Here is a 72,089-nt window from a genome sequence, read left to right as displayed (position 1 = left end):
ACATTATATATATATATATACATAATGGAATATGACTCAGCCATGAAAAAAGAATAAAATCTTGCCATCAGCAATAACATAGACAGACCTAGAGGGTATTATGCTAAGTAAAATAAGTCAGGCAGAGAAAGGCAAATGCCATATTATTTTACTTAAATGTGAAATAAAAAAACACAGAATATACAAACAAGCAGATCAGAAACAGACTTACAGACACAGAGAACATTTTGATGGTTGCCAGATGGGAGGGAAGTTGGTGGAGATAGGTGAAGAAGATGAATGGATTTAGAACTACAAATTGGTAGATACAGCATACTCACTGGGATGTAAAGTACAGCATTGAAAATATAGTCAATAATATGTAATTACTATATATGGTGTCTGATGGTTACTAGATTTATCAGGGTGGTTACTTAGTAAGTTATATAAGTGTTTAATCATGGGATTGTACACCCAAATTTAATATAATATTGTATGTCAACTATAATAAGAAGAGTTTGGAGTGACGGTATAAATGTATGAGTGACTTTTTATTTCTTTGTTCTACTTTTATATATCATATTCTTCTACTATGAGCATGTATAACTCTTATAAAGGAGAATATGATCTTTGACAGTTAAATTCACTCAAGAGTAAACAACAAAAAACCTGGGAAGGGACAAAGTTATAAACAAAATGCTTTATGCAGTCAACCTTCACATAATTTGTGTCTGCCTTGAGCTGATCTCTGCTGGAGTTGGGATGGGCTCTAAGTAATTCTCCTAGATAAAAGTTCCGACCTAAATTTTTTCAGTTCTCCATATATAATGCTTCCTCCCCCCCCCCTCTTTAATGTATCTCAGTAGTAGCAATTTAACAATAGTCAGTACTCAGTGAGGGATACAGCTGTTCCTAAATTAAAAAATACAAAGGCACAAAGGCTTCTGAAGGCTGCAATGTGGTCTCTTTGACTAGAAAGAATAGGAAGGAACAATGCCTGTGTTGCCAGAGAGGTATTATGCAACAGCTGCTGGAAAGCTGAGTGAGACAACCTCCCCTTGCTCCTTGTCACTGGCAGGAAAATCTTCAAGAGCCACTCTAGAAAAGGAGGCAGGGCCATTTAGGATGACAGCCAAACACCTGCAGATCTTTGAGATTATACTGCATTCTGTGGCTATGATAAAAGTTTGACCACTTTGTTTTTTATTTTTTATGAAACTAATGCAGTGATTTTTAACCAGTGTGCCACAAGAATGTTTCAAACACTCAATACCTGACTATTTAGTCATCAGCACTGACCTCTTTTCCCTTAGATTTTCAAATTAAAAATAAAAAAACAGTAACAGCCAACACAATAGCTGCCCTGTGTTAATGGGTCAAAACTATACCTATATTTTTACTTTGGTCAGGTCAGTAAATATATTTTTAGGTGTGCCACAGAATTTTAGTAATTAGTATGTGTGCCATGAGATGAAAAAGTTTAAAAATTGCTAAACTAATAAATTACATTTTCAGAGTGTTTTGAATTTCTACTGACATACAAACAAGTATTTTTCTTCAGATGAACAGTGCAGCCTGACCTGTGGTGGCACAGTGGATAAAAGCATCGACCTGGAATGCTGAGGTCGTTGGTTTGAAACCCTGCACTTGTCTGGTCAAGGCACATATGGGAGTTGATGCTTCCTGCTCCTCTCTCTCTCTCTCTCTCTTACTCTCTCTCCTCTCTAAAAAAAAATGAATAAATAATGAAAAAAAGTAGATGAACAGTGTCTCTTTCTAAAGTTGTAGACTTGATTTTTCGAGGACTTTTGTATTCTTTAGAAATTGATGGTTTATACCAAGGAAAGCATCCAGGGAATACAGAAGAAGGAGAATGTTAGCATATAGAAGTGACCACATTTATCATAAGCCTTATAAAGATGCTCTAGTACAATGCCCAAGTTCATTACTCACCAATCCCAGCTCACAGCAGATGCTGCTATGCATCCTACCTCCCTTTGTTTCTAAGCATGAACTAGCCTCATGGTGCAGTGGCCCTAGGATGTTGCTACCAAGAGATCAGTTCTCCAAGAGGTGGAACCTATCTGCCATCCCTCTCTTCTCCACAGTTTGTTAAAATTACCAGCAAAGGGGAGGTTCCGCATGACGGAAACTGCTTGTTGTTTGTCCATATACATCTGCTCCATCTTTAGTCAGAGGTGTAGCTATGACTTCAGACTCCCTTGCAGGTTCTTTTGGCCCCATAACTAAAATCTGTCCAGTGGGATCTGAGCAGAAAGGATGTGACTGTTTCTGGGGGAACAGGAAGGAAGTCCTGTTCTTCCTCCTTGCTGGCTGAGAGGTAAAGAGAACTAAAGCCTCACTATGCACCCAAAGACAGTGACCAGGGTTTTGCGAATAAAAAATTGCCCATCATCTTGCATGTCTTCCTCTGGATCATTAAGGGTAAAGCAAGCCTTCATCCTATACATCTCCTTGTTACAATAACTTAGCCTGCACCTCCACCAAGGCACCTGGCCTTCTCTGCTTTTCCTGGATCTGGTTCTGTTCCAAAATCTCCTGACAGCTCTTCGTGATCTTAAAATATGAGAAAATAAAAATCATTTCTTATAAAAATATTAGAGACTTCTGCTTTACCTTAAAATGAAATCTAGAAAGAAGTGAGTTGAGGCACTGTCTAGGTAGATCCGGCAGGGGTCCCCAAAATTTTTACACAGGGGGCCGGTCCACTATCCCTCAGACCGTTGGAGGGCCGCCACATACAGTGCTCCTCTCACTAACCAACAATGAAAAAGGTGCCCCTTCCAGAAGTGTGGTGGGGGCCAGATAAATGGCCTCAGGGGGCTGCATGCAGCCCACGGGCCATAGTTTGGGGACCCCTGGTAGAGCATTATCCCCCATAAGCCAAGGTTGCAGGTTTGATCCCTAGTTAGGGCACATACAAGAATCAAAAAATGAAATCATATTTATGGAATGGAATAACAAATAAATGCTTCTTTCTTTCTCTCTCTCTCCCTCTCTCTCTCTTCCTCTCCCTTCCTTTCTCTCTCTTTTTCTGAAATCAATCAACCAACTTAAAAAAAGAGTGTAAGCCAGTAATAATTCAGGGGAAAAATGCTGACTCCACTCCTGCCTTTGACCATGTGTGGTCCAGGAGTTTGCAGTCAATACTGACAAAAGACAAAGGAGCCCAGTTTCCTCTGGTACCTGCAAGCTTCTACTTTGCACACGTTTTTTGTTAGAAAATTTATTTTTCTGATATAATGGCTTCTAAGCAGAAGTGACTTTTTAAACGCAGACCTGTGCTATGTGACTCTACTTTCATTCCCACCCCAGTAGTTCTATTTGCTGACCTTTCTTTTACATTAGAGAATATCAGTATCTTTAATAGTCTTTATTCTGATAATAAAAGATAAAAATAGGTTCTAATTTATTACTCATTAATATATGACCATCTTTTAAAAATTCACTTATATCACACATTTGTTTGCCTTATATTATTTTTTCTAAGGGAAGGAGGTACAGTATGCCTAGACTGGGGTGCAGACCTACTGTTCACAGAAGACGGAGAAGGAAACTGGTCTTTTTTTTTTCTAAATGTTAAAGGTCTTTCCTTTGTCACTAGCAATTTCTTGACAACAAAGACAACAATCTATATAAATGTGTCATGTTTTCTAACATCTGCTCTTTAACTGCCCATACTTCTTCCTGAGCCGAGGTGGAAAAGAAATAATGGGGAGGGAATCTGAGACATACTATTGCTTCTCCTAATGGTGTGAGCTTTCCTCTCCAGCTGTGGTGACTCCATGTGGCCGGAGACCACTATTTTTTTTTTATTTTTTATTTTTTTTTTTTGCTGCTTCTTATAGATGATTCAATGGTGACACAGAAGGTATCACTGGTAATCTGATGGAATATGAGTCTTGTTGAATGAATAAAAGAGAAATACAGTTGATTGGACTACCTCCCCAAACATCATTTTTTGCTAAACATATAAAAAGCTAGAAAGTCTTCCCCAGGGTTTAACATCTGAATAGAGAGCTCAAAAGTCAACAGTGTGACCTAATCCTGAACCTTTGCAAATAGTTTCCAAAGCCCAGCTGAGAAGAAAGGGCAGGTGTAGTATTTGATTGCATTTTTCTTCCACACAAAGGATCCTACTTGTTTCAAGTTACTGTATTTGTAGTGCTCTTTTCCTGTTGTTTTAATTTGCGTGTGAGTGCAAACCTTCTAGAACAAGGACACTGTCCAATTCTCTTTTGATGTGTTCCTCTCGGCAGGTGTGATGCTGCAGCCTGCATTCTCTCCTTCTGTCCTCACGGTCCCACTGCTCCCTGGGATCAGCTCCCAGATGGACTACCTGAACTGAGATCGTCATCACAGGCCCACTTCTGGGGCAGTCCACACGAAGATCTTACACACTCGTGGACACACATACACACTCTCATTCACTTTCAACAAACTCAGGGCACAGAGCAAGTTTGCAAAAAAACAAAAATGCTATTTTCTTTATTTTTAAAAATAACGCGTCGGCCTGGCGTGCAGAAGTCCCGGGTTCAATTCCCGGCCAGGGCACACAGGAGAGGCGCCCATCTGCTTCTCCACCCCTACCCCTCCTTCCTCTCTGTCTCTCTCTTCCCCTCCTGCAGCCAAGGCTCCATTGGAGCAAAGATGGCCCGGGCGCTGGGGATGGCTCCTTGGCCTCTGCCCCAGGCACTAGAGTAGTTCTGGTCGTGGCAGAGCGACACCCCAGAGAGGCAGAGCATCGCCCCCTGGTGGGCGTGCCTGGTGGATCCTGGTCCGGCGCATGCGGGAGTCTGTCTGACTGTCTCTCCCCGTTTCTAGCTTCAGAAAAATATAAATAAATAAATAAATAAATAAATAAATAAATAAATAACAATTATAATTTCATCCCTCATTCCATTTGATGTCTAGAGGAAATTGGGGCTTGTGCAATATCCTGGCTCACATCCTCCAAGGCTATGTGTTTAGGAGCCTCCAGCACTGTGTCAGCAGAGGGTGTTGTTCAATGCTGTCATTTAAGCCACTTGCTGAAGCTTTCTGCTTCCACTTGGTCTCCAGGGCCCTGTCTGTTCAGTACTCGGCTTATGGAGTACACTCTACTGCTCCCACACCAGGTTGTGTGGCAGTTGACAGCAATAGTTATCTGGAGTTTTGTGAAGATGAGTGCATGGGAACTGAAAGTGGATGGCTATTGACACGTATTACTAAATGTGACTGTCGCAGTGACTCATTCTATATTTTTATCTCAGTGCATGTAATTCATCCTTCTTGAGAACGAAAACCAAGATAATTTCTTTTCATATGCCAAACAATACTGACCTGGTAAGCTTTCCTGTGCCTCTGTTGAGCAATTCAAAGAGCAGGCAAAATTAACTGCTTGCTCCAGGAATTGTCTGTTCCTGGATGATCAGACACTGAACCAACTAAACAATTTATTGAGACTAACACTTGCTCATCAAGACTCATTTCAAAACCCTTGCTTTGCTGTGCCATGAATCACACTGGTTAAATCATGAACCACACAGGTTCTAAATCCTACAGATATCCTTCCATGATATTCCCATTCTGAGACACTGTCAAGACTTATCAAAGCCCTATTCTACCTGACACTAGAGTTAATGAACTTAGCTTTGCTTGGTAGACAGATTTTTCAGATGCTTTCCTAGGGAGGAGACAGCAGGCTTCCCTCTGCCCTCATGGTAGTAGGTCAGCAGGCAACCCTATCCATTGTGAACAATCATCTGAGTAAAAAAGGCAGTGATTAATAAAAGCAAAAGAGAGAAGAAAAAAGGAATAAAAAAACATAGGTGTTTTAAAGAACCATACTTCAATGGGCACAAAGACATTATTAGCAAGAACACCAAAGGTACTCTTCAACCTCAAGCTCCCTGGAGCCCACCTGTCTTGTTACATCCTTGTAGCCCACTGCCATTACTCAGGTTGGAGGAGCTTTGGTGAGCAGGAGGAGGTGATGTCTGTAGGTGTGTCCAGGACTGTAGTAAGTCCACCAAATTCAGTCTGTATAGAGCAAGCAAGTCCTGTGGACTGAATTTAGTCTGTACAAAATATGCTTAACTGGTACTAGGTAGCAGGCACTCTTAGAAATCATGACAAGGTAAGTGAGTGATCATTGCGCAGCAGCTTCCAACTATAGCTTCCTCTGAAGGTGGGTTCTTTTCCCCAAGATTCAACAATATATCAATGTGCCTGCATTCCATCAGGCATTTGGTACAACGGATACTGAAATGCCAACCATCAGCCACGGTAATACAGGCAACAAAATGTGATTTTATATTTAAAATTCACTTAGTATTTTTCTTAACAAAGCAACAGTTAGGATGTCATATTCCCTCATTTTCCCCTTGATTTGTTTTTAAAATGCAATTTTTGAGGGTAACACTGGTTGACATAATTATACAGGTTTCAGATGCCCAACTCTGCAACCCATCTCTGTACACTATATTGTATGTTCACACATCCCCCAAGTGAAGTCTTTGTCCATCACCCCTAAACCCTTCTCCATGTGCCCCTCCCTGGCAATCAGCACACTATTGTCCATGTACATTACAGTTTTTCTTTTTTTGGTCCTTTTTTTGCTCTATCCTTCCACTTCCCTCACCCAACTCTTCTACCCAACAGCTGACAGCTGCTGTCTATGTATGAGTCTGTCTCTGCTCATGAGTTCACTTTGTTCATTAGCTTCCACATATGGGTGACACTATATGGTACTTGTCTTACTCTGACTGGCTTATTTCAGTTAACATAATGATCTCCAGATCCATCCATGGGGTCACAAAAAGTAAAATTTTCTTTTTTATTGCCACATAGTATTCTATTGTATAAATGTACTGCAGCTTTTTTATCCATTTATCTACTGTTGGACACTTGGGCTGTTTTCAGATCTTGGTTATTTTAAATAACACTGCTATGAACATAAGGGTGAATATATTCTTTTAAATTATAGTTGGGCACTCTTAAGATATATTCCCAGAAGTGGAATTGCTAGATCAAAAGGCAATTTTATATTTCATTTTTTGAAATAACTCTATACTGCTTTCCACAGTGGCTGTATTAACTATGTTCTCACCAGCAGTGCACAAAGGTTCCCTTTTTTTCTCCACACCCTCACCAGTACTTGGTTTACTGATTCATTGATAGTAGCCATTCTGACAAGTGTGAGGTTATATCTCATTGTGGTTCCAATTTGCATTCCTCTGATGATTAATGAAGCTAAGCATCTTTTATATGTCTAGAGGCCTCTTTAGAAAAGTATCCATTCAGGTCCCTTCACCCATTTTTTAATTGATTTGTTTGATTTGGGTGCTGAGTTTTAAAAGTTCTTTATAAATGTTAGATAGTAAACCTTTATCAGATCTATTGGTGAATATATCCTCCCATTCAGTGTTTTATCTTTTGATTTTGTAGATGGTTTCCTTATTTGTGCAGACTTTTTAGTTTGAAGCAGTCCCATTGATCTTTTCTTTTGTTTCCCGTTCCTGAGAAGATACAGCTGAAAAAAATATTGCTACTCAATCAGACAAGAGAAAGAAATAAAAGGCATTCATATTGAGAAAGAAGAAGTAAAGGTTTCACTTTTTGCAGATGATATGATCCTATACATCGAAAACCCCAAAGACTGCAAAAAGACTACTAGAAATAATAAATCAATACAGTAAGGTCGCAGGATACAAAATTAATATACAAAAGTCCATAGCCTTTCTATATGCCAACAATGAAACATCAGAAAACAAGCTCAAAAAAACAATCCCCTTCATGGTTGCAACAAAAAAAATAAAATACCTAGGAATAAACATAATAAAGAATGTAAAGGACCTATATAATGAAATCTACAAAGCATTGTTAAGGGAAATCAAAAAAGATATAATGAAATGGAAAAATATTCTTTGTTCTTTGATAGGAAGAATAAATATAGTCAAAATGACTATAATACCCAAAGCGATATACAAATTTAATGTCATTCCCATCAAAATTCCAATGTCATTTTTTAAAGAAATGGAACAAAAAATCACTAGTTTATATGAAACTATAAAAAAAAAAACCCGAATAGCCAAAGCAATCCTAAGGAAAAAGAATGAAGCTGGGGGCATTACAAAACCTGACTTCAAACTATATTATAGAGACACGACAATCAAAACAGCATGGTATTGGCAGAAAAATAGGCACTCAGACCAATGAAACAGAACAGAAAGCTCAGAAATAAAACCACATGTATATGGTCAAATAATTTTAGATAAAGGGACCAACAACACACAATGGAGAAAAAAAAAGCCTCTTCAACAAATGGTACTGGGAAAGCTGGAGAGCCACATGCAAAAGAATAAAACTCGACTACAGTTTGTCCCCTTGTACTCAAATTAATTCAAAATGGATCAAAGACCTAAATATAAGACCTGAAACAATAAATTACATAGAAGAAAGCATAGGTACTAAACTCATGGACTTTGGTTACAAAGAGCACTTTATGAATTTGACTCTAAAGTCAAGGGAAGTGAAGGCAAAGATAAATGAATGGGACCACATCAGACTAAGAAGCTTTTGCACAGCAAGAGAAACTGACATCAAAACAAACAGCCAACTAAATGGGAGATAATATTTTCAAACAACAGCTCAGATAAGGGCCTAATATTCAAAATGTACAAAGAACTCATAAAATTCAACAGCCAACAAACAATCCAATAAAAAAAATGGGAAGAGGACACAAACACTCTCCCAGGAAGAAATACAAATGGCCAACAGATATATGAAAAGGTGCTCATCTTTATTAGCTATTAGAGAAATGCAAATCAAAACTACATTTGCGAGATACTACAATGCGAGATACTACCTCGCACCTGTTAGATTAGCTATTATCAACAAGACAGGTAACAACGTGTTGAAGAGGCTGTGGAGAAAAAGGAACCCTCATCCACTGTTGGTGGGAATGTAAAGTAGTACAACCATTATGGAAGAAAGTATGGTGGTTTCTCAAAAAATTAAGACTAGAACTACCATATGACCCAGCAATCCCTCTACTGGGTACATACCCCCAAAACTCAAAAACACTGGTACGTAAAGACACATGCAGCCCCATGCTCATTGCAGCATTGTTCACAGTGGCCAAGACATGGAAATAACCAAAAGGTCCTTCAATAGATGATTGTATAAAGAAGATGTGGTACATATATACTATGGAATACTACTCAGCCATAAGAAATGATGACACCAGATCATTTACAACAACATGATGGACTTGATAAAATTATACTGAGTGAAATAAGTAAATCAGAAAAAACTAAGAACTATATGATTCCATACATAGGTGGGACATAAAAATGAGACTCAGGGACATGGACAAGAGTGTGGTGGTTACTGAGGGGGAGGAAGGAGGAGGGGAGAGGAGGGGCACAAAAAAAACTAGATAGAAGGTGACAGAAGATTATATGACTTTGGGTGATGGGTATGCAACATAATCAAATGTCAAAATAACCTGGAGATGTTTTCTCTGAACCTATGTATCCTGATTGATCAATGTCACCCCATTAAAATTAATAAAAAAAATATTGCTATAAGAAATGTCTGAAATTTTACTGCCTATGTTTTCTTCTAGGCTTTTTATAGTTTCACATCTAATATTTAAGTCTTTAATCCATTTTGAGTTTATTCTTGTGTAAGATGTTAGAAGGTTTTCTGGTTTCATTTTTATTTGCATGCTTCTGTTCAGTTTTCCCCAACATTATTTATTGACTAGACTGTCTTTATCCCATTGGTTTTTCTAAAAAGTTTTCATTTTTAATGTGGTTTTTTGTTTTGTTTTGTTTTTGTTTTTTGTTTTTTTTTTAGGGAAAGAGTGAGAGAAAGAGCAACCAACTTATAGTTGCTTTCACTTTAGTTTTTAATTGATTGCTTCTCATATGTGCCTTGATTGGGGCCAAACCAGTGTGTCTCCTTGTTTAAGCCAATGACCTTGGGCTTTTCATGCCAGCAACCTTTGAGCTCAATCTGGTGAGCTTTGGGATCATAACAATCTTCCACTCAAACCAGCAACCCTGTGCTAATGAGCTGAGAGTCACAAACATTGAGGCTTTGTCCCAGCGACCTTAGCATTCCAGATCGATGCTTTATTTACTAAACCATCACCATTCAGTCTGTTTTTACCTTATTGTATGTTCCGTTGTCAAATGTTAATTAACTGTACAAATGTGGGTCAATTTCTAGGATCTCTATTCTGTTCCCTTGATCTAATGTTTGTTTTTATGATGGTACCATGCTGTTTTTGTTACTATGACCTTGTAGTATAGTTTGATATCAGATAGCACGATTCCTCTAACCCTGTTCTTTCTCAAGATTGCTGTGGATATTTGGGGTCTTTTGGGCCTCCGTATACATTTTTGTAATATTTTTTTATAGTTCTGTGAAATATACCATTGATATCTTGGTAGAAATTGCAATCTATAGATTGCTTTAGGTATATAGACATTTTAACAATGTTAATTCATTCTATCCATGAATATTGTATATGCTTCCACTTGTTTGTATCTTCTTCAATTTTTTTCTTAGTGTCATAATTTTCTGAGTATAAGTCTTTTATAATCTTGATTAAATTTATTCCTACATATTTTATTCTTTTTGAAGCAATTGTGAATGATATTGTTTTCTTGGTTTCTTTTTCTGATAGATCATGATTGGTGTATAAAAATGCCACCAATTTCTGGATATTTATTTTGTATTTTACTGAATTTATTAATCAGTTCTAGTAGTTTTTGGTGGACTCTAGGGTTCTCTATATACAGTATAATGTTTTCTGCAAATAGAGACAATTTCTTCCTTTCCAACTTGGGTGGATTTCATCTCTTATCCTTGTCTGATTTCTGTGGCTAAGACTTACAGAACTGTATTACATAAGAGTGGTGAAAGGGGTCACCCCTGTCTTGTTCCTGATCTTAAGAAAAATGTTTATAGTTTTTGCCCTTTGGGTATGATGTTGGCTGTGGGTTTGTCATACATGGGCTTTGTTACATTGAGGTATGTTCACTCGATTTCCACATTACTAAGAGTTACCATAAATGGGTGCTGGATTTTATCAAACACTTTTTCTGCATCTATTGATATGATCACATGATTTACAAAGCCTTCATTTTGTTTATCTGGCATATCAAGTTTATCGAATTGTGGATATTGTACCAATCTTGTATCCTGGGACAAATCTTACTTGATCATGGTGTATGATCTTTTTAATGAACTGCTGGATCCAGTTTGCAAATATTTTATTGAGGATTTTAGCATCTGTTCATCAGGGTTATTGGTCTAAAATTTTCTTTCTTTGTAGTGTCTTTATCTGGCATTGGAATTAGGATAATACTGGCCTTGTAAAATAAGATTGGAAATTTTTCTTCTTGAATTTTTTGGAATAGGTTGAGAATGGTAAGTGCTAGGTTTTGTTTTGTTTTGTTTTTTTAATGTTTGATAAAATTCGCCTGTGAAGCCATTCAGTCCAGAACTTTTGTTTGTTTTGATTACTGCTTCAGTTTCAGTAGCTATAATCTGTCTATTCAGATTCTCTAATTTTTCCAGATTCTTCCAGTTTTAGAAGATTTTATGTTTCTAGGAATTTATCCATTTCATCAAGATAATAGTTGTTCATAATTTGTTTTTACAAAGCTATATATATATTGGTGTCAGGTGTTATTTCTTTTTCATCTCTTATTTATTTAGTTCCTCTCCTTTTTTTTTTCTTGATGAGTCTGGTTAAAGGTTTGTTTATTTTATTTATCTTTTCTAAGAACCAGCTCTTTGTTTCATTGATCTTTTGTATTTTTTTAGTCTATATTTTATTTTTTTCTGCTTTAGCCTTTATTATTTTCTTTTCTTTTCTTTTTTTCTTTTTATTCACTTTGGGCTTTACTTTTCTTTTTCAAGTTTCTTTAAATGTAAGTTTTAATTGTTCATTTGAGATTTTTCTCATTTCCTGAGTTAGGCCTGTAATGCTACAAATTTCTCTCTTACGACTGCTTTTGCTGTGTTCCATAGATTTTGGGTTGTGGTATTCTCATTTTCATTTGTCTCAAGGTATCTTTTGATTTGTTTCCTGATATTGTTAACCCATCATTTTTTAATAACATTATTTAGCGTCCATGTATATATTTGTGTGCTTATTGGCTTTTTTCTTGTGATTGATTCCTAGTTCCACACCATTGTAGTGAGAGGAGATGCTTAATATAATTTCAATCTTTTTAAATTTATTGAGACTTGTTTTGTGTCCTAACAGGTAGTCTATCCTGGAAAATGTTCCATGTGCACTTGAAAAGAATGTATGTTCTGTTACTTTCAGGTAAATGCTCTAAAGACATCAATTAAACCCCTACTATGGCTATATTCCTGTTGATCTCTCCCTTTATATCCATCAAGATTTGCTTTATATACTTAGGTACTCCTACACTGGATATGTAAAATTTTGAAAGGGTTATGTCTTGTTGTTAGATTGCTCCCTTTATCATTAGGTAGTGTCTTTTTTTATTTCTTAGAATGGCCTTTGTTTTAAAGTCTATTTTGTCAGATATAAGTATTGCCACCCCAGCTATTTTATGTTTTTCATTTGCGTAAAATATCTTTTTCCATCCCTTCACTTTCAGTCTTTGTGGATCTTTCATTCTGATTTGAGTCTCTTATTGACAGCATGTATATAGATAGGTCTTGATTTCTTATTTATTCAGCTACCCTATATCTTTTTTATTATTATTATTCAGTGAGAAGAGGGGAAGCAGACAGACAGAATTTCTCATATACCTCAACTGTGGTCCACTCAGCAAGCTGACTAAGGGGCGATACTCTGCTCATCTGGGGCATTGTTTTGTTGCTTAGCACCTGAGCTCTTCTTAGCACCTGAGGCAGAGGCCATGGAGCCATCCTCAGTGTCCAGGGTCAACTCACTCCAATTGAGCCATGGCTGCAGGAGGCTGGGGGGGGATAGAAGTGAAAGAAGGAGGGGTATAGAAGCACATGGGCACTTCTCCTGTGTGCCCTAACCAGGAATCAAACCCAGGACATTCACACACTAGGCCAATGCTCTACCACTGAGCCAACCAGCCAGGGCCTACCTTACGTCTTTTGATTGGAGTACTTAAGACATTTACATGTAAAGTGATTATTGATAAATACGTATTTATTGACATTTTATTCTTTTAACTTTGTTGCTATTTTGTTTTCTCCCTCTCCTTCTTCTCTTTCTCTTCCTTCTTCTTTTTTCTCTTAAAGAAGGCCCTTTAACGTTTCCTGTAATGCTGGTTTCATGGTAACAAACTCCTTTAGCTTTTTCTTGTCTGGGAAACTATTTCTCCTTCAATTTTAAATGATGTTCTTGCTGGGTTAAGTAGTGTTGATTGTAGGTCCTCACTTTTCATCACTTTAAATATCTGAATCTAATCTTTTCTTTTCTTTCTTTTTTCTTTTTTTGTATTTTTCTGAAGCTGGAAACGGGGAGAGACAGTCAGACAGACTCCCGCATGCACCCGACCGGGATCCACCCGGCACACCCACCAGGGGCGACGCTCTGCCCACCAGGGGGCGATGCTCTGCCCCTCCAGGGCATTGCTCTGCCGTGACCAGAGCCACTCTAGCGTCTGGGGGAGAGGCCAAGGAGCCATCCCCAGCGCCTGGGCCATCTTTGCTCCAATGGAGCCTTTGCTGCGGGAAGGGAAGGGAGAGACAGAGAGGAAGGAGGGGTGGGGGTGGAGAAGCAAATGGGTGCTTCTCCTGTGTGCCCTGGCCAGGAATCGAACCCGGGTCCCCCACAAGCCAGGCCAACGCTCTACCGCTGAGCCAACCGGCCAGGGCCTGAATCCAATCTTTTCTGACGTGAAATGTTTCTGTTGAAAAATCAGCTGAAAATTTAATGGGAGCTCTCTCATAAGTAGCTAACTGCTTTTCTCCTGTTGCTTTTAAGATTTTCTCTTTGTCTTTAACATTTGCTACTTTAATTATGGCATGTCTTGTGTGGACCTCTTCGAGTTCATCTTGTTGGGACTCTCAGAACTTTCTGAACTTGTGTGTCTTTTCCATAACCAGGTTAGGAAAATTTTCAGGCATTATTTCTTCGTATAGATTCTCAACCCCTTGCTCTCTCTCTCTCTCTCCTTTTGATACCCCTGTAATGAGAATATTGTTATGCTTCATATTGTCCCAAAGCTTCCTATAATTATTCTCATTCTTTTTAATTCTGTTTTCTTTATGCTGTTATGATCAGATGTTTTCTTTTCTTTTTTTTACCTTGTCTTCCAAATCGCTCATTCAGTCCTCTGCTGAATCCAACTTACTGTTTATTTCTTTCAGTGTATTATTGATGTCAGATACTGTATTCTTCATTTCTGACTTGTTCCTTTTTATGGTTTCTATGACATTATTTATGCTTGTTATTTCTTTGCTGGAGTTCTTACTTTGTTCCTTGAGCACCTGTATAATCATTACTTTGAACTCTATATCCATTTATTGCTTATCTCCATTTCAGTTAGCTCTTTTTCTGGAGATTTCTCCTTTTCTGTCATTTGGGGCCTGCTTCTTTTTCTCTCCATTTTTTTTTCTGTTTATTTGTGTTTGTTTCTATGTGTTAGATAGATCTGCTATGATTCCTAGTCTTCGTATGGTGGCCTTATGTGGTAGGTGTTTTGTTGAGTCCAGTGGTGCAGACCCCTCATTCCTCTGAGCTAAGTGCTCCAGGAATGTCCCTTTTGTGGGCATATGAGCACACTTATTATAATTGAGTGATTGCTATTGGCCTGGTGTGCATGGGAATAATCCCCAGGCTGGGTGATTACGAGGCTCAACCATGACCAAAGTGGGCAAGGTCCAGCGCAAGTACTGACCACAGGAAGCAGAATTTGCCTCAGCTGAGTTTGGTGCCTGATGAGCTCTCCCTTTGGATATGGTGCTTGTTAAGCTAATTAGATCCTATTCCAGTGTTGTCTAAATCTGGCCACTGGGTGTGTTGGTTCTAGGCCTCTTAGAAAAGAACCTGGTGCAGGTCAATGTAAGACACTGCCTGAGATTGTCCCTCAGCAACCTGTTTGGAAGTATAAGTGGTCCACAGTTTGTGGCAGCTTCTGCTGGGCTTAGGTGCACACAGAAGGACCAAACTGTACACCAGGCCAGCTTTTACTGGCACTGAGCCCAGGGGGAAGGTCAGTAAAGGACCCAAGGCATGCTGAGATCTGCCTCTGTCTGCCTCTGCCTGTGGGCTGCTTGATAGGCACAGTCAGTGAAAAGCTTCTGGTAATACCTGGAGGTTGGGGTTAGTGGATCTCCCTGTGGGAGTGGTACCTGTCAGGCTTTAGGGAAGGTGGTGTGTGTGACCCCAGAGTCACAGGTCTTAGTTTGTCCTGGATATTTTTCTCTGACCTCAGCAGGAGAGAGCCACCAGGAATTGTGTGGGTGGGGCCTCCAAGCCCAAAGATCTGGCCTCAAAATAGCTAGGATAGTGGTTCCACTGAATCTCCTGTGAAGGAGAAGCACCAGTTAGATTCTCAGGAAAGTGTGGGGAACAGCTGCCACCTCAAAACCAGACGACCAAGTCACTATCACTCCCCTGAGTCTGTCCAGACCTCTACTCCCCAACCAAAGCTGCTGACTGCTCAGCAAGGCCTAGTCTCTGAAGGGCAGGGCAAGAGAGTTTCCTGAGGGTGGAGAAGTTGCTTTCCCCCAGGCTGATGTCACAAGGAGGGGAGTACTCCACTCCAGAAAGATAGTGACTGTGGTATTGGAGAATGATTCAGCACAGGGGTCTTGATGGCTATCCCCCACCATGTCTCTCCTTAGTCACTATGATTAAATTCTCCTCACATGTGTCTCTAGTCTGTTCAGCCTTCCCTCCATCAGAGCCCATGGTAAGTGGCTGGGAGATTTTTGTGTTGGCCCTTTAAGAGGATGCCCACATCTCATCTCTTTTTGGCAGACAAAAACCTCCTCACTTTTTATATCCAAATGCTATGTGGGTGCTTCTTCTTGGATCTGGTATTCTAGGCTGGGAGCTGGGTTTAGAAGTTAAGCACTACACTTCTCCGGGGGAGTCCCCCTTGCAGCTGAGCTATTTCTCTGTAACCTCAGCTAACAACCATAGGGCGAGCTCTTTTTGTATCTCTACCCTTCTTACCAGTCTGGATGTGGCCTCTTCAGTGAATGTTTGGTTATATTATTCCTTTCCATTTAGTCTTGAGTTAGTTTTTCAGGATGATTGTTCTTAAGTCCAGTTTGGTCCCAGGAGGCAGGTGAGTGTCACATCCACCTACTTGTCCACCATCTTGGATCCTCCCCCTTGATTCTCTAATGTTGGCAAGCAGAAAGATGATTTGCTATTTTCAGACTTCATTATCAGAGATCTGATTACTGTGTCTAGAATGGGGCCCAAGAATCTGTGTTTTACAGTCTCCTGGCCAGGAAACTAGAGGAGAGACACAATTGAGGCTAAAGTAATGTGCTTCTAATCAGACCGACCTGAGGTCCCAGCCTTATCCTGGCTGGCAGTGTAACTTTGGGAAAGTAACTTCATCTCTCCAGTCTGAATTTTGTCATTAAAAAAAAATGGAGATTATAATGCCCACTTCTCAAGCTTATTTTGAAGATAAAATGAGCTAACAACAGCAAAGCACTTGCACCATCTGTGCACTCGTTCCGTGCATCTTCATTGTCCAGGAGCTCTGGGACAGGCTCTGTCTGAGCAGGGCTGTGGCTGCAGTGTGTAAGTAAGACATTTGAAGTTCCTCCGGAACCTGTGGCTTAGCATAAAGCCAGTACTCGTAGCTTTGGGAGGAGAGCTAAGAGTAGGCTGGCCCTGAGAGTCCTGGCCTTTTGGTACAGTCCACTTCTCAGAAAAGCATCTGGGATTGGAAGTTACTGGTGAACATCCAAGCACCGTGAATGACTTTGGGATCTTTTACACAGCCAGCACCACCCAGCTGCAGTCTTAGTTCAGGTGCTCTCAGCAGCAGATCCTAAGGCAAGGGTCCAGTAGGCATATTTATCAAGGGCATGCTCCCAGGAGAGACTGGCAAGGTTTGGAAGTGAAGGAGCAGGAGAGGAAAAGGAAGGGAGCCAAGCTAGGCTGTGCTTTCAGGAGAAATTCCAGGTCGACCTGATCCCCCTGGGAGCTCTGGATTATAAATTGCACTTCAGAGATTTTTTTTTGTCCAGAGGGTCAGGTCATCTCTCTTTGTATTGTTCCTGAGCCAGTGGTCTGTCTTGGCGGGTAAATCTGTATCTGCAGTCCTTCAGCAGCTGGGGAATGAATGCACTGAGCCAGTAAAAGGGGCCCAAGGGGCTCTGGCCTGGTGCCAGGGATGACTGTCCCCCACAAATGTCAGCTCAGTAGTTCTGTGTCCACACCCAGCTTTTCTGCCTCATATGTATCTTGGGTTCTGACTCTATGAGTGGCTGCCCCAGCTTAGTGTTTGAAAAGATACTGTACTGAGGACCCATGCTTCCTAGGCCTGTGTAAACAGTAAAAAACACTCACAGGATAAAAACCATTATGAATCATTATATAGCCATGCCCATTTTTAAGTTATATAAATAAACTCAGCAAGTTTCTTCAACCTAGTTTGCACAGTGGTTAAACAATAGTAGCCGTCGTCACTCATTGAAGGATTCCCATCTGCCAGGCAGTCTTCTAGGTATTTTGCAGTAAAACATTTAATCCTCAAACAACCTATGACTAAACATTATCTTTCACTGCGCTGAAGGGATATTATTAGTAATAATAAATAACTCACCCAAGGTCACAAAGCCCCTGAGCACAGAGTGGAGACTTGAACCTGCGTGTGTGGCACGGACCTGGTCGAGTCTCCCATGCTGCCTCTCCGTGTCTGCTCCTTTGTGTGACTCTGGGAGCCTCAAGAGAAGCAGCCCTTTCTCATTCAGCCCCGTGTCCCCAGTGTCCGGCAGAGAACGTACACATTCATGTTCATGCACCTCTGGAAGAGGAAAAGAATAATTTTCAAAACAGCTTGAAACACTTTGGTCTACAATTTAACTTGGACTGGAATGAGCCCAACAGCAGCAACAACGGAAATTGTAAAAAAAAATAAATAAAAAATAAAAAGAACCTTATTACCTTATTAACTCATTCAATAAAAATGCAGTGAATGACTGCCTGTTACCTGCCTTGGCATCATGCTGGGCACTGGAGGGACAATGGTGAAACCAGATACTTCCCTTCCAGATCTAATTTGGCTTGGTGAGGTGAGCAGGGATGTGGACTCAGAAGGCTCCCGCTTTCCCTGCGGTGTCTGAGAGCGGCTGTTCCCACGGGGGCTGGGCCTGGTCATGATGGCCAGGAGTTCTGATACCCCAAGAGAAGAGACCCCAGTCCCTTCTTACTTGCAGCCTATTAATCATGTACTGTACTCCATGTTTCTTCCCCCATCCCTCCCCAGGTAATTATATCAGGTAAATATCTCAGAAATTTATGACAAGAAGAAAGTGAGCTGGGGGGATAATGTTTCAGAATGAATTCTAAGTCACTGGATCAGATTTCTGAAAGTTGAGCACACCAGAAAATATTCTTCTACCACCAAGGATTAGAATCACTTCCTGCAACTCTTCTGTGACTTTACAGATTCGTAAACTGTTACTATCTCTAGGGAAAGGAATTTCACTTGTATTGCTTTCCTTTTTCTCTGTCTGCGTTTCCCAATGCATTGGCAAAAACATGTGTTCCTTTTTTTTTTTTTTTTTTTTTTGTATTTTTCTGAAGCTGGAAATAGGGAGAGACAGTCAGACAGACTCCCGCATTCGCCGGACCAGGATCCACCCGGCACGCCCACCAAGGGGCGACGCTCTGCCCACCAGGAGGTGATGCTCTGCCCCTCCAGGGCATAGCTGTGCTGCGACCAGAGCCACTCTAGTGCCTGGGGCAGAGGCCAAGGAGCCATCCCCAGTGCCCGGGGCCTTCTTTGCTCCATTGGAGCCTTGGCTGCGGGAGGGGAAGAGAGAGACAGAGAGGAAGGAGGGGGGGGGGGCGTGGAGAAGCAAATGGGCGCTTCTCCTATGTGCCCTGGCCGGGAATCGAACCCGGGTTCCCCGCATGCCAGGCCGACGCTCTACCGCTGAGCCAACCGGCCAGGGCCACAACATGTGTTCCTTTCTAACCGAAGAAGGAACATAGTGAAAACGCTCCTGCCTGTTCCCCTGTAGGTTTGTGAGCAGTAGGGGTGATAGTGTCTGCTAGGAGGCCAGATGGAAGGGGTTTCCCCTTTACTTCTCCACCTCTTGCCACACAGGGGCAGGCGGCAGCCTCTGCAAGCAGCTGGGAGTGGCTGAGGTTCCTAAACACCCAGGAGCACACAGTAGGTCTCACTGCAGGAGTCTGAGACAGAGCTGAGCCTAACACCTCCCCTTTCCCCTCCCCCCCACTCCACCCAGCCTCTGTTTCTTCGTCTTTACCATCCGTTTACAAATGTCGGTGTAGCTAAGAGTGAAAGGGGCACTGTTAGAATTGCCCTGGACAGTTAGAAGTGGATTGTTTGGGTGACCCTTCCTGCGATGTCACCATGGTTCCAGGGGACTCTCAGGTCCCTATTGGCTAAAACATCCTAAATTATGAAAATTTGAGACTCTCTTCTGTACCCTACAAGTGGCTGATTAAGCTCTAGGAGCCATCATAAGTCCCCAACCTTTAACTGCAAAAGAGAAATGAACTCTGCATGGGACCTATCCAATTCTGATTTAAATTTAATCTGTGTGGTCAATTATTTGTATAATAATGGAGGAAAATAAAGACTATTTCACCAAAGTCAATTCTGTAATTTTAGAGCCTTTAAGACATTTGAAAATGGCTTGTGCAATTATGTGGCGCTTAATACTCAGATAATGGAACAATGAAAGATGTATGTTTGCATTTTGTAAAATTAAACTGTATGCAGTTATTTATCTTTTACCTTAATTGTTTGAGCTTGTTTCTAATGTAAACTGTTGTAATTTTAAATAAATATAATAGAAAAAACTTTCATAGGTATCAAGAATCCTGAGTAAATTTACTTTGCAAATAGGCTTTGTGGGTATGTTTTATGCTGAGGATCTTAAACTGACACTTTCATTCAAAAATATTTTGAATTACTCACTGTTTGCCTCTCTGAGGTCAGATGGATTTTGAGGAGACCAGATTTCACAATGGAGTTTGGGTGACTTCATCTTATGCCAGGTTCTGAAATAAAATAAAGGAAGTGTATAAAATTAATATGCTAGGAGGTTGGAAGTGCATTTCGACTGACTTCTGTTAAGAATATTAAACTTCATGCTTTCATTTTTGTGTCCTTCCTTCATTCCTAGTTCCTTTATACACGTCAAATTTGTTCTTGCTTCTAGTTGCACTTCTCCTCTACTTACAATTTGTTTGCTTTGTTTCTTATAAAAGGTTTTAGATATCTGGGAGGATAAGGCAAGTTTTGGTATATGAATACATTTGGTAACATTTAAAATCAAGACAAGCCACATTTTCTGTTGTTTAAACACCAGTGCTGTGAGCTGGTTTGATATGCTGCTCACTCCATGACTCCAAACACGTGCGCAGTAAATAGCAAGCAGAGGGTAAAGCAAAAATGACTCCCCGTGGGCTGCAGGGCTCTGCGGCAGTAGGCTCAGTCACATTCACCTTGTCACCTGGCGATTCAATCTGTTTGTATTCCTTCAGTGTCACTGAGTCACTGTGACACAGTGCTTAGGAGTATGCGCACTGAAGCTGGACATGGATTCCAGCTTCACCATTTACTGGTGGGGTGGTGACTTCAGTCATGTTACCCTAACTCCTGTTCCTCAATTTCCTTATCAGGAGAACAAGACCAGTATAATATCTAAGTCATGAAGAAAGAGGGTATTTGCTCTTTAATGAAAATTGAATGTATTAATTGATTTTAAAATACTTTAAATGGTACCTGGCACATAATAAGCACTATATGTGTTATATTAGGATAACATTTTACTTTGAGATAATTGAAATAATTTTAGATTCATAGAGAAGTTGCTATATATATATATATATATATATATGGAACTTTTATAATTTGTTCTCCAAGATTCAGTACTTGTTACTATTTTGACTATGGGCCTGACCTGCGGTGGCATAGAGGAAAAAGCATCAGCCTGGAACACTGAGGTCGCCAGTTCGAAACTCTGGGCTTTTCTGGTCAAGGCACATATGGGAGTCGATACTTCCTGCTCCTTCTCTCTTTCTACCCTCTCTCTCTAAAAATAAATAAATAAATAAATTTAAAAATATTTTGACTTACTTGCACCAGATACCATATTAGTTTTCTATTGCTATGTAACACACCACTACTAACTTAGCAACTTAAAACAATACACATATATTACCTCATAGTTTCCAGGGGTCAAGAGTTCAGGGACGGGTCTAATGAGTCTTCTGCTCAGGGATCTGCTAGGCTGAAATCAAGCTATCAGCCTGCATTGGAATCTCATCTTAGGTTCAAAGTCCTCTCCCAACCCTGCTGGTTGTGGTAAGAATGTAGTTCCTTGGTTGTAAGACTGATGCCCCTGTTTTCTGCTAGATATCAGCCAGGAATTATGCTTAGATCCTAGAGGCCTCCCATAATTTCTTACCATGTGACCCTTCCACAGCTTGTCAGTTTACTCTCAAGTAGAAGACCATCTCTCTGATATTTCACTTTTAGTTAAAGGATTCACTTGACTAGACCAGACCCACCAGGATAATCCCCTATTTAACTCAGTCAGCAGATGATAATCAAATCATGGGAGAAATATCCTATCATAGTCCCAGGTTCTCCCAATACTTAATAAGAGGTAATTATACAGGCTATGTAAACAAAGGTATATAAATCTTGGGAACTATCTTAGATTTCTGCCATATGTATTTTTTTCCTAAACCACTGAAGAATAAAATATAGACATAATGCCTCATCACTCCCTTAATACTTGATGTAAAGCCAGTAGGCACGGCCATCATCTCAGCTGCCTGGCCCATGCAGGTTTGCATTCAATTCGGACAGACAATAATGAAACAATGGAGGCAAGATCTGGTGGATCATTACCTTTAATCCTAGCTTGCACCCGGCAGGCAAGCAAAAACATACACTGGGCTCCAAAACGACTGACTTATCCAAGTTTCCTAGAATCAAAGTATCTAGCTCACCAGCTCCATTCACCTGTTTCCCATCTCCTTCTCTCTACACAAACTCTGCACAAACTGGTTTCTCCCTCAGCACTCCAGCATCTTGGCTGCTTCTCCTGGCCTCCTCCACGTGGCCTTTCTCTGCTCTCCTCTCAATGCTAATCTCAGGAACTGAGAGAGAGCAAGCTCCCGGCCTGCCCCACTTTATAGTGTAGAAATCAAAACCTTTAATCCAATATACAAACAAGGAAGTCTCTGATACAAAGGCACTTATCTGAGGCATAATGGGATTCCTCATGAGAGTTCACCACCCTACATCAAAAAGGATGGGAAAGGCTTAGTCTTAAAACTAAGCCTTAGGTTATAAGAATCCTGCCTGCTTACAGCCTATCCCCCCACATTCAATGCAAACTATAAGTAAGCAAACATATATATCATATTTAAAAACTTATTTGACCAAAACTTGAGAATGCTTTTTTTGTTATGAAGGATATTCTTACAAAATTATAAAATAATTATTAAAATTATAAAATTAAAGTGGTGTAATTATTCATTTTAGAGACCTTATTCATATATTGCAAATTGCCACAAAATTGTTCTTTATGTTTAAAAAAAAGAAAAAAAACTGATTTGAGACAACCCAGTCTCACATGTTTTATTTAATTGTCATAATTCTTTAGTCTCCTTTAATCTTTAATAGTTCTTCAATCTATATTTAGATTTTTTTATCACCTTGACATTTTTGAAGAGGGCAGTCCAATTATTTTGTAAAATTACCTTCATTTGGGGTAATGAAGGTAATATTTTTGGGGCTATATTGTCTGATATTTCTTCATAACTAGATTCAATTGATACGTTTTTACCAAGAAAAATTGCAGAAATAATGTTCTGTTCTCAGTGCATCAAATTAAGAGGCATGTATGTTGATTGGTTCAATTACTTAGATATTAATTTTGATCATATGGTTAAGGTGGTAATTGCCAGGTTAGTTACCATAAAGTTAGTTTCCACATACTTAGTTCTACTAATTATTTCTAAAGATATGCATTGTTCAGGAATAAAGATTGAGGAGAAACAAAAAATTATAATAAACTATGACACACATCTCTGTACAGACCACAAAATACTTGACATGTCATCCTTTATGGTGAGTCAGTGAACAAGTATGAATTTTGTTATCTGTCTGCTGGGCTTCTACTCTCTTGTCTTTCAAGGGTTATGTCCAGAGCTGAGATTCAGTCAGTTCACACTGGTTCGACAGAACCAATACCTAGTTTTTTGTTGAGTTAAGTGAACTGGTTGTTAAAATGGCACTTCTAATCAGGTTTTCTCTATGGTGGGCACCTGGGCAGCCACCCAATGTGGAAATCACAAATTTACATTTCTTACTCTTTTAACATTCATCTGCGCAACAGCGTATTCTAAGCACCCATGGTAATGTTTATTCCGTCCATAGGTGAAAAACATTTGACAGAACTATACTTGTAATATTTATCTATTAATTTCACAAAACTCATGTATACCTTTGATGAAATACTAACTTTAATTCCCTCGCATTTATTACTTCAGGAAACCAATACATAACATAAAAAAAAAAAAAAGGGCTGCCTGACCTGACCAGGCAGTGGCGCAGGGGATAGAGCTTCAGACTGGAGCGTGGAGGACCCAGGTTTGAGACCCTGAGGTCGCCAGCTTGAGCGTGGGCTCATGTGGTTTGAGCAAGGCTCACCAACTTGAACCCAGAGTTGCTAGCTTGAGCAAGGTTGAAACCTTGCTCAGTCTGCTGTAGCCTCCAGTGAAGGCACATATGAGAAAGCAATCAATGAACAAATAAGATGCCACAATGAAGAATTGATGCTTCTCATCTCTCTCCCTTCCTGTTTGTCTGTCTCTATCAGTTCCTCTCTCTGACTCTCTGTCTCTGCCAAACAAAATAAATACATACATACATACATACATACATACATACATATTATAAAAATTTAAAAAACAGAAAAGTGCCAAACAATCAGGGAGTGACAAGGTATCATTGGAAATATCTTAAATAACAGTTTTATTGTTTTTTTTTCAGGTATTATTTAGTATTTTTTCATTAATATTTTAAAACTCATAACATAGTCTAGTTTTGTGTACCTCTTTTATTGTTTTTATTTAAGTATTAAATGTATAAAATAAGAAACTACCTTTCGGTATATATATTTTTTATACTTTAAATGGTCATTAGGGCAGAGAATCGGTTGTTACATTAGTTTCATCCCACCGCTGGTTCTGTCCCTTGGTCACGCAGGTCTCCCCACATCAACATTGTTTCCCTCTCTACTGATGATTCTCAACACTGTGACATTATACTTTACTTTGCTCCACCAAGAGAGCATACAGCAGCCTCCTCAAATTATCATACTCATGGTCTTAGCCTCCTCACTCCACTCTTGAAATAGCTCCAGTGTGCTTCTGTCCTCAGCACACCACTAAGAAGGAAAGGCCTTCTGAAGGTCACCAACAATCTCCAGGACACTACATCCAGTGGACAGTTTCTGTCCTGACTGTGTTTGAGCTCTCAACAGCAACCAGCATAGCCACAGTCTCCCTGAGACCTCCCTACCTTGCCTTCTCTGGCAGCACGTTTTCTGGGTTTCCTCTGTTTTGCTGGTTGTTCCTTTGAAATTTCTTGATGTCTTAGATGTTTCTTGGAGAAGTACTGGGCTGACTTGGCTCTCTCCATGTGGCTGCTCATCCTCCAGCCAGCGAGCACAGATGTGTGCCCATGGCAGTGACTGGGTCCCAAAAGAGAAAGTCACAGTGTGCAGTGTCTAAAAGTCTAAGCTGAGGTCTGGCTCTCCAGAGGTTCTGTCACACTCCATGCAAGTCACAGGCCAGCCCTGATTCAGGGGGAAGGAAAATAGATTGCACATCTTGATGAGAAGAACAGCAAGATTGCATTGAAGAGGATGTAAATACAGGGAGTTGTAGAGAATTGGGGCCATTTTTGCAATTATTCTACCTGACCTTAACCTAATAAAAATAGCCCTGGATGAGGAGGATGTCAGCATCCCTAACTACTCTTTCCTTGGCTTTTGTCTATTTGATCAGACATACAATTCTATTGGCCCCATAGCTTTTGACACACTCATGACCCACATACAATTTCATGTCCTTTGTTTTTTCTTTTTACCACTTTTTTCTTCATTTCATTGGGATACAACATTGCATTAGTTTAAGGCACACAGCATAATAATTTGATTATATTTATATTGTGAACTAATTCTCACAATAAGGTAAGTTAATATTAGTCTCCATGCAATTTCAAATTATTTTTCTTATGATAAGAATCTTTAAGATCTACACTCTTTTAGCAAATTTCAAATATACAATACAACATTGTTAAATAAAGTCACCACACTGTGTATTCCATCTCCAGAACTTACTCATCTTACAACTGGAGGTTTGTGCTTTTTGACCATCTTCACCATTTCCCCACTTCCTCACCCCCTGCCTTTGCAACCGTCAAGCTAGTCTCTGTATAGATCTTAGTTTTAAGATGCCACAAATAAGTGGGAACATATAGAATTTGTCTTTTTCTGATAAAGACCTTGGCTGCTCCCACACCTGTCAGGAAATAATTTCTCCTGACCCCAACCTCAGTGATACCCAATCTGCCAGCACTGCATTATGCCAGGTTTGAAGGTTATCAAATGATGTGAAGAGAAAACCTATCTAGAGGGGCCCCTTGGAGAAACTCAGCTTCAGCTAAATTTTTATTTTCTTTCTAATGTCACCCAGCTCAAGTCAATCACTTTCTTTGTCACATTTATTGATTCTTAGGGAAACGTTTCCTTTGGTTAAGAAATACTCTGCCTCTCTATTATTTTACTGTCATTCTCCATTTCTAAGCGACTCCTTGCTTATAACAGATCCGTGTGTGTGAACCCAATGAAATTAGAAATGAAGTTTTTAATTCAAAGTTGTATGAAAAGGAGGCACCACTAAAGAGTGCACACATTTGGAGAAGGGCTCCTCCCCATCGCCTTCCTCTTGACCATGGCATCCATGAGAGCTGTGTGACCCACTGGGACGTTTTCCTTTTTGAAGTATCATTGCAATCCCCAGGGAAGCTTAAAAATAAGCATCCTTGTCATGACCCAGAGGATTTTGAAGTCTTGGTAGAACCCAAGAATCTAAACTTTTTAAAAACTCTGCAGCCCCTGGAATTTTAATGATCAACAGAATTTGGAACCAATGCTATTTGAATTCTCCATCAACCAGGGACAACCTAAATATTTTGTAGGTGAAATGGTTTCTTGTTCACTTAAAATCAGACAAGAATGATGTCCAGAGAGGGCCATGACAAGCCCAGAGTATAAGACATGTTGATTAAGATTGGACATTATTTATTGTCAGTGTAATTTTTTTTTATTAAGTGAGAAACAGGAAGGCAGAGAGACAGACTCCTCATGTGCCCCAACTAGGATCCACCTGGCAAACCCCCTACCAGGTGATGCTCTACCCATGTGGGGCCATTGCCCATCTCTTGGCAATGGAGCTATTTTAGCACCTGAGGCAAAGCCATGGAGCCATCCTCAGTGTCTGGGGCCAACTTGCTTAAGCCAATGAAGCCATAGCTGCAAAAAAGGAAGAGAGAGAGGGAAAGAGAGAAGGGGAGGGGTGGGGTGGAGAAGAAGATGATTGCTTCTCCTGTGTGTCCTAACCAGGAATCAAACCCACACATCCAGACACAGAGCCAATGCTCTACCACTGAGCCAACCAGCCAGGGCCGTCGGTATAATATTTTAGTCCAACTCATTCTGGACCAGTTTAGAATATTAATTCTATTTCTATGGGTCTCTCTCTTCCCTAGTGGAATTAAAAATGAAGAAGTGGGCTCTTCTATAGGTACTGAGATTTAGGATGGTGTAATATCTTATCATTTTACAGGGGACAGGAGGCAGATGGGAACAAGACTTACAAAGAAATGATGCAGCCTTGGTTCCAAGCATCACCAGGAGTGTTCTGCGGGCATCAGTGAAGGGAAGGAAGTGAAGTAAGTTGTATGTGGGACATATGACCAATTATTTTATTAACACTGTGAGGTTGAGAGAGCTTTGGCTTTAGGTGCTGTGTGAGAGTGAAGAAGCTGCTTTCAACAGAGAAGAAGTATAGTAGTGAGGTTGTACCAGACATAAGAAAAATAAAGATAGCATGTAAAATTCTGTAAGAGAGGTGAAAATAAAACTGTACATTTGAAATGTTTGTTGTATGTCCTGGAAAAAAGCCTGATAGTTTACATAAGAAACTAGAAACAAAGATAATCAGAGTGTCAGTCTTGGCAGATGGTTGGGCAGGGATAGGAGGAAGCTGTTTTTATTCTATATATTTTTTTTTGACATGTTCTGGGTTTTGAACCATGTGATCTTATTGCTTACTCAAAGATTTTAAAAGTTTGAAGACCCACAAATAATACTAGCTCTATTACTATTCATCTGTTGAGAAAACACCTAGAGAGACAGTTGTAAATTCAGCAAAATGTTTACATGAATTGTATTTTATCAACCGCAGCAGCATTTATGAGTTTGAAGCAGAGTAGTGTATATCAGTGCAAGATATAGTATTTACCCAGGCCATTGGTGAGCACAGAGGGACCCCTTCTAATGTCTCATTCCCACACCAGGCCCCTAAAAGCACTAGTCTTCTGTGTGCCCAGCCCACCTGACTTTTCTTGCGTTACTCTCCTCCCCACAAAGCCACGTATTGGACAACTTTATGATATAAATCCCTAATGTTTAAACATTGTAATAGTTGTAAAGGAGCTACTGTGATGTTTAAAAAGAGCTCAGAACATCAGTTCCCCACCCCTCCCCAAGGTGTGGCAGGCTGGCCTCTATCTGCTCTCGTTGGGAGAATACATGCTTCTTACTCCTCACTCGTGTCAGCGTGTTTCCTGTGTCCCTTACCGTATTAGTACTTCGAGAGAGCTTTTTGTATTCAATGTTTTGGGGAGGTAGACCCCCATCAGCAGCTCCTCAGGCCTCTAGGTGGCCACGTCAGTACTTGTGCCTCATCGTGTCTTCCTAAGGCTGTGTGCTAAACGTTGCAAAGGCAGTCCTCACAACCCCACCTGGAGTGTCACAGGCACGTTAGAGATACAAGACTCTGAAAAGTTCTGTAACTTGTTTTATACCAGCATCTCCCAAATCCACTTACTGCTAAACACTTTTTCAAAGAAAAATTCTGAATAGTCTGGCCTAAATAACATCAATGTCTATAAAGGGGGGGGGGAGGTAGGGACTGCTTACCTTCTTATGTGCTCAAGTCCCAGGGTCACCTGCCTTCTCTGTAGTGAAAAATGTTTCCTAACTAATTATTCTTTTCTTCCTCTCTGACTTATGTGTATGATGTAAAGTTAGTGGATCAACTATAAATAATATGAATAGAAGTTACTGTTCTTTTTTTAAAATTTCTCTATTACAGTTGGCATTCACTATTATTTTATACATTTTAGGTGTACAGCACATTGGTTGGACAATTACATGCTCTACACAGTGATCCTCCTGATATTTCAAATAACTGCCTGGCACCATACAAGGTTATTACAATATTATTGACTATATTCCTTATGCTATAGTTTATGTCCTTGTGACTATATTTTAACTATCAATTTGTACTTCTCTCTCTCTCTCTGTCTCTCTCTCCCTCTCTCTTTCAAGAGAGGCAGAGAGAGAGAGAGAGAGAGAGAGAGAGAGAGAGAGAGACAGGAACATCGAGCTGTTCCTGTATGTGCCCTGACCAGGGAATTAAACTGGAAACCTCTGTGCTCCAGGACAACACTTCAACCAACCGAGCTATCTAGACAGGGATGAATTTTTATTGATTTCTAGAAAGGCAGAGAGAGGAAGGGAGGAGAGAGGTGGGGGGAAAGAAGCATTTGTTGTTCCATTCAGTCATGCATCATTTGGTTGCTTCTGGTATGTGCCTTGACCAGGGATTGAACCTGCAGCCTTGTTGTTTCGGGACGATACTCTTAACCGACTGAGCTAACTGGCCAGGGTCAATTTATGCTTCTTAACCCCTTCACTTTTAATCATTTTCTTCTCTGCATTTATGAGTCTGTTTGTTTATTTTGTTTCACATATAAATAAAATCATAGGCTATTTGTCTTTCTCTGTCTAACATTTCACTTAGCATAATACCCTCTAGGTCCGTTCATGCTGGCACAAATAGAAAGATTTCATTATTTTTTATGATCATGTAGTATTCCATTGTATACATGTACCACAACATTGTTTATCCACTCCTCTATTAACAGGTACTTGGGTTCCTTCCATATCTTGGCTGCTGTAAATAACACTGCAATGTACACAGGGGTGCATGTATCCTTTTGAATTTGTGTTTTGGGCTTCCTTGGATAAACACCCAGAAGCGGAATGGCTGGGTTATAAGGCACATATGTTTTTAATTTTTGAGGAAGTAGAGGTGAACTTTTAAAGTCAAAATCTCCCTAAAAAATACCAGTGGAGAAATAAAAATCACACTCTAGTTGCCTATAATTTAAAGGGAAAGGCTCCAAACCACTTTTTACCCTTAAACAATTTTTTTAAAAATCAAGCCTTCTTAAGATCTATGACAAGTCAATATATATTTTCAAAAGAGACCCCTATGATTTGACTTGAATCACTTCCTTCTTGGATCTGTAAAAGACTAAACAGCTATATGCTCTTTCTTTTACTAAGCCAGTAGGAGACATTCCAGCTAGGCGCACTTGCTCTGTCCTCTGTGAAGGACAAGTAGTCCACACCTGTTCCTCTTGTAGCTGATTGTGGTCAAGACCCCAGTTCCATGTGGGCTGGTTGTGTCTAGACAATGCAGCTGAGCCCTCTGGGAAGTGAACAAGTCAGCATTCCAGACCATTTAACAAAGTAAGTGCATTCTTTCACCTGAGCCTCTGTGGGGCCTCAATTTGGTCGCTTAAATTACTAGAATTATTCAGTGGACCCTGTTCTGGCTATATAAAAGTGCCCTCCATTCAGGAATGTTCTGTGTGGTCTGCTGCATTTGGGATTTTCAGCCACATTGGAAATGTTATATTTAGATTCCAACCCCACCTCCCTCCAGTGCTGCTAACCAGAGATCTCCAGGGTGTAGGCGACAGTTTGGTTCAGTGTATCTTTCTATTAATACCACTTGGTCACCGAGGGGCCTTTGTTTCCCATATATTTCCAAGAAACAGAACAGCAAGGCTCTAGTGTTCTCTGGTTTATGAAAAGGGCCTCATTTTACTGAGTTTGTCAAAGTTAGGTTAAAAACCCAATGGCATTTTCTTAGGCCTGCTGTCCTCATGTGAATTTTCAGTGGACCAAGAGGTCACATTTTAAAGGCAAGAAAGTGAGTAAAGTGGACATTTTAACTGGAACTCAATGTGCGTGCAGGTGTTTTGTTTCTTCGAGCCTGTTTAATGGCAGGTTCGCCAGGGAAGGAGAGAGAGGCTGTAAGCCGCCCAGTGGATTCTGGTCGATATGAGATCATGGCGTGCAGGGATTGCCCTCCCCTCCCGAGAGCCGGCACGCTGCTGCAGTTGGAACCCCGTGCTTGCACAAGCACCCTGGTCCTCCGTGGAGGTACATAGGCTTGCTTGTCACAGCTCACTGTGTCATGTTGAGGTCACTTATTTCATCCTGTTTCATTTTCCTTACATGTGCAAATGAAACTGCTTGTGAAGACTAAACGCTAGATTTTATATTACATATCCGAAAGCAAAATATCTGGCAGAGGATAACCTTTCCATTCCTCCGTCCTTCCCTCTCGCCCTTGCCCACTTTCCGCTCCATCCCTGCCCACCCAGCACCCCCACCTTCCCTCCCTCTGCTGTCCCTTCCCGCCCCTTCCCTCCCTGCCTGCTCCCTTGCCCTGGTGTGCCCAGTCAATATCACTTCTTCCTAATCTGTCAGATGAGAAGTCCACTACACGAAGAGGTTTCAGAGAAGCTAAAAGCATCTGCACCATCCCCTAAGCAGCTTATATTAGCAACACAAGAGACTTCAATTTTGTTTTTTGAGGTAAAAACCCAAATGCAGAAATCCAGCTGTCCAGGGACGGAAAAGAAGAGGCCACTCTGCTTGTTCCCTGGACAAATGATCTCACGTGGGTTTGCTCTGGTCTCCTGTAGGTGGCGCCATTTTACTGCCTGCAGCCACACAAGTTCCTGTTTCTCCCATTTCAATTAGTATTCACAGTGCAAAAATCAGAAAATTCCTTCATTACGCTGGTGCCCGGTGGCATCTGATAATTAAGATGGTGCCTCGGCATTTCCATTACAAACCGCATTTTCACATAGGGTTGTAGCTCAGCAATAAAAACTTGCTGGCGAAGTCTTAACCTTGGGACATTTTAAAATAAACATTGCATTTAGCTTCTAAGTCTGTCTTCTTCCTAATTATATACTTCAAGTCTAGTTCAAGAATTTGTTTTTCTCCATGTGACCAAAAAGAGATTAGGACTTTATCTAGGTTTTGGTAATCTCAATGAGGTGCCAGGTATCAGATCGCATTAAAATAAAATGGGAAAGACATTTCAATAGAACATTGAGAGGAATATAAGCTTTTAAATTTTGAGATTTGTTTTTCTAGAGATGTGTGTGCATTTCAGTCCTTTCTATCACCCTGTCCTTTTTGTCTCGGGTTAAACCTACCACAGTAAAGCAGAGCCGATTTCTGAGACTGTCAGAACTTTATCTGAAGGGCATTCCCCTGAGAAGTACCTAAATCATGACTTCATTTCCTTGCTTGTCCTTTTTAGTAGAAACTTGACCATGAAACCAAGGCAGCCGTCGAGCTATCTCAATCTAAGGCTCTCAGCCACTTCCGCCACTGGAAAGGTGTCTGAGATTTACACCTGATGTGCACTTAAGTCAAGACCCTGGGTACTTCAGAACATCTCCCATTTCACACATCCTGTCCTGCTCTCAGGCATTGCAACAAAACCCGTATCCCACCTCTGAGTCATAAAAGTACCTGGTCAGAGGTGGTGGCGCAGTGGATAGAGTGTCGGACTGGGTTGCCGAGGACCCAGGTTCGAGACCCCGAGGTCGCCAGCTTGAGCGCGGGCTCATCTGGTTTGAGCAAAAGCTCACCAGCTTGGACCCAAGGTCGCTGGCTCGAGCAAGGGGTTACTCAGTCTGCTGAAGGCCCGCAGTCAAGGCACATAAGAGAAAGCAACCAATGAACAACTAAGGTCTTGCAACAAAAAACTGATGATTGATGCTTCTCAACTCTCTCCGTTCCTGTCTGTCTGTCCCTATCTATCCCTCTGTCTCTGTAAAAAAAAAAAAAAAAAAAAAAAAGTACCTGGTCAAAGCGGATTTTCCAGTCTATTAAAAAATACCTGTGTAGTTTCACACCCTGTGTCCACATGAGCCAACCAAAACAAAAATTTCAAACCAGTAGTGGCTGTCTATCATCTGTACTGATGTACCTTCCTTAAGCCATTGACAATTGACAGATACTTCAATGTTTCTATTTAACTCTCTGGAATAATGCCATTAAAATTAGAACTTGTGAATTGACATTAAGTAGTAAAGTCATTGGCTTTAATCATTGATAAGATTTCTCTGTTCTGTCCGTGCTTTGTGTGGTCAGAGAGTGCAAAAATGTTTCAGGTCCACATTTGAACTGATTCACATATAAGAGTGACATTTGAATGTTTGATTTATTACCAACCTCTTGGCTGCCGCTAGCTGCTATGCATGTTAAATGACATAATTTGCTTGACTGAAGAGACTCAGATTTGGGATTAGAATACATACAGGTCACAGTTACAAGAAAAAGAAATGTTCTAGGATCTGCGCCTCTGAAGAACCCATGGGTCCCGAGAGAGAACGTGTGTCACAGAGTTGGAAGCAAGAGCCGAGGAGTGATGTCAGGTCCCTAAGGACTTCCCGAGTGGTATGACAGAGAGACCAGAGGTAAGGAGGACAGAGTAGAATGCCTCATGGCTCTCATGATGGGCTTCCCTAAACCAATCTCACCTGTTATATTTTTTATAGTGATTTATTTATTTATTTATTTTTAATAAAAACCAAAGCAACTATAATTTGTTTCAAAGGTATATGGAAAAATGTATAGGTAACAGGAAAAGTCTTTTTGTTTTTGTTTTTATTTATTTATTTATTTATTTATTTATTTATTTATTTATTTATTTTCTGAAGCTGGAAACGGGGAGAGGCAGTCAGACAGACTCCCGCATGCGCCCAACCAGGATCCACCCAGCACTCCCACCAGGGGTGATGCTCTGCCCACCAGGGGGCGTCGCTCTGCCACGACCAGAGCCACTCTAGTGCCTGGGGCAGAGGCCAAGGAGCCATCCCCAGCGCCCGGGCCATCTTTGCTCCAATGGAGCCTTGGCTGTGGGAGGGGAAGAGAGAGACAGAGAGGAAGGACGGATGGGGGGGGGGTGGAGAAGCAAGTGGGCGCTTCTCCTATGTGCCCTGGCCAGGAATCGAACCTCGGTCCCCCGCACGCCTGAGCCAACCGGCCAGGGCCTTTTTGTGTGTTTTTTTATAAATAAATTTTTATTAATTTTAACGGGGTGACATCAATAAATCAGGGTACATATATTCAAAGAAAACATGTCCAGGTTATCTTGTCATTCAATTATGTTGCATACCTATTTCCCAAAGTCAGATTGTCCTCCGTCACCTTCTATCTAGTTTTCTTTGTGCCCCTCTCCCTCCCTCTTCCCCTTTCCCTCTTTCCCTCCCGCCCCATAACCACCACACTCTTGTCCATGTCTCTCAGTCTCGTTTTTATGTCCCACTAATGTATGGAATCATGCAGTTCTTGGTTTTTTCTGATTTACTTATTTCACTCCATATAATGTTATCAAATCCCACATTTTGTTGTAAATGATCCGATGTCATCATTTCTTATGGCTGAGTAGTATACCATAGTGTCAACTGTTATATTTTTACTTCTTGTCAAATAGTAAGTTTAGATTTTCCTCTTAATTTTCTCACAGGACCACAGAGAAAGACACAGACAATGTAGGGGTTTGAAGGCCACTACTCTGAAGGTCAAAACAACCCCTGGACCTTGCAATAGGAGCCAAACAGAGTGAGGGGCTCTCTCCGATGAGCAGAGAGGTTATCTGCAGCCCAGTGGCCTTTATTTGAGGGAAGGCCTGGAATTTTATGCACTCTGTTGTAGCCACAAAACTCATGTCCTGCAACAACCCCAATCTCAGCCCAATAAATGTCTAGTTGACTCAGGTTTCCATGATGATCGGACACAAGAATCAATTAGTGACTCCATCTCCCAGAGAGTACAAAAGACTTGAACTCGAATCTTCTACTAGTACAATCCACACTGCAAGCCAGCATGCATAGATCACATGTCCCTCCTGGGCAGCCTCTGGTCGGTGCACAAAGAAGCAGAGCCATGGATGAAAGAAAGAAGTGAGAGACAGGAAGAGGAAAACACAATGTGATTTGTCATCTTTGCGAGTCCATGTAATTATACTGATATCTTTTTAAAGCTCACAGATGAGTCATAAGAATGAGGGTAGAATTACTTCTGTGTAAGTAGTACAAATATGGGAAACAATTTCCTTTTCCCTCTGGTGTGGGTTTCAGACCACAACCCCGATTTCCTACCATAAAAACAAAGTTATATTTTGAAATGTTAATTTATTTGTAACTCAAGATGAATGACCAGGAAGGTTCAGCCAGGTAAGACTTGCACAAAGAGATATGGCAATTAAGGAGAAACAGGTTTGAAATTGTTCCTACTGAAGCCACAGAGAAGGCGGGGTTAGTCAGGTATACAGAAAAAAAGGTAGCTGAGTCTAGATTGCTGCACTGCAGTGAATGGCTAGGAAGAGCATGACAGGTCTCAGCCAGGTCAGTTAGCTAAGTCCTGAAAGAAAAAAATATGTATTGCTAACAGGTAAATTCCTGTTATTCAAAGAAGCAGAAAATTGGAATAGAAACTAGGAGACCTACTGACATTTTGGAGTTTAAGGACCATTTTCACCTAAAAAAATAAACATGAATAAGTGGAACCACTGTTAAAGACTGCAGCAAAGTGATTTTATAATAAACTGTCTATAACTAAATGTACCTTTAAGTTGTTTGGGGATTAAAAATCCCCAACTGTGAATTATTTGCAGTGGAGAAGTAGTTCTAAAATAAATAACAAGAAAGCATGAAGTCCTCTAAGCCAAAAATAGACTTGACTTCCTCTGCCAGACACACTCCTATTCATCCTTCAAAGCCCAATTCCACATGTCCTAACCACTTTGTGAAAGTGTATCTCATTCTTCCTTCTTCATATCTAATCTTTCTTAGAGCCTTTTGTGTGTACTATTTCTATATGAAATTTACTACTGTAAAACTAAGCCATTCTTCCTGTTCGGCTTTCTTCTTCAGGATCAGATCTTATCCATCTTTGTCTCATCAGTACCGGTACAAGTCTTACATATATGACTCAATAACATAACTAGATATTGGCTAACAGGTCTTGTTTAGTACTTAGTCCTTTACCTTCGAGTGGGATATGAAGAAATCACCAATGGCAAAAAGCCAGAAAGTTTTCATCGTGGTTGCTACAGACACTTTTGGCTTGTTTGCACAAGGTAACCTAGTTTGAAGAGAATGCCCCCAAACGAACCTGTGTTCCAGAATGAATGCCTAAACCTCCTTGGGAGAGAACAACCTGGTTAAGGATTTTATTCCATTATTAGCCCTAAGGCTCAAGCCAATGCTGCTACTGTTAGAGTAAGATGACTGCTCATTTATGGGAAGCATTTGGTGACTAGAAATGTGGTCATTCAGCAGTGAATTGTTCAGATGCCTAGTAGTTGTTTCCTAGGAGACCACACATCAAGCACCTGCTGAATCATGAACTTCAGTTGGATTACAATGGAATTTTTTGTCTCTGACAAGATGTAGGAGGCTTGGATTGGCGCAGATACCTGGCACACACCTGAGCTGCCCACTCTAAGATTCAGAAAAGAAACGGGGAAATATGAGGCTTGTCTTATTGAAAATTGTATTTTCATAGAAGTTACTTCCAAGGGAATGTGTTCTCAGGTCAGAAAAGACAGTCAAGCTTCTACTTCATTCATTTGACAGATGTTTTCCCCTCTTTGTGCTTTGACTTGTTATTATTTAAAGCGAACTCCCTTTTAGCTATTCCTGCATAGTCACTACTGGCCTATTCATGAGTGGAGGGTGAATGCAGTGGCACATCTTCCAAATGACAGGGAACCTTGTAACACTGTACCTTAAAAAGAAAGCTACAGGTCAATGTGTGAGAAATAGTAAATTAGGGCTAGTTTCAACAAAACTAAAGAAAAATTTTTAGTATCTCAGAGAAAATAAGTTGGGAAATTGGCAAAGCTAAAACTTCATGGTTAAACTTTAAATACAAAGCCAGAATCTTTTTTGTAATCTGTCTTCATTCTCCTCTTAAAATATCACAATAAGCCTGACCTGTGGTGGCACAGTGGATAAAGCATCAACCTGGAAACACTGAGGTTGCCGGTTCGAAACCCTGGGCTTGCCTGGTCAAGGCGCATATGGGAGTTGATGCTTCCTGCTCCTCCTCCCTTCTCTCTCTCTCTCTCTCTCTCTCTCTCTCTCTCTCCTCTCTATAATGAATAAATAAAATCTAAAAAAAAAAATCACAATAATTTTCTATGATGCTGGGCATCGTTGAAGTTCAAAGACCCTGCAAAACATTAGAGTAAGAAGCAACAAGTTTCCCAGGCCTCTTGCTGAAATTTTACCTATTAAGTAATACTTAAATCCTCATTTAAATTCCACATTCCTGCATTCTACAATATGCAAGAATCATTTTGGTAGGATATATTTTAAAAGTGGCAGTAATCCATTGGCCAGATCAAGAGAAAAAAGCACGAAAGACTATACTAAAACTCTGATTGTTGGTAGGGCTGCACTTGAAACAGGATAACCAGGTTGAAACTAAATTATTTAGGAAAATAAAACTAATTAAAAACTATAAAACAACACTTTTATATAAAAATATCTTTATCTAACTGTCCCACCAAGGAATTATTTGCTTTTTATCTTGGGTCTTACTTTTCCTCATACTCTAAAATTTCATAACCTGCACAAATCACATGAAAAATTCAGTTATCAAAATTCTCCAAAGAATAGCCTGCTCATTCTTACCTCAGTTCTTCCTTCTGCGTGGGAACCATGCTTAAACTCAAACATAGTGACCAGTTGACACTTGGAAGCGAAAGGAACTTGATGGCAACAAGCTGTGTGGCAGGCAAATATTACAACACCATGTGACAAGTCAAAATCTTAACCAAATAATACAGTTGTGAATTCAATACCATACGAAATGTTACCTTTCTCATGAAATTTACCTTTCTTCAATAAATTTATTAGACACTGTTGTGTATTGTAAAGCATATTAAGATGGCACATATGTGGCAATCTAGAAAAATATATGTTTATAAAGAATTAAAGGGCATATTTTCAAAAATATTTACTATCATGAGCAGATGCTCACAGTGTGTTATTAAGGGAATAAAGGTGGAAATGAAAAACCTATATACAGTAGGATCTTAAGTTTGTAAAATGTGTATATATTATACTTATAGATATAAACACTAACAGTAATGACGTCTTACCTATACTTGCAAATTATCACAGCTTACCTGGGTAAACAGAAAAGAGTCAATAAAAATCATGTTCACTGATTTTAAGGAGGTATAAAGAAAATTATGACAGGGAATTTTCTGAAGCTTTCCTCATATTAAAGGACCCTAACAGTTCATTGGGTATCAATGGCCAAATACGAACTGAACATTGGCCTTACTAAAGTATATTGCAATTCTGCTTGTGTTGAACGCAAAGATATTGTTTCAGCATATTCAGTCGTAAGATGGAGTTACCATCACAAAAACACAAGAGTAAAATAAAAAGAACGTTATTAAACATTTCAGGAAATTTTATTTTATTAGTTTTTTATTTTTTATTAAATTTATTGGACTGGCACTGGTTAACAAAATTAGGTTTCAGGTGCACAATTCTACAAAAAAAATTTAAAAATATGGTCCTTCCCCTAGTTTCATTCAGAATGAGAAATTTCAGAAAGGATCTGTGAATAATAAGCTGTCTGGTTTATCAAGAAAGGAAAACACCAGCATAAAAAAATCCAATTCAACCAGTTAGTTTTGTTAGATCAAATGCATGCATTTCAATAAAATCATCAAATCTATAAAATAAATCACACTATGATATTTAGAAGCTGAATTTTTTTTTTCTTGACAGTTCTCCAGTTTCCTTATGAATGAGAAGTAGGAATTCTTTTTAAATGAATCTTTCAGAAACCATCACCTCCATGACCCCATTTCTGTGGAAGACGGTTTCATCTTCCTCTGCCTTTGAGACTCATGTATGAAAATGTGACCTTCCCTTTGGTGAATAAAACCTCATTTGAATAGGTGCCCACTCGCACTCACATTTTGAAATAGGTTTGCATAAGAACTTATTTATGACTGGCAAGGTTTATGAGAGTTTTTTCTCCCTTTCACTTGCTCAGGGATTGGTGTTCGGCTCCTTCCCTGAGTCTCTCAGCAGGGCTAATGCTGAAGTACACCGCTGAGTCCTTGCGCTGGGACTTCCCCAAATGCAAAGTGGTCATCCTGATCCTCCCACCTTCCTAGGAGAAATCAGGGCAACGCTGCAAGAGGCTTATGATTCATGAAAACATTTTAAATAGTTGACCTAGTATTTATAGAGTTAATGTTTACAAGTAGCCACGCATTAGTTGTTCAATTTGCAGAGTGATAAATTTAAATAGGACAAATTAAGAGACAAGTGTACAGAAGCAAACACCTAAACTACTAGATCAAGCCAGCTGTGCACCTAATACCCTTGCCTGCCTTGTATAATCTTCTGGTGTTGATCTCATAAGGCTAGAAAGGAAATAGGAGTCTCTGGTTTCAGAATTATCAAAAAAATTGATGGAAATTGCCTTATATTTTGAGTTATATTGTATTTGATTATGATGAATTGGTGACATCCTTTGCTACAGTGGAATTTTCAAATTTAGGCATTTGTGAGCACCTCAGGACACATCTCTGTCAGATTTAAGAGCCTATGATAAATGACTCCATTATTGAAATAGGAAATAAATGCACTGTTTTTCTAGAAACTGTTGCCTATGAAAGGTTCTAATTTGAAGAAAAAAAAACTACATCTATGTGTAGTGTTCCCTTCTTTCGTTGGCTGCCATGACTTCTGCCAATGGAAGCTGTTCATCTTTGAGAACTCACGCATTTGGATGCCATGGTGAGCCTAACTTCTAGTTCCACCCGCACATTGTGCATCCCTAGAAGGCTAAGCCTTAAGGACAAGGTGGAACATGGGTCCTTTTAACATGCCATGTACAGGAAGTCACAGCATGCAACTGGCTGTGTTGCTAGAAGCCAGCAATATGGTCATTCCACCCAGGTTTCTTATGGGTTTCAGAGTTGATTGCTGGGGGTCTGGGCCCATTGTGGGAATGTTTGTTCAGTGCACCTGCCTCGGACATCTGGTTTCTATTTTTTGGCAAGTGAAGGCAGAATAATCTTCTTCCATCAAAAGGCAACTCTAATGAATGAGCTCCTCTCCTGCTCTGTCTCTGCTGCCCCACCCCTTCCTCACCAGAGCCCAGCTGCAGGGAGGATAGATCTGGATGCCGGAGAAGAAAACCTGGGTTAGTGGGTGGAAAGCTGAGCAACCTGTCCAAACGGACTGTTTTTGTCAAGCTGAGGTGAAGAGACAAGCCCCCAGTTCCTGAAGAGGGAACCCCATCCTGGTTCAAGGGAACGAGTTCAGGGTGTTGGCAGTGGGAGGAGCTGCCCATCAGTGCCAGGACTGCCCCTGCAGGGGAGGTGTCCGCCTTGAAGTGCCGCCTCCCGGGTGGGTGCACAGCCTGCTGTCAGAATAAACAAGAGGAGTTGCTGGTGTGGACAAATATGGCTCAGCTAGAGGTCTGCCTGTGGGAGGAGCCTGGCCCTTTCATCCTGGGTGGGATGCAAGGCTTGACATACTGCTGAGGAGGCCACAGGGAGAATGAAGATGCAGATAGTTCTTGGAAAGTAAACAACTTTCAGGTTCCTCTGCTGATGGCAGACCACCTGTGTGCTTTCCATCTCTTTGATTTCATCCAATCTTCCTTTCAATCAACAGTTACTAGTGCTTGGTGGACAGTGCTAGATGCTGAAGGCAAAAGATAGTGCTTCATGGCCTCTGTTCACATAGAGTTCTCATCCATCTTCCAAAATTCAACACACTGCATCCGCTTGACCTGGCTTTCATTTCACATGGTGTGATTCCCAAACTCAGAGCGAGCAGACGCTCTGAGCCCTGTTTCCAGGTGACACAGGGGAATTGGACACTGTACCGAGTCATAGGAAGCTGGAATTGAAAAGACTGAAGGGCTAATCTGGCCATCACTCTCACTTTCAAATGAGAAGACTGAAACTAAGTCCTCAAAGAGTTCAAGACTGAGAGATCGGGTGTCTCAGCACCCTGACACCAACCCAGCCCTGGTCCTGTGCTGGGACCCTCCACCCACAGGAGTCTTCCCTCCTGCTGAATGCGGCTGAAGGTTTTCATCCAAATGTGAACTCAGGAGAAGTTACTCATTTAGACAAAACTTTTTATTGCAGTTACTACCCATAGCGTAGTTTTGAAAGACACAGTATTTTGCCTTAAACAACTAAGAAGCTAGTGCCTCTCCTAAGTCAGTAGCAGCTGAGTCTCCTTCATAACAATGGCAAATTCCTCTGCATGCCTTCAGCATCAAGACTTGTCTTGAGCCCTGGCTGGTTGGCTCAGTGGTAGAGCGTCGGCCTGGTGTGCAGAGGTCCCGGGTTCAATTCCCGGCCAGGGCACAGGAGAGGCACCCATCTGCTTCTCCACCCCTCCCCCTCTCCTTCCTCTCTGTCTCTCTCTTCCCCTCCCGCAGCCGAGGCTCCATTGGAGCAAAGATGGCCCGGGCGCTGGGGATGGCTCCTTGGCCTCTGCCCCAGGCGCTAGAGTGGCTCTGGTCACGACAGAGCGACGCCCAGGAGGGGCAGAGCATCGCCCCCTGGTGGGCAGAGCGTCGCCCCCTGATGGGTGTGCCGGGTGGATCCCGTCCGGCACATGCGGGAGTCTGTCTGACTGTCTCTCCTGGTTTCTAGCTTCAGAAAAATACAAAAAAAAAGAAAAAAGAAAAAAAAGACTTGTCTTGAAATAGGCTTTTCCTTCTGAGACTTAAAAAAATAAATAAATATACTTTAATGTTGTTTTCTGAAGCCTCTTTTTCTTTAAAAAGCTGGTTAGTTCTAGCAATGAATCTAAGTGTTAGGGCTGAAAACTAAACCTAGCCCTGGCTGGTTTGCCTCAGCGTTACAGAGTCGGCCTGGAGAGTGCAAGTCCCAGGTTTGATTCCCGGTCAGGGCACACAGGAGAAATGCCCGTCTACTTCTCTGCCCCTCCTCCTCCCCCCCTTCTCTCCTTCTCTCTCTCTCTCTGTTACTCTCTCTCACTCTGTCTCTCCTCTTGCAGCCATGGCTCATTTCAGCAAGTTGGTCCTGGGGCACTGAGGATGGCCCTATGGCCTCACCTCAGGAGCTAAAATAGCTCAGTTGCCAAGTAATGCCATCTGAGCAATGGTTCCAGATGGGCAGAGCATTGCCCCATAGGGGGCTTGCTGGGTGGATCCTGGTTGGGGCACATGTGGGTCTGTCTCTCTGCCTCTCACTTAATAATCATAATAACAAAGAAAACTGAACCTATAATTCTTCTCCTCTCTTTCCAGCCAGTGATACTAGTTTTTGAAAATTGTTACAAAATCAGGTTTTCTTTACTCTGCCATAGGAAGGAAAAATTATTTTATTAACAACATTTGTGATAGTATTTTAAGTGCTTTGATAATAATCTCACTCAGTTGATATTGGGAAAGTTATAAAGTTGGCAAAAGAAGTTACAGTTTCAATTTTAGGAACAAAAAATATACATTTTTAAATAAAGAAGTATATTTAAATTTTTAGTGGATTCTGTATCACCCAGCAAAATGGTGGAAAGGCCTATGTCAGGATGTGGGTCACTTGAGGCTCAGCTGGGAGGCCTTGTGGCTAGGCCACATTCAATGAGCTGTGATCTTGCCATTCTCACCTCTGAAAATCACTGCTGGGGAAGCTGACTCACTGGTGTGATAGCGTGATATCAGTACAAGAACAGGTAGGTTAATGGAACAGAATAGAAACCCAGAAAGTCCAGCATGGATAAAAATTTAGGATGTGATAAGAGTGGTTTTCAAAATAGTAGGTAAAGCAAAGTAGAAAAGCTAATGAGATAAGTAAGTAAATCCTTATGAGTGAAGAATGAAAAGTAGAGACACATATAATATCATACATGCATCATATCCATTCCCAATAAATTTTTATTTTTTTAAGTTAAAAGATAAACATAAACATGTAATAAAATTAAAATAAAAACCAGGAAGAGAAAGGAATAGATCATTTCAGGATAGGAAGTATTGTGTAAGTATAGTAACAAACAAAGATATCACCAAGTAAATAACTGCTATATTTAATTACATATAATATCAAATTTCAAAACTTACATACCCATACATACAGACACCACAATATACCGGAAGACAAAAGACTAACAACTTTATTGTATGAAGAGATTTTTTTTTTTTTTTTTTTTGTATTTTTCTGAAGCTGGAAACAGGGAGAGACAGTCAGACAGACTCCTGCATGCACCTGACCGGGATCCATCTGGCACGCCGACCAGGGGCGACGCTCTGCCCACCAGGTGGCGATGCTCTGCCCCTCTGGGGCGTCGCTCTGCCACGACCAGAGCCACTCTAGCGCCTGAGGCAGAGGCCAAGGAGCCATCCCCAGCGCCCGGGCCATCTTTGCTCCAATGGAGCCTTGGCTGCGGGAGGGGAAGAGAGAGACAGAGAGGAAGGGGGGGGTGGAGAAGCAAATGGGCGCTTCTCCTATGTGCCCTGGCCGGGAATCGAACCCAGGTCCCCCGCATGCCAGGCCGACGCTCTACCTCTGAGCCAACCGGCCAGGGCCTGTATGAAGAGATTTTATAAATAAATAAGAAAAAGATAAACACATCAAGTTGGAAGAAGATGCATGAACAGACAAGTCCCTGAAGAATTGATAGAACTAGGTGGTAAACATATGAAAGAACTTTTTTTACCTCATTTGTAATCTACATATTTATCATATAATATATATGCACATAATTAATTTCTTATTAAATTGGCCAATGTTTTTCTTTTTAATGAATATGCCCAGCAATAAATGGGAGTGATAAAAAATGAGCATTTGTGTCAGCTAATGGAAATATAAACTGGAATTTTATATAAACTAAGTGGTAATTCTACAATAAACACAAGAGCCTTAAACATTCATTCTCTGTTATCCTGGGTGAGTTAGGAGGGCTCAACATAATCACTAGGGTCTTTCCAGGAGGGAGAGAGGCAGGAAGTTAGAGTCAGAGAAAATCTGAGGATGGAAAAGAGAGACCTGAGGATGGAGGGAGGGGCTACAAGCCATGGCAATCAGGAGTTCTCTAGAAACCGGAAAAGGCAGGGCAAAGCTCATTTCTTAGAGTCTTCAGGAAAAATACAGCTTGTTATTTTAGGACTCTGATCTCCAAAACTGTAAGAAAATAAATTTATGTGGTTTCAAGTCTCTAAAAAAATGCTTTATCTATAAAGTAGGATAAACAGTGTTAAGATATCAGATTATCTTAAGATAATAAAAACCGTGTAGTAGACAAACACATTTAACTATGAGGACAATTTGCAATGTTTTTCTCAGGCAAAAATTACAAGAGTATATGCATTTTTTGCTTATGCAACACATTAAGTGATGGACTTAATTACATAAAAATAATAATGTGCATATGTAAAGAATACAGAAAAGACATAGAGATAATAACTGGCTACTTTCAAGTGCTGTAACTGTAAAGAAGATTATGAATATCATTCATATTCCTACCACTGTTCACATTAATACACTTGTAGTACTTTACAAATTAGAAAGTATTAAGTTATAAAGATAGCATGCTTTAACATGCCATGCTTTTTTAAAATGTCATGCTTTTTTCAGTTTTAACATGTCATGTTTTTTATGTTTATAATACTTCTCTTTAGAGTTTAATAATAATGATACAATAGGATGATAAAATAGTTTCAGATTCTCTGTTCTTGTTTTGTTTTGTTTCTTTGACTAATCACCCTGAGACCTGATGCATGATTGGGCTTTCAGCCATAGCTTACTGGATTCTTCAGAGACAGAAGGAGGAAGAGTTTGAGGTCCAGGACGTGGCTCCAGGACTTGCCTGGGCCTCCTGGTCTCCCAGCCCTCCGGCCCTCCACATGCAACTCTGCCATGTTTCTCGGCCACAGAGTGAATTTGAGAGAGATTTAAAATGGGACTCACTGGGAGCAAAGTGGGCCATGAAATCAGCTTGTTCCATGCCTATGAATTGCTTATAAACTTTCTTATTATTTATTTATTTATTTATTTATTTATTTATTTATTTATGACAGAGACAGACAGGGAGAGGGAACAGAGAGAGGGAAAGACAGACTGAAGGGAGAGAGATGAGAAGCATCAATTCTTCATTGTGGCACCTTAGTTTCTCATTGATTGCTTCCTCATATGTGCCTTGACAAGGGGGGTACAGCAGACCCAGTGACCCCTTGCTCAAACCAGCAACCTTGGGCTCAAGCTGATGAACCTCGCTCAAACCACATGGGCCTGCACTCAAGCCGGCACCCTCGGGGTTTTGAACTTAGGTCCTCTGCATCCCAGTCCGACGTTCTATCCACTGCGCCACTGCCTGGTAGGGCTTCTTTTCTCTTATGAAGACATACTTCAGAATGTATTTTCAAAACTGCAAAGGCAGGGCCATCCTTTCAAAAGTCATTCAAGATCAGAAACGTAGATTTTTTTCCAAAAAAAAAAGATGTCTTGTTGTATCATGTGCCTGTGTTAGGAATTTTGTGACATGTCATCAATCAATAATCAGCACCAAATTTGCTCTAGAATATATGATTCCTGTCTACCATTTACAATTACCTTTCTAAATCAGGTATGGTCAGCACCCCTAAAGACCTAAATGGAAACTTGGAGCATATAAAGAACAGGTAAAACTCTGTACTTCCATCTTCAGGAAAATCATAATAATAACTATTCAAACCCATGATGTGTGTGAATATGCAGCACCCACTTGCACAACCATATGCAAGGACTTGGACTCTGTTCTTACATCCCATAGTCACCACATCAGAGTGGTTACTATGGTTAAAAGAACATATAGGTCATTTGATCCCAATACTTTAGACCCTTCACGTTTCCAACAAATGGTCTGTTGGCCTCTGCGTGAACATCTCTTGGGTCAAGGACTTGATTTGGGGCAGGGGAGTGAAAACACAAGATGGTATACAATACGGTGTGCAGATGTATCACAGAATCGGGCACCTGAAACCTGTTAACCAGTGCCACCACCACTAAATTCAATTTTAAAAAAAATTCAAAAAGCCTGACCTGTGGTGGTGCAGTGGATAAAGTGTCAACCTGGAAACGCTGAGGTTGCCAGTTCAAAACCCTGGGCTTGCCTGGTCAAGGCACATATGGGAGTTGATGCTTTCTGCTCCTCCCCCCTTCTCTCTCTCTCTTTCTCTCTCTCTCTCCCCCCCCTCTCTATAATGAATAAATAAAATCTTTAAAAAAAATTCAAAAAGAGAATGGATGTGCTTCCTCCTGAAGTTTTTATTTATTAGTAAATTGTATATACTTTGGGACTATTTGGAACAGGAGACCAGAAGAGGGTAGTGGTTCAGGGTATAAGCCTGGGTGATCAACAGTTATATTAGAGTTAGTTTTGTCTTTTACTAATTGACCTTAAAACAAATTCCTTAATATTTCTATCCCATAGTTTCCTCATCTGAAAAATGGAGGTAGTATCATTGCTTATAATCTTCTTTTCAGGATTCTGAGGATTAACTGAGGTGATGCCCAAAGCAAGGGTGTGAGGAGGCGAGGCAGGAACTGCCACACACGCATCTGCTCCTTCTGTGGTGGAGTGTCCGTGCTTCCTCAGCCTCTCTGTCTTGTATGTGATTGGTAGTTCCTCCAAAGTCCTGACCAACCAGATTTTTCTAAGTGTGCTCTTTCTGGACTAAAGTGTCTGGACTTGAATATTGCCCTTTCATGAGCATTCCATGTCTTAGAATAGTTAAACTCACTCTGATTTGCATTCAAGACATTATATTATTATTCATGCACTCAGGAATCTGGTTAGGTGTTTATATATTGTAGACATTTGCCTTTCTCCTGCTAGATCATGAGTTCCACAAGTATTTTTATTCTCTCTCGTGGCCTTCTATACCTGGTACATCACAGATAAGCCACAAATACAGTGTGTCCGTAAAGTCATAGTGCACTTTTGACCGGCCATACGATAGCAACAAAAGACGATAGAAATATGAAATCTGCACCAAATAAAAGGAAAACTCTCCCAGTTTTATACCTATGCAGTGCAGTTCAATGTGGGCTCACGCACAGATTTTTTAGGGCTCCTTAGGTAGCTATCCCGTGGAGCCTCTACAGACTCGTCACTGACTAATGGCCTACCAGAACGGGGTTTCTTCACCAAACTGCCGGTTTCCTTCAACTGCTTATCCCACCAAGTAATGTTATTCCTATGTGATGGCGTTCATTATAAACGTGCCGATATTCCCGTTGTGCTTTGGTCACAGATTCGAATTTAGCGAACCACAGAACACACTGAACTTTCCTCTGTACTGTTCACATCTCGACTGGCATGGCCATGGGCTGCTCCGCTGTATACACGGTGTTATGTCATCATCTGCGCATGCACACAAGATGCCACATCATCCTACAGAAACTGGGAGGGTTTTCCTTTTATTTGGTGCAGATTTCACATTTCTATTGTCTTTTGTTGCTTTCCTCTGACCAGTCAAAAGTGCACCATGACTTTATGGACACACTGTAATTATCACACTCAAGTTCAGCTTTGATTCTGAATTTGAATGTGATATCTAATTTTAGAACATTATTATCACCCCAAAGAACAGACCCCATACCCATCAGTCATCATTATTCATTCCTGCCTTCAACCCAAGCCCCAGGGAATCCCTAGATTTGCCTATTGTAGACAATTCATAGAAATGCAATCATATAGCATTTGATCTTTTGACTGGTTTCTTTCATGTAGCACTGTTTTCAGAATTCATCATGTATCTGATATTTATTACAATGAGCATATATCATTTTTTTTTCTTTCCCCTGCCAGGTAATAACTCCTTGTATGGATGTGCCCTACTTGTTTATCCGTTAATCAGTCAATGATAAACATTTGGGTAGTTCCCCACCCTAGCTATCAGTTTTAGTGTGTGGACCATCTAATGAGGTTCAGCGGGTGATGGGTAGAGGGTGATCTTCATTTTGAGTAAATGACGCACTTCAAGGTGCATCCTAGGTCTGAGATGGCCCACGAGTGGCACGCATGCCCCACTGCCCTGTGCCCTGGGTACTCAGATCCTATGCTGTAGTGATTGTTTCTTCTTTTCTTAGATTTTTGTTGTTTTTTTTTAATCATATCAATACTCTATGAAGCATTACATTTTGCTTTCTGGAAGCTCTGTTACTCAGACTCAAACATCTTGGAATGTGGGAAAGAAAGGGCCTACTGAGTTGTAGTATAGTTTGCTCAGCCATGAGCCTCTTTTTTTGTTTGTTTGTTTGTTTGTTTTGTTTTTTTGTTGTGGTGGTGGTTTTACAACCACTTCAGACCAGAAGCAATGCTGTGTGGGTCCCACTAGTCTGGGTGCCCATGTATGTGAACACAGGACATCTTGGAAGAGAGTCTCTACCATCTTAGTTTCTTAAGTGCATATACTATCCCCCTGCACAGACACACACAAACATGTACTTTTTAAAAATTATCCTTCACAAATATTTACCTGGCCAGAGAGAACCACGATCATGAAGGTGGCTTCCCCAGGGTGAGGCTTATCCATTGCATTCTGAAGTGCTGACCCTTGCAATTTCCCCAAATGTGAGAAACTCAACTGAGTAATTTGTGGTAGTGGGGGACTGTATTCATGCTCTCCCTTAAAAGAAAAAAATTATACTTCACTGCAGACAAACATGCCAGTCTCTTTCCAAATACCTTTTAAAAATAGGTGCTTTCTCCTCATTCACACTAAGTTTCCCAAAACTCCCACCCATTTAGCCTCACAAACCTCAGTTAACCCTGAAAAGTTTCTAAATATGCTTAATTATTTAGCAACTTAAAATGCAAACTGTACTTAGATATGGAGTTTCTATGAGGTTTTCCATTAAGGCTTTGTGTTATTCTGTGACATATATTATTTCTTTGAAAAATAAATATTTTATTGACTATAAAAGAAAATGCATAACTATATTCTACAAGAATCTTTTTTTTTTTTTTTCTAATTTAAACTCTAACTGCAAAATAGTTTTTACCTTTCTTTTACTCAGGGTATGTTTCTGTGCTACAGTGAGGAAAATTTCCAGAAGAACTCAAATTTTCTATATATTGTGCCATCCACTTTCCTCCATAGATAACCCTTTACTCCTTCATTTTCTGCAATGAACTCCGCGGTGGGCAAAAGTAGCGGTAACATATCAATACAGATGCCTGCAGTCGATCTGAATAGTTTTCTGTGCACTCAAAAGCCTTCGGTTTGAACAAAAGTCTGATGTTCTTTTATATACTGATGAATATTGACTTAGCTTGAAAAAAAAACTAATTAAAAATATTCTGGAAAATGCAAGCATTGAAACAGCCGAGAGGAATTAGGCTCCCGCAGTGTGAACTACCTGTGTGCATGCGGAGTGGTGAAGTTCCTCAGATCCTCAGATCAAGCTTAGTTTCGAGAAACCAAGCAAAATGATGATCTTACTCTTGTCCCCAAATGATAAAACAAAAGCCTGGTGAATGCACACACTGCATCCAAGTGTGAATTCCGATGTCTTCAAAATTCTTTTGTTCTTTTAATTTGTAGATAACTAAAGACTAAAACTGCGGGCTAAGCGGGCTTAGTTCACGATGAGCGAAGGAGATGCACGGAGTAGGGTTTTTGTTATCCTCTCCTGTCCACCAGCCCCTCACTCTGGAATTTCATTTTGCAGTTTATCAGAGCAAATGCCTTCCCAGCCTGCCCTCTGCCGCCCTGTTTGCCGAGTTCCGCGGGGTTTACCCGCAGGTTCTACCTCAGTAAGTCGCATTCAGGCAACTGCATATTTCATTTAGACCTTTTGCAATGACTGGGCCAAGGTCAGTTTTATATTCTACTGAGATCATAAAGTGACACTTGAGATAAACAGAGTGTTTACTTTCTCCATGTGAGCTGAGGCTGATATGTAAATTTATTCCCATTCTTTCATCAAATTTGCATTTACCCTCTTAGCCAAACACTACAGGGTTCCAAATCAAACAGTTTTAATGGTGGTCAACTCTTTATGATGGATGGCCATATCAGAGAAAAAGCAACAGCAATTTAGATTAAAATGGAAAGCATAGAGGAAACATACCTCTCCTCTTAGGTTAGTGGTAATTGGATGAACTTTCCATACAAGAGGTGTTTTGATGCTTCGCTGCTTAGCAGTAATTACCACGGTCTTCCGGCTTTGTGTGGCCTGCTCTGCCCTGGTTATCTGCTGCAAACACACCACACTCACCTATCATCAGTATTTCTTTTCATCAAATAAACCAAGTACCTCTAAACAATTCTTTATATTAAAAAAAAAAAAGCAAAAAGAAAGGAGAGCATAAAGGGAAGACTTGCTCATCTCTGCAAATTGAATACCTCTTGGCTAAGTCTACAAGAAAGAGACACAATAAATATTGAAAATACACAAAGTGGAACATGAAAAACAAAAGCCTTGTTTCTGTAGACAAGAGTTGCCTTCCTATGAGATTACTGTTTCCAGCGTGTAGTTCTACAAAGGTGCATGGGCCCCCAGGGAAGAGGGTGTGTGATTTACTCTAAGGTGAGCAGGAATCTCACAGGTAAGAAGCCAAGAGTATCCAAATAGCCTCCAGGCCTGTATGAAAAGCCACTACCAGAGGTTCAAATCTCTCTGATGCAGTTATCCAGGGGAAACTCGGAGAATATGAGGGATGAAATTAGTACCCGTGTTTGCTCTCTGTTCTTTCTGAACAAAAGGAGCTATTTCTGTGTTATGAGTTTGTAAAACAGAGGGGATTAAGTAATGGGACCACACAACTCATTGCTTTCATGCTGGGGGCTGGGTTAGGCAAAGGCAGAGCCCCCTGCAGTAGTAGTCCTACCTGAACCTTGGGCAGTTTGGGCCTTGCTTGGAGAGGAAATGGAGCTTGGGTGCCTGCTGCATAGCTCTTCTTGTGTTGTGTTCTGTTTTGGCTCCAAATTCAATGTAAGCAAGTTCAAAGCAAAGGGTCTTTGAGACAGGCTGCACAAAGAAGAAAAAAATGCTTTCTCTGTGGGGGTTGGGGGGTGGCTCCTGACTTCTGCTTCCTGTAAGGAATGAAAAATGAAGACTGTTGGCACTAAGCTTAGCAAAGCTAGCAAGGTTACCTAAGATCTCCCACTTGGAATGTCAGACACATAGTAAATGGCTTGATCCAGCAACAGAACTAACATAACTCACACCATCTATACAAGACAAGGGTCTATGCCAATTTCAGTGCTTGTCTTATGAAGAAGCAGCTGAAGAAAAAGAAAGAAAAGAGAAAGCAAAGAGGCAAGGCAGTGTGTGGGGGGAAGGCGGGGGGACACAGTTTTCTTTTCAGTGTGGCTGTCAAATGGCGATCTAATTGTGGCTGGGCTGCAGGAGAGCAGATAGCTTTTCTGAAGCCGCAAGTATTTCTGCCATTCACGAGGCCAAAGGATGCCACACACAGTCTGTTTGTTCAACATAAGCAAACAGATTGTAAACTGGCTGATAATTTTTGTACTGACAATGTCATTTACAGCTGTCAGCCTTTCGTCTGCCTTGTTTGCTTTATTCAAATATGAACCAAGTGGACCTCCCTTCCAGCACTTTCTTCTGCATTAAAATCACATCCATTCCCTTCCAAGCTGTCTTATCTAAAATTCATTGGAGGCCAATCAGTTGGCTGAATGCTTTGTTGTTTCCATGGAGGCAAGAAGTCCAGTGTGGACTTTAGGGGATTAGGAAGTTTCAGATTTACAGCCTTGAAGTGCACATTTCTTTCAGTTGGCTCCTTTTGATTGCACAGAGGCAGGAAATTTAAATATAATTTTATGTCTGAGCTGGAAAGCAGTACTTTAAAAATGTAGTGATTCTAGTTTGCAGCTCTATCAGGCCAGCTCTTGATTTTCCCTCCATTGGTTTTGTCCTTGGAATGTGCTGCCTTTGGGACACATAATGACGTTTTTCTTGTGGGACTCTGGGTCACCACAGATCATCTGCTGGCTGGCACCACTCAATCTCACCTCTTCTCCACGTTGGTGCCTGCCTGCCAGGATGCTGCCTACAAACACAAAGCCTCCTTTGCTGTTAGTGGAGGGAGGTCACAGTACTTGCTGTTAGTAATTCACATCAGACCAGCTATCTGGTGGCAGGTAGACAGTTGCAGCTGTTGTCACTTTGTTCAGAAGGTGCAGCACACTCTAAAAAAAAACAAAACAAACAAAAGCAAGGTAGCAGCATGGTTGCCTACCTCTCTGCATCTGGTATAGGTAATTTGGCTTCAAAAGTTGCTGATTCCAAGATGTACTCAACTCTGAGATTCAGCCTCATGTGTCCAGGGCAGCATCAACCCAGAGTCATCTTTTCCATGGGAGGGGGATTGCTGCTTTTGTTGGAAAGAGTGGTCTTTCAGAAAAACTGTGATTCCCGGTCTCTAAGTCTAATGAGTCAGAGCCCAAATACCATCTGGATATATTATGCAACTTACTACTTAATTTGGAACCTTTAAAACATAGTATCACTGGCTGATGCCTTCTGATTTGATTCATGGCTATGGCAATTTGTTTAAACTCACATTTCATCAGTCCTTAAAATGGACACAATGTTGATCAACCCCAATAAATGGAAACTGAGAATAAAGCATATATAACAAGAATTTAATCACAAAACTTTTACATGTATAAATAATGTTAGGTGTTAGTGTAGGTAACTAATCAGACATTAGCGGAGGGACAAAGAGGGAAAATAAATATCAACTGTAAACATAATCAGCAATTGATAACCAGGTGACTGACCATGGTTTTCAAGGTCTTGATGTGGCCTAAGGCAGTTGCCACCAATAAGGAACATGAGCAAAGGGACCAACAAATAGGGCGTGACCTCTGTGTGACCTTCCACCAGGGACACCAGCCATAGAAGGACAAAATGATGGAAAAGAGCATGGACATGGCCTCAAACAGAAGAGTGCAGGCGCAGGACCGCCCACCACTGCAGAGACATGAGCATGCAACCGGCGGGAACAAAAGGGCGGGGGTCAGGGGGCAATCAGGAGGCCGGAGAATGCCCAGTCAAGCATGAAAATCTATGTAACCAAGCAGGGCACTCAGATTGGTGTCAGTCACCCACTTGGAAATCTTCCGAGTGTATTCTTCTCCCTTTGCCAATAAACCTCGGTGTGTGTTTTTGTTGTTGTTGTTGTTGTTGTTGTTTTTTTGCTATTTGCATTTTTTGACTGAAATTCTTCTTTCTAAGATAAGATCCAAGGACCTCAAAACTACTTTGGGGCCAGTGACATTAAGGTCCATCCCAACCCATATTTGCAAGTTTTTCTTTAGGTCAACCATAGCCAGCCTCAAATACCTGTTTAGTATGAACTTTTAGCTTAAGAAGCAGAATTCTAGTAAGTGTACCAAATAAATAACATACAGGAATTTATCTGAGATTTAGTTTCATGTTGGATAAAAACTAATAGAAAGTATAACTTTAATATAAATTAAAGTTTCAGAGAAAAGAGGTCTAGTGCTGCTAAATGCAGACTATTCATTCTATCTACTTAGTAAATGTAAAAAGAACAAAGCATTTGGAAATTTGGTCATTTTATGTGATAACCAGTGTACTGTCATAAAATAGACTATATTACTTACTGGTAAGTGAACCAGCCAGTGGTCCCAATGCTTGTCTTGGTTTTGAAAGACCACTACCTTCACTGCATCTGAGTCCTCAAATCCCTGACATCATAGTAGCTTTTCTTGTTGAGAAAGAATTAGTTTTTGTTTATCATCTTTAAGATTTAAATTCCATTCTGCTGTATGTGGGGAGAAGCAGTATATTTCGCAGAAACTTGTCAATATCTTGCTGCTTTCAGTATTTTTGAGATTATTATAATTTTTAACACTGTTAATTAAAACTTATCTATTTATTTTCCATGTAATTTAGATACTATACAGTTGATCAATCACTAAAGTATGGCCTGACCTGTGTTGGTGCAGTGGATAAAGTGTCAACCTGGAATGCTGAGGTCCCCGGTTCAAAACCCTGGGCTTGCCCAGTCAAGGCACATATGGGAGTTGATGCTTCCTGCTCCTCCCCCCTCCTTTCTCTCTCTCTCTCTCTCTCTCTCTCTCTCTCTCGCTTCTCAAACATTAATAAATAATAAAAAATAAAATAATTTTAAAAATCACTAAAGTATGTATCTAGCACCTATCTCTTCCTATATAAAAATGTACATTCTCACACTTTATGTTGAATTTCAAATAGCAAGAAGCTCTGAATACTGAAATTTTGACACCAGACTCAACAGGTGGCTAAAACTAGCGTGCACTAAACAGAGAATATGTATGTAAAGTTCATGCTTGTTCTGCATTTGCCGCAGAACTTTCTGTGCTTGATGATAGACTTGCTCACCCAGACTTCACTAGAGATGTTATTAAATGCATGCAATATTTCCCATATGACCTTTTAAAGTCCCTGAATTGCTAGATGTTGAAATACATTTGGACCCAAGAGTTTTAGACAGCATAGGGCATTACTTGTCTAAGGTACATTCCATGCAGCTCTGTAGAAAGCGGGGTAACACTCTAGCAAACCATTGAAACTTAGGGCTAACTGTGCTCTGCTATGAACAGACAAGGAGGGATATCATAATTAGAATGAGACTATGTTGCCCTGTTCATACACAAGGGTGTGGAGACTAATTGAAGGGTAAGATGCTATAGTGGTAGATTTGGCACGGACTTGATGTCTGGCACAGACTAGGTAGAGGGGAGAAAAGAAGAGAGGATACAGAAAATAGGACAAAATAGAAATAAATGTGTAATCTGAACAAATGGTGCATGCTAATTTTTTGCACTATTATTGCAATACTTCTATAAGCTTGATGTTATATCAAAATATTTTTAGAAGTTAATAAAACCTCGAAAGGAGCAACAAAGAAGGAGAAAAAAAGAAGATTGTTGTATAATGTTTCCTGTCTCTTTTCTGTCAAGTGGCTGACGTTCAAGTGAGAGAGTAGACAGACACACAAGAAGCGAAATAAGAGAGTATGGAATAACAGGAAACAGTGAGTGGAGGGAAAATGAGAGAACAAAGCCACCTCTGAAAACCATATTTTAATGTTATCTAAGTCTCAGTAGGAGCTTACTGAATACTCCCAAGTGTAGACCCCTGGCCAGACTGCTTAATCTCTGGCTCAGTTTCTTCAACTGTAAAATGGGAGCAACATAGAACTCACTGAGTAAGATTGCCATGAAAGATAAGCAAGTCGAGTTCAGAATCAGCCGATATATAGTAAACACTCAACAGACTTTTGCCATCTTTATTCTCAGGACGCATACTGCTGTTATTATTGCTGTTTTCCAGGATGGTGCACCAAGAGCTTCCCGTGCATTAGGTCCCTTTTCCCTACAACAGCCCTAAAGAAAGCCACATTTATGGGCAGGTGAGCAGGTCAGCTAGTCAGTCCCTGCCTCCACCTCCTCTCTCTCTGGCACATTTGCTCACAGATATGGTATTCTGCTCTTAATAACTGATTCTCTGGAAAAAAAAAGTGTGTGTGAGTGTTTATTTACTTACAGAAATTACCTAAATGTGTGCCATACAATTTACAAACAATTATAAAATATAAAATACTCATTTTAAATTTCATATAGCCAACTGATTTCAACATAACGTTTCTGTTGGTTTTTGTTGGGCTTTTGTATTCATAGCCAAATTATGGTTGTGATTCAACTATGATTATTGAAAACTGGACCACAAATAAATTCTTAATTCTATCAGATTTAGCAACAAGTTGCTCACCTCATTGATGAACAAGTACAACTCCAAAATGGACATTGGTTGCTATTTCTTGTTCATGTTTCTTACCTAGTAAAACGAAAGGGGAAAAAATGAAAACATGATGGAACTTCATCTGGTCATCAATAGTGTGAGCGGTTTCTTTGCTAAATTGGAGAATAGTTCTCAAATACTACAAGAATATTTCCTCAAATGTGTGTGCTTTTCCAATATAATAAACACTGCATACTTTTACATTTAATCTGCTATGTTAACATTTCTTTCACCATTTTCTTAAATCTAGTTAAAAAAACAACAACAAATAAATCTAGTTCTGATCTGTAGCATTTGCCAGTTTCCATGGTGTAAATACTTCCACTGGGGCTGGTCTCAAGCTATCAACTGAACATGGCTTTGGAAGGAGATGCCAGCAGTACACCACTATTTACAGATTTCACGAAGGAAGTAAAATCTGAACTTAAGGTTCGGAGAAAGGGTAAAAGTTTTATAGACAAAAATGGAGGAAGGGGGATCCCAGGCAAAAGATACACCTGAAAGAAAAGCAAAATAAGGAAACTATTTTGACACAGAGTCAATGAAGGGCCTTGAAAAGGCGCTAACACAGGTGGAATCATGGGAAGGAAAATCTAGAGTCAGACTTAAAAGGATGCTGAGTACCATTTTTATCTTAAGGGCTTTTCCTTTAACTCACTAAAGGTTTTGCTTTTGTTTGGTGGGGAAACATTTGCATGTTTGTATTGTTTGGGTTTATCATTTTTTGGAAGGGAGGCAAGATGAAACAAAGAGGATAGTGTAAAATAATTAAGTCTGATCCTTCAGGCCATCATCCTAATAGCCAGAGTTCTAAAGGGTTGGGAGCTGGCTGACTGTCTGATGGGGAGAGTTAGGAGGAATGTAGAGGGAAGGAAACTTTGTGTCAGCTTACAGTAACAAGAATGTCAGTTTTAAGCGGCCTCGATCATGCCTAACATGTTACCACCCATGTCCTGGCACCAAAATGGAAAGCAGGGGCTGGGGAGAGATCTAAAGTATGTTTTTATCTGGGAAACAGCTTCAACTAGCATCAAGTTTTATAAAAATGCAAAGCATTCTTTTCTAAATGTTTTAAATTAATTTTTTAATTATTGGGATGACATGTTTTGCCAAACCACACAGGTTTCAACAGTACAACTACTCCATAAAGCACCGTCTATACACTGCATGACACAGCCTCCACCCCAAGCAGTCTCTTTCCCTTCCCCTTTCCACCCTCTGCCCCACCCTGCCTTCCTGCTCAGACCTCCACTCCTCTTTCCCTGCTGTCTGTAGTCATTATGTATCAAAGTATCAGAAGTAAGCAAAGAGATTGTCTGCTTCAACCAGTTCTGATGAGAAGTTGAAAGTATTAATTAAAATCCACAATTTTTATAGGTGCCACCTATGTGTTGTTGGAGTAATGTGGATGACAAGAGTGTTTTTAAATCTGGGTCACATTTTTTCTGAGTACTTAATATTCTATCCTGTCACCCCAACACCATCTCGTTCTTTGTCACTGCTGCCTTCTCAAGGAGTTCATAGTATGTACTTATGGCAACTTCTTAGGCATCCAACTGGGAGCAATCTGGTTCTTCTTCTTCTTCTTTTTTTTTTTTTTAATTCAAAGCTTCCTTTTCCTCCAGGTGGGGAGAAGTTGGGAAAGGTTACAGTGACATAGAAAAACTAACAGTGCATTCAGATTTTGAAGCATATCAATAGCTGTACACTCCCTTCTTTGAACCTGGGACATAACTTTAACACTTTTAAGTACTGAGCTCCTGGACGGTAAAAGTCTGTCTGTGGGTTACTGCTGTAAGTACAAGGTCAATAAATTATCACAAGTCTCTCTGCTAATCTTCACAGTGCAGCTGACCACCTGGGCTGGCAAGGAATGATGGATTTCCATCTGAGTGTGGGCAGCAACTGAGCTGCATTGGTTTTATTCTGGAGCTGCAAAGCAGTAGTCCTCCTGCACCTGCCCTTATCAATATTTATTCTTCTGTTTAAATTAATGAGACAATGACTCAGTTTTTTGTTTCTTGGTGTTACTAGTGGCAACTGTATCCAGGCCTGTGGGTGTTGCTCTGACCTTCCAAGGCTTGGGCTGAGGGGTTGGGAGGATTGAGGCTGGGACATGTCAGGTTTAGCAATGTGATGCAATGACTTAATTTGCTGAATCATGTTCCTAATTTTCCTGGAATCCATGAAACATGATCTTGATTACCCCAGATTCTAGGGCTAAACTTTTAAAGACCTCCTGTTAGATTATTTCCCTTCTTAAATTGAGATTTCCAAAACAAGGCATGCCATTTTGTGAAAACTTTTACCATAGATCAACATAAATAAAAGTGAACATATTATCCATGAGCCATCCTGTGAATTTTCACAAACCCAGCACATCCTGTAGCCAGCACCCAGATCAAGGGTCAGAACACTTCCAGCTCAGCTGAGATCCTTTCCACCTTCCCCTCCCTTGCACAAGGGTCCCCACTGTCTGTCCAATGGCAGAGATTTGTTCTTGAACTCTAAATAAGTGAAATCACTCCATATTTACTGTTTCATGCCTGGCTCCTTGTTGTTCTGTCAACCAATATTTTTGTGCTTCTATATATCTTTCTCATTGTTGCATTCTGTTCCTTTGTATGAATTACACTACTTATTCATTCTAAATGCATCATTCTTTTTTTTTTTTTTTACTTTCAAAACATCTGGGAGAGAAATTTTCACCAAATCTTAATACATCCAGACTTTAAATCATCATTTTTGAATCCTCTGTTTATGATCTTTTTCATTTCCCAAATCCAATTAGTCCAATAAACTTTTAATGACTTTGTAAGTTTATCATCTTCCCCATCAGATTCATTTTATAGACATCACCTAGGAGCACAGATCGACCACATCTCCTACTCAGACCTTTACCACTGCAAGCTCCTCACCTAGGTGCCCATAGCCCTGCACAGCTTGGCCCTTTCTTGTAATTTATTTAAAAGCACACAACCTACTTTCTATTTCTGGGATTCCATCTGCATTTTCCCACCACTGGGCACTTATAGGGATTTCTTCAGCATGGAAGTCACTTCTTCCCCAGATACAACTGTCACAATCTGCCAACCTCTCCTTGAAGACCCAGCCACATTCTCTCCAGCCCTGATGCCCGGGTTGCTGCTCTGATAGGACCCGCCTCACTTGCTCCTCTGTGAACTGCTAGGTGGCTGAGATCATTAGATTTCCCTCCACATTCTTGCCTTTGTCCTGGTATCTGTTTGATGGTATCCTGGCTCCCTTCTCCACTCTCTGGTTACACTCTCTCTCTCTTTTCCAGAACTATACCTGTGGGCTGGCATGCATTTCAAGGGCTGTGGGTCCCACACGGGGGAGTGTGGGGTGGAGAGCTCTTCTGGTGACCAGTTAGAGAAGATTCATGTCCAGGCTTGTTTCTCACTGAGTGTACTACCTTGGGATGGTTCTCCAGGAAGTGTAGCGAACAGACAGCGTACATGTGAGCTGCTAACATGCCCCATCAGAATCCTGCAGGTTTGATCTACAAGGGGAAGTGGAAATGGGCATACATGGGAGAGAAGAAAATATGAAGCAAAGCAGAGGAAACTTTGAGTCACTGTTGTCCTACTTGTGCAAAATAGTCCCTGATTTGAGACTAGTATTATCACTGACACTGAAATATCACAGTTACCTTATTTTTTAACCTAACATTCCTAGCAGTGCCACAGAAAACCTTTTTCTGATGTATGAATTTATGTGTGAAAAGTCTTCTGATGGTAGAAAATTTAAACTATATGTAGTTATATGTTCAATGAAGTAACTTTCCTGAAATTAATATGATCACGTAAAGCTGGGATTGGCTAGAAAAATGTACTGTTGGTTGTGTTGTTAGTGATTGTAGAGCCCATTCCAATTTCATTGACTTGTGTTTCTCTATGATCCTGAAAATCTAACCATTTCAGAAGAAATCAAACTGAATACCCTCAAAACCCGGATGTTTGCTGAAAACAATTTCATGCAGAAAAGAGAAATGAAGCGATAGGTCTGAGTTAGACAGTTAAAAATCAGCCAGTTATATCAATAGTGCGTCAGCTCTCAACACAGCTCTTCCTCTCTTGGCATGTGACCTCAAGATTATCATCTGAAGAAAATAAGTCCTATAAAAATAAGTTCTATGGCTGGGATTTAGACAGCATTTTAAACAGCTCATTCATATTCTCTTTGTACCCTAAAAGGCCAGCTCCACAGCTATGAAGAGCATAAAGCAAGAGGCAGATGGGAAAAAAAGTCTTGAAATGATAAATGTAATGTTTCATGTCAGCAACTGGAATTTTTTTTTCAGTGTTACTGTCTTCGCCTGCTGACAGCATGATTTAATGGCCTGGTTGCTCCATGGGTTGACATGGCAACCATGGAAAATGCCATAAATATCTCAGTTGTGGACGTGAATGGTATGTTTGCATTGTGTGTGGTGTATTGTATGACATGTGGTAGCTGTTGTCCCATTCAGCTGGAAACGTCTGGAATTGACAGCCATTTTTTAGAGTCATTTGAGCTATGACAGATACTTTACTGCAAGTCTAGAGCTGTGCATTTTTGTGTATATTTGAGAAATTAAACTCTGTCTTTAATGGGCCATTGGGCCTTAATAGTTTACTGTGTACCTTCAGCCACTTTCTCTTTCAAAGTCTAGAACAGCGTTAGATTTTTCTTGCACTCAGCACAGTAGCAAACAATTCAGACATTTATTCAAAATGGAATGTAGTCAGCACTTCCACAGATTTACTGAAACCCAAATCTTAGAGTTGAAAAGATTTTTGAAGTAACTTCAAGTCCAACTATTTTATTCCTTAGGCAGAGTAACAAAGACATCCTATTGCTTCATGCTTCAAGTCCTCTGAAGAAAACACTGACATCTATACTTTTCTGTACTTAGCAGGTTTGTGTACATTCAAAAACTGTGAATAATATTTTTTTAGAAATAAAAAGAACCTAAAACTGGTTGTGTTATACTGACATCAAGTCCCCTAAAGACCACCATTAAAATCTACTTTTGAAGCAAAATCGTGTCTATAAGCGTCACCTGGTTTTGCTGAAGTAGCAAAATGGATTTGTTGAAGAGTAGACAAATTTGTCACATCTCAATAAGGGAGATTATCACCTTGATGGGTTGTAGTGACTTAAAATGAAAATTAATGTAGGGTATTAATAGCACTTATAGGACCCAAGCTGGTGTTTTTTAAGGTGGTTTGCTAAGTGGAGGACTGGTGTGGGCTGGACAGGTTATGACACTGTAGTTTTGGATTAGTGAATATAGTAAGGCAAGGGTTTTGAAGAGTCTTGCTAAGGAAGCTCTTAGTCTTGACAAGTAAATTGTTTAGTTAGTTGGTTTATGGTCTTATCCAGAAACAGGAATACTTGGAGCAAAAAACTAAGCTATTTTTTGTGTGGTCTCAGAATTATTTAACATACAAACAGGAAAGAATGACTAGTTTTAGTATTGTTTAACACAGGTTCCAGGAATTACAGTAGTTTCTGCTCTCAGTCACATTCTTAAACTCTGGGCCTTGTTCATTCATTCACCCTTTTCTTAATCATATGTTGAGCATTCGCTGAAAGCACCCACTTTAGATCTAAAAGCAAGACTTGATACCTGCCCTCAAAGAACCCACAATCCATAATCTTGGGTCCTTTTAATATGTTACATTCTGTTAGACTCTTCTAAGTTTCAGGGAGCTAAGTCCTATTCAGGTAACTTACAAACAACATTTTTATCATAAGAGCCTTCCAAGAAATTAGAGAGCATAAGAAACTATCTTTGCAGCCACAAAAGCAAGACTCATGGAGACCAAAACACTGCTGGCCACAGCTCAGGCCATTATCTGAACCCTGGTACTCCTACAGCTGCTCAGAGGCACTATCTCATTTCCTGGAGAGAAAAGCAATTAGTTGATTAGTCACAATCTAGGATAGAGCACCACTATTTGCCCAGATTTTCATTCACTGACAATGGTGTCCCTCGATCAGCATCAGGGTCCACTTGTGTGTCACTAGATCATGGTTGATTCCTGCCTGGCCAATCAACTGTGGCTCATGAGACAGGCTACATGACAATGTATACAACAAATTATACAAGGCGTCTTTGCTCTCAATGCTCCTCACAGGGGAGGCTCTCAAAGGCTCAGGCTGTATATACTCTAGCTGGTAGAGTCAAAAAATTTTAGAACTTGATACCGCAAGGGATTTCAATTACATGTATATTTATTTCTTTATACATAATGTCTCTTCATCTCTTCAAGCCCTACTTTCTTTAGTTGAAGCTCTTCACTAGGGTCCAACTCAACTGTCTTTACTGAAATTATTTTGTTGCTTTGGTTTGTTTTATTTAATTTTTCATGACACAGCATCTTATTAGATTCAAAATAATTGTGGAGGATATCTCAATGAACAGATAGGAACAACCAGAGAATTGAAATAAGAAATATTTAAAAATTTAGTCTTTCTTTTTCTTTCACTTTAATCTTCGTATTGCCGGAGAAGCAAAATATTGTCAGTGAAGAATAGACAAATTTGTCACATCTTAATTTGATGGTAAAGAATTGCCTTCGATCATTGACCTTTATTTCTTTGTCTTGGGATCAAATTGTAGCTATGGAGCCTGGTGTAGCAGGACGCCTGAGAGAAAAGGGTTTAACCTCCTTGAAGGTAACAAGCGTTGTCCTTCTCACGCCCATCAGGTATTGATGTGTTTGTGTACAGACTCATTCATCACAGTATTGTGAGCAGTCTCTGTCACATCAAGTGGGACTTTTGTCTCCCAGATTTCTAATTTACCTTGTTCAAATCTTAGAATTAGCACTGAAAAAGTGAAAAAGTCTCTGTGTTTTTCCATATAAAATCTATAAAGGTCATTTTTAACTTTCTGGGGGTGCAGTACACAGTTCCTTCTGGTTAAACCATTCCCATGCTAGCCTTCAAGTTGCTTATATCATGGCTGACTTCTATGACTTTCCAAATGACACTGTTATGAGAGGGATAGAAGCAGAGTCATCGGTAAAAGGACCACAAATGTGGTACTCGAATGTAAAGAAGAAATGTCCCTAGAAGCAACGATACCCCAGTAGCAATGAGTGCACCTAGCACCCAGATCTTGGTTTCTAATACCATTCTCCAGTCAAAGAAACCAGCAATCCCTGGAGAAATATCTTATTCTAGGACTGGGGCAAAGAATATACAAGATAATCCTGATACAACTTATAGCGCCTAGAAGCAAGAAAATATTTTTTTTTAAAGCGCACCATAATAGAGGAATATCAGAGGACATAGGATCCAACCTAAAGAGCTCCCATTGGCCAAAGCTGGAAAAACTTAAGCAACAAAATAAATAAAACAGTATTAGACTATTAAACAAAGAGTTAAAAAAAATATCCACAAGTCTAATAAAATGAATTAATAAGTGTGGTAGAATGGACAAATCTTCCATGGAGACAAATCCCAAATATTTCATGTAGATGCTCTGCCTTCTGCCCTTATATAACATAACTTCCCACTCTTTTCAGGGACTGCCTTGCAAACAGCACAATGTGGAGAGGGAGAAACATAACTCCCAACCATGGATGAACCTGACACGCACCACCTGATCAAGGTTAGCATCAGCAGAGATGCCATCTGATAGTACGATGAGATGAAAATGGCACTTTACACCTGGGGTCTTCTTCCCCAAAACTCATAACCCCAGTCTAACTGTAAGTCATATCTAAGACACATCCCAAGTAGGGGACATTTTACAAAATGCCAGACCAGCTAATCCTCTAAACTGTCAAGGTCATCAGAAATAAGAGAAGTCTGAGGAACGGTTACATCCAGAAGGAGCCGAAGGACACAGTGGAATGGCATGTGGTGTCCCGTAGGGGAGCCTGAAACGGAAAAAGGATGTGACGTAAAACTAAGAAAACCAAATAGGCCCTGGCTGGTTGGCTCAGTGGTAGAGCGTCAGCCTGGCATGCGGAAGTCCCGGGTTCGATTCCCGGCCAGGGCACACAGGAGAAGCACCCATCTGCTTCTCCACCTCTCCCCCTCTCCTTCCTCTCTGTCTCTCTCTTCCCCTCCCACGGCCAAGGCTCCATTGGAGCAAAAGAAGGCCCGGGTGCTGGGGATGGCTCCTTGGCCTCTGCCCCAGGCGCTAGAATGGCTCTGGTCACGACAGAGCTACGCCCCAGATGGGCAGAGCATCGCCCCCTGGTGAGCATGCTGGGTGGATCCCGGTCGGGCGCATGCAGGAGTCTGTCTGACTGCCTCTCCGTTTCCAGCTTCGGAAAAATACAAAAAAAAAAAAAAAAAAAAAAAAAGAAAAGAAAACCAAATAAACTGTGGACTTTAGTTAATAATAATGTATCAATTATTTAAAATTGTTAGCAAGACTAAAGAAATGTAGTCTTTATTTTTCCAATTTCCATGATCCTTCCCACACCTGCCAGTTTCCACTTTGGGCCTTAAAACAGCACTGGTCATTCTTTCCTGAATCCGTTCAAACCAAGCAAAATAACTTACCTACCTGCCGCAGGAGTACTTGATCCTCAGATTTAAGACAGTGAATCAGCTAAAATAGTCTACTTATCAAAACCAGCAGCTTACTCATCAACATTTACTTCTAGTTCCTCGTCTTGTGCGGATCACCAATCCAAAGCTCTGCCCAGTCCCAAATTGCCCCTCATCTTACAAAACCTTCTTTAAACATCACCCAGAGCAGACCCTGATTTCTGCATTCTGAAAACGCCTCTACATCCATCAGGGGGTGCTCTGCTGTCGCTGTGGATCTAATACACCTCATTTTGCTTCATCACCATGGTTCCCCCGGGGTCCTCTGGGAAGAGGATAGTCAACGGGAATAAGGTGAAGATGAAAGAACTTCCTCTCATCTCAGGAGTGTCTCAGTATCTTCGCCTTGAACACAATCACATTTCAGGTAAATATTCAGTTGGATCAAAGTTCATCTCCTATCAGGGTGGTTTCTAATCCTCCTACTTCTCCTGCCCCAGATGGTGACTGTGGATAGCTTCGGATGTTTGGAAGAAAAATGGGGGGACTAGATCCTCCAGATCTTTGCTAGTCCAGGCCTGTGTCATTGACCACTCCTACGGCTCATGGACATGTGTCTGCCTTCTTTTTTTTTTTTTTGTATTTTTCTGAAGCTGGAAACGGGGAGAGACAGTCAGATAGACTCCCGCATGCGCCCGACCGGGATCCACCCAGCACGCCCACCAGGGGTGATGCTCTGCCCACCAGGGGGCGATGCTCTGCCCCTCCGGGGCGTCGCTCTGCCGCGACCAGAGCCACTCCAGCGCCTGGGGCAGAGGCCAAGGAGCCATCCCCAGCGCCCAGGCCATCTTTGCTCCAATGGAGCCTCGGCTGCGGGAGGGGAAGAGAGAGACAGAGAGGAAGGAGAGGGGGAGGGGTGGAGAAGCAGATGGGCGCCTCTCCTGTGTGCCCTGGCCGGGAATCGAACCTGGGACTTCTGCACGCCAGGCCGATGCTCTACTACTGAGCCAACCGGCCAGGGCCATGTCTGCCTTCTTGTTAAGTGAGCTGTGTGGTTCTCCCTCTCTGGCCTCACAGATTTCCCTTGGTTCTGGTTTTAATTGCCTATTTGGTCTGCAGTGGAGGTACTAACTTAGGTTACTGTGTGTTTAGTTTCCACTACAGTGGCACTGCCCACAGGCCCAACCCCCAGCACCAATAGCTGCCCCCAAGATTGCTACGCAGCAAGGGGCACTCCACAGCAACTCAGGTAGACACTGTGACTAATTGAAGCTTTCTTTCCACCTAACTAGGTCATTGTGCCATTGTCACTGGACAGTGGCCATGCCTGAGTGCTCTCGAGCCACCGGTTTCAGTTGGGGGTTTTCCCCACCTAACTCTTGGCCTCACCTAAGATTCCAGTCCAGACAGGTCACTCTCTTCCTCCTGCTTTGACACGGCTCTCCATGCTGCCCTCGTCTCTGAGATGGAGGAGGATTGCCTTCCCTGCTACCCAGGGGCTGCATCACGGCCTCCTCCTGAGGTGACATGGTGACATTCCTGGTAATTGTGGCAGACAGGGAGATGCTTCTCTCAAAACCCCCCTCAGGAAGGATTGGCCGCCCAGCCCGCAGCTGCTCACTCCCTCAGCTTGTCCATTGCTTTCCAGGCCCCCCATCTCCTGGGTGACCTCCAACCGTGCCTGCACAGCGGTGTCAGGGTTGGCCGTTCCCTCCCCGCAGCCCTGCCCTGTGGCAGTCATTGTGCCAGAACTGCGTGGGTCTAAGGGAGCCTTCCCTAGGTCTCCTCCCCTCTCCTCTCAGGGCAGTCAGGCCGTCAGGGCCCCAGGTCTCTCACTGTCAGCCCCCCTTGTTCCCCTCTTTGTCGTTCAAAAGCCTTCACTGCAATAGACCTCTGGCTCTTTTTTTTTATATATAAACTTTTATTCATTTTAATGGGGTGACATCAATAAAGCAGGGTTCATATGTTCAAAGAAAACATGTCCAGGTTATCTTGTCGATCAGTTATGTTGCATACCCATCACCCAAAGTCAGATTGTCCACTGTCACCTTCTATCTAGTTTTCTTTGTGCCCCTCCCCCTCCCTCCCCCCTCCCTCCTTCCCCCCTCCCCCCCCCTAACCACCACACTCTTGTCAATGTCTCTTAGTCTCGTTTTTATGTCCCACCTACGTATGGAATAATGGCTCTTTTAACTGCTTCTTGGCATCTGCTTCCTGGAGGACCCAATGATGCTGAGCATGAGCACAACTTACGAAAGAGGACGTGAAAATCTTTGTATTTTCACATTCTATTCATGCCCAAGTACATACCGTTAGCCCTCTTTACAAAAGAGTGATGCTGGATGTTTCCCTATCGCCTTCCAGATGCAATACCCACCCTCCCTCACCCTGCTCTGCTAACAGAATGCATCATCTACTCTTGTCCTTCTGGCTTCTAGGCAGGCCCAGCCCACAACAGTCACAAGCAGGAGATTGAAGAGTGGGAGAGAGCGAGATTGAGTAGGTAATCTCCCAGCCCCCTCCCCACTGTTTCTCCATGGCGTGGCTGTGTCACCCTGCTGAATGCCGCAACACCTGTCAGTGGCTGGCAGATCTCGGGGTTCAGGTAACTGATCCCTTTGCCTCATGAAGCACAGGGTCTGTAACAGCTCCCCCTGTGTCTGGCCCTGAGGTATTGCACCAGCCTGTGCATTCCCAGCTCTCCCCACACTTTGTACATAGCTGGACACATAAATCTGCCATGACTGACTAAAACAGAGACCAAACACAAATTTATTGTTATCTAAATTCACTTGGCACTGGTTATTAACTTTGTCAAACAAATTTGAAGTTACTATGTTGGGAAATCCTACTATTTTTCAAACACTAAGAAAAAACATGAATAAAAGCAGATTCTATGAATGTGCTGAGATCAAATGAAATAAACCTAAATCTATTTTAACCTTGTTATAAAGTTATTTCCACCATTTACAATAATAAATAACACAGAACCTCTCAGAAGCAATACTTGGTCATATTTGAGTTTATTAAAGTTCAGCTTACAACATGAAACAAAATGTCTTGTCTGGGTCAAAAGTCTTGAGAGAACCTTCTGGTGAATGTAGTAGTTTTCTGTCCTTGAACGAGTGTCTCCATGGCACATGGGACTCCAATTTGTCCCATACATTGAAGGGTAAATTGAACAAAGTGATTCAAGACAGCGTTTCTAAAACTCTTTTATTCTGTGTTTTTTCGTGGTTCCTTTGAGAAGTTAAAGGGCTTGGAATCGTCACAGAGACAATATCAATACATTCATCCTCACAAAATATGAAAGCAAATATGTGTACAATTACAGGGAAATTTGGAAAAGCTGTGTCCCATTATCTTTGGGCCTCATATATATTAACTTTTGAACCACAAATACTAAGAAAATGACATAACTCCAGGACTGGGTTCAGTGGGCTACAAACTGGTATGGACACCCTCACACACAAACACACCCACCACACATAGGTATACACACAAATCTCAGAATTCAGCAACAGAAAGGGGAGCTCCCACACCTGAAGATTAGTCAAAGAAAATGAGACAAACATATACAGATACAGGTACATCTGAGTGTGTGTGCGTGCACACCCAAGTGTCATTTTAAAATGAATGTTTCAAAATTCTGTTCTGATTCCTCAGATTTACAATTAGGAAAATTCAGTCCCAGATTTTCTAATGGATTCTTGAGTTATTCTCAGGCTTACCCAGTTCATAGAAATGATGTAATAATGTAAGTGTTTCTGTCAGAATGTATCGTGTGCCTCTAAGTCAAATGTTTGAATTAAATTTATATCTTCACCCTTGTCTTATGTCCACATCTCAACTTGCTGTTAGCTTTCCGAGCCTTTGTGCCGCCCTTGACAAATTGCCCAGGTTGGAAACGTGAGTGACCTTGATGATTTCTCTCCCTCATTGACAAACACAGGTATGTCCCACATCATCTCAGCGTGCTTTTCCCCTTCCTGTCCCTTGCAGGGCACTGTTCAGCACCCTCCATATTGTGAAGTGGTTCCATTTCCTTACTCCTCATTTCATTTGATCCATACATACCTCTAGTTATCTTTCTGATGTGTATAACTGATCCCACCATTAGCTCCTTCTACATGGACATCAGAAAGCCCTTTCTTTATCTCATCCAGGAAGAATAGCTAACCTCTCTACCTGACCAGGTGTGAGGAAGCCTGCCTGGCTGATCTCCAGCCACCTCAGCCCCTCTCCGCTGCTTACTCCATCTATGTACACCAAGATCAGCACAGTCTTGCCATCTCTCAACACCACATGAGTTTCCAAGTGTGGGTGTCTTTCTACCCTGTACCTTGACTTCCACCTGCATGGATGGCGCTGTCCCGCCCCTCAAGTTCCAGCCTAAATGCCACATCTTCAGAGGCCCTCATGACATGTCACCAAAAACACTATCTCCTTTCTGCTCTTGGGGCACACCCGGCCATATAATAGCCTGTGTTAAAGGTGGAGTAGCTATTTATTTATACCTCCCTCTTTCCCAGGTCAAGATGTGCTCCCTGAGGTAGGGCCAGAATATCACTGATTCGACTGTGTTTTCCTAATGCCCAGCATATGCTAGGTACCTGGAATATATTTACCAATTGAATAAATGAAGGAATTTCCACTTAAAAGAAGTACCAGCTCATTAATTAGTCTTACATGCATATTAAAACAAAAGACCAAGTGATCTTATTCAATTACTTTTTACATATTGTTAACAGCTCTGTGAATTATTTTACAAATTTGCTGATGGCAGAACCAGCCAGGGTAAATTAAGAAGTGATGAAAGTTTTGTCCTTACTGGACCTCAAACTAAAATTCCTGAGAGCTTCAGTGCTCCTTATTCTATACACATATCTAGGCATGTATACACATGTGGACATGCATTCACACATATGCACACCTGTGTGTACATGCTTGTACAGTTCATGCATACATACTTACACACAGGCATATGTCCATATGTGCACACACGTGTGGAAAGGCTAATGGCGTGCCTTTGGTTATGCACACTATGGAGTACGTGGTTTACTCTAGGTGCTAAGTTAACAGTTTCGTAGACATTATCAAATTAAATATTGCAATAACCTTTGAGATAGAAATTATTTAAAATGCATATGTGTATTATAGATAAGTTGAACCTTAAAGTTGTTGAATAGCCTGCCCACAGGCAAATAGCCAACACAGGATCTGTGTTCTCTTCTTTTTTATTTCCCCAAGTGAGAGAAGGGGAGATAGAGAGACAGACTCTCCCATGCACCCTGATGGGGATCCACCCAGCAACCCTTATCTGGGGCCAGTGCTCTGCCTACCTGGGGCCATGCTTGCAACTGAGCTATTTTGAGCACCTGAGGTGGAGGCTCCACAAAGCCATCCTCAGTGCCCGGGGTTGATGAGCTTGAACCAATTGAGCCATGGCAACTGGAGGGGAAGAGAGAGAGAGAGAAGGGGAGGGGTGAAGAAGCAGGTGATTTTTTCTCCTGCGTGACCTGATGGGGAATCAAATACGCCAGGCAGATGTTCTACCACTGAGCCAACTGGCCAGGGCTATGTGTTTCTTCAATGATAATGTTGAAACCTATTCCTTCTCCAGCCTCTCGTTTGCTATTTTCCTATTCTGGCCCCTTCACAGCCTCCCTCTTCTCTCCGGGTAAATGAGACAAGTGAACTTCTCAGTGTTTTATGTCTCTGGAGCAGGTCTCCTTTTGAGTGAGAAGCTCCTAGACTCAGGAACTGAAAAAATGATGACAGTTCAGTCAAACAGAATTCTGTCTCTTGGAGCAGCGACTGAAGGATAAGGGAGACTGAAATATACATCAGAATCAGGTAATATCAGTTTATTACTATATTAAATGTTAGTTTGATCCTTGAGCATTAGTAATGGAAAGTGCTAATATTTAATAGACCTGAAGTTTTCTTGCAAATAAACTCTATAACTGAAAAAGCAATGTACATTTATTTAATATTTTTACATTTCATATATATATAAATTTTATATATTTTCTTCAAATAGAAAAAACACCTAAATATATATATACATAAATATATATACATATACATGTGTGTATGTGTGTGTATATACTCATACATACATATATATGCACAACACAGAGATAAGTTCTCACATATTCACTTCCAAATTATACAGTGTGTCCCTAAAGTCATGGTGCACTTTTGACCGGTCACAGGAAAGCAACAAAAGAAAATAGAAATGTTAAATCTGCACCAAATAAAAGGAAAACCCTCCCAGTTTCTGTAGGATGATGTGGCAGCAAGTGCGCATGCACAGATGATGATGTAACACCGTGTATACAGCGGAGCAGCCCACAGCCATGCCAGTCGAGATGTGGATGGTACAGAGGAAAGTTCAGTGTGTTCTGTGGCTCGCTAAATTCGAATCTGTGACCAAAGTGCAATGTGAATATTGGTGCATTTATATCGAAGTGCCACCACATAGGAATAACATTACTCGGTGGGATAAACAGTTGAAGGAAACCGGCAGTTTGGTGGATAAACCCCGTTTTGGTAGGCCATCAGTCAGGGACAAGTCTGTAGAGGCTATACGGGATAGCTACCTAAGGAGCCCTAAAAAGTCTGTGCGTGAGCCCACATTGAACTGCACTGCATAGGTATAAAACTGGGAGAGTTTTCCTTTTATTTGGTGCAGATTTCACATTTCTATCATCGTTTGTTGCTTTCCTGTGACCGGTCAAGAGTGCACCATGACTTTACGGACACACTGTATTATACAGGAAAAAACTTTACTATTTTTTAGCAGACCTAAGAATGACCTCTTCTCCTTTTATCTATTTTTTATTTTTTTAAGAACTTATTTATTCATTTTTAGAGAGGAGAGAGAGAGAGAGAAAGGGAGGAGCAGAAAGCATCAACTCCCATATGTGCCTTGACCAGGCAAGCCCAGGGTTTCGAACTGGGGACCTCAGTGTTCCAGGTCGACACTTTATCTACTGCATCACCACAGGTCAGGCCTCTTCTCCTTTTATAGATCAGATGCATGCTGCTTCTTTGAGAATCAGAAACTGTTTTGAGCTAAAACCAACCAGAAGCACAAAGCAGCCACTCTGATGACAGAGAGGAAGTCTAAATTTTTGTTAATGTTACAAAGCTGTCTCTAAGTCTAATGAAGGACACAACCCTCCTGCAGCTATGAGAGAAAAGAAATCTGGACTGCCTCTCTCTACCTCCCAAATACATAAATGATGCTAAGCAAAACAAAAATAAGGCCCTGAAGGCAAATCCAAGGCAACTTGGAGATTTGGGAACATCATGCTATTTGAAGAACTGAGGAAGTGTATGGACTGCTGGTCTCAGAGGCACATTTATGAGTTAATCACTGACAGGCTGAGATACTCACCGAGGCTTCGTGAATTATCTCACAGTCCTTCGTGAATTATTCCCCCATGACAGGGAACACAGCTCCTGTGGCTCGTCCTGAATGTGGCTCGTATCCCTATAACTTCATTTTTCTTCTAAGTCCAATCTGCCATAAGTATTCAGAGAAAACTTGTCATTTCTGTCACCACTGCTTCCCTGTATCTCATGAAATGAGAAGGGCAGTGAACTAGGACCCAGAGGTTTGCAGTTCCAGCTGTGCTGGGGGAGGAGTTAGCTCTGTGACCTCCTGCCAGTCAGTCTCATCTCAGTTCTCCTTTGTTATGGGATGGAATAGATGGCTCAATACTATCTTAGCCCCTGTCTGCTTTAAATGCTTTACTCTGTGATCCCCTGTACTGCTTCCCCCTATAGTGCCATCATGAAAGACAAAAACTAAATAAAAGTACTTATGCTGGGGCCCTGGTTGGTTGGCTCAGCAGTAGAGCATCAGCCTGGCATGTGGAAGTCCCAGATTAGATGGAAAAGCACCATTCTGCTTCTCCACCCCTCCCCCTCTCCTCCCTCTCTGTCTCTCTCTTCCCTTCCTGCAGCCAAGACTCCATTGGAGCAAAGTTGGCCCTGGGCGCTGAGGACGGCTTCATGGCCTCCATCTCAGGCACTAGAATGGCTCCAGCACAGCAGAGCAACGCCCCAGATGGGAAGAGCATCACCCCCTGGTGGGCGTGCT

At 41.0% G+C, this 72,089-nt stretch overlaps 1 non-coding gene across 1 annotated transcript; it reads left to right on the top strand.

The window, feature by feature from the left end:
• Window positions 1–48,142: 48,142 nt before the first annotated feature.
• LOC136309648 (U1 spliceosomal RNA) lies at window positions 48,143–48,304 on the top strand. Its single transcript, XR_010726340.1, has one exon. It is a non-coding gene; the product is annotated as a U1 spliceosomal RNA (small nuclear RNA).
• The last annotated feature ends 23,785 nt before the right edge of the window (window positions 48,305–72,089 follow it).

This window comes from Saccopteryx bilineata, chromosome 6 (genome assembly GCF_036850765.1).
Source record: "Saccopteryx bilineata isolate mSacBil1 chromosome 6, mSacBil1_pri_phased_curated, whole genome shotgun sequence".
In the NCBI taxonomy this organism is placed as follows: Eukaryota; Metazoa; Chordata; class Mammalia; order Chiroptera; family Emballonuridae; genus Saccopteryx; species Saccopteryx bilineata.
This window is presented reverse-complemented; position numbering and strand designations above follow the sequence as displayed.